Source organism: Girardinichthys multiradiatus, chromosome 10, assembly GCF_021462225.1.
Source record: "Girardinichthys multiradiatus isolate DD_20200921_A chromosome 10, DD_fGirMul_XY1, whole genome shotgun sequence".
NCBI lineage: Eukaryota > Metazoa > Chordata > Actinopteri > Cyprinodontiformes > Goodeidae > Girardinichthys > Girardinichthys multiradiatus.
The window spans coordinates 5634913-5685690 of NC_061803.1; the positions used below are offsets into that span (position 1 = coordinate 5634913).

The 50778-nt window shown below is 38.1% G+C and overlaps 4 protein-coding genes across 14 annotated transcripts; all 4 read left to right on the plus strand.

Moving 5' to 3' along the window:
- Positions 1-2853: 2853 nt before the first annotated feature.
- On the plus strand, positions 2854-17051 carry slc4a1b (solute carrier family 4 member 1b (Diego blood group)). 2 transcript variants are annotated; one of them, XM_047376452.1, is made up of 18 exons: positions 2854-2904; positions 5264-5311; positions 6931-7109; positions 7554-7689; positions 10902-10974; positions 11177-11219; positions 11339-11523; positions 11615-11825; positions 12375-12578; positions 12656-12804; positions 12883-13077; positions 13174-13422; positions 13581-13670; positions 13796-13962; positions 15033-15274; positions 15381-15550; positions 15702-15875; positions 15972-17051. In XM_047376452.1, the coding sequence occupies exons 3-18, from the start codon at positions 6953-6955 to the stop codon at positions 16050-16052; spliced, it is 2526 nt and encodes an 841-aa protein (XP_047232408.1). In that variant the 5' UTR covers positions 2854-2904; positions 5264-5311; positions 6931-6952; the 3' UTR covers positions 16053-17051. The 2 variants fall into 2 exon arrangements, with proteins under 2 accessions (XP_047232408.1, XP_047232407.1); XM_047376451.1 differs by lacking the exons at positions 2854-2904; positions 5264-5311 and having other exon boundaries at positions 6911-7109.
- Positions 17052-23441: 6390 nt separating this feature from the next.
- Positions 23442-32427, plus strand: LOC124875251 (nucleolar transcription factor 1-like). Of its 3 annotated transcripts, XR_007040003.1 has the most exons (14): positions 23442-23781; positions 23864-24054; positions 25619-25696; positions 25801-25944; positions 26039-26094; positions 26179-26239; positions 27022-27071; positions 27973-28114; positions 28200-28241; positions 28534-28599; positions 28920-28963; positions 29818-29885; positions 30124-30166; positions 31533-32427. XR_007040003.1 is itself a non-coding variant. In XM_047377287.1 (13 exons), the coding sequence occupies exons 1-12, from the start codon at positions 23763-23765 to the stop codon at positions 29852-29854; spliced, it is 930 nt and encodes a 309-aa protein (XP_047233243.1). In that variant the 5' UTR covers positions 23442-23762; the 3' UTR covers positions 29855-29878; positions 31533-32427. The 3 variants fall into 3 exon arrangements, 2 of the variants coding, with proteins under 2 accessions (XP_047233243.1, XP_047233242.1); XM_047377287.1 differs by lacking the exon at positions 30124-30166 and having other exon boundaries at positions 29818-29878; XM_047377286.1 differs by lacking the exon at positions 30124-30166 and having other exon boundaries at positions 23443-23781.
- Positions 32428-34504: 2077 nt separating this feature from the next.
- LOC124875250 (nucleolar transcription factor 1-like) lies at positions 34505-42540 on the plus strand. The gene is made up of 15 exons (XM_047377285.1): positions 34505-34719; positions 34805-34986; positions 36967-37044; positions 37263-37327; positions 37418-37478; positions 37605-37636; positions 39086-39221; positions 39304-39345; positions 39415-39483; positions 39986-40023; positions 40101-40290; positions 40372-40419; positions 40501-40569; positions 40740-40802; positions 41995-42540. The coding sequence occupies exons 1-15, from the start codon at positions 34701-34703 to the stop codon at positions 42046-42048; spliced, it is 1146 nt and encodes a 381-aa protein (XP_047233241.1). The 5' UTR covers positions 34505-34700; the 3' UTR covers positions 42049-42540.
- An 803-nt stretch (positions 42541-43343) lies between these two features.
- atxn7l3b (ataxin 7 like 3b) lies at positions 43344-49730 on the plus strand. Of its 8 annotated transcripts, none has more exons than XM_047378034.1 (10): positions 43344-43462; positions 43956-43989; positions 44064-44187; positions 45244-45376; positions 46315-46486; positions 46716-46816; positions 46902-46924; positions 47045-47090; positions 47238-47355; positions 48817-49730. In XM_047378034.1, exons 3-9 carry the CDS (start codon positions 44137-44139, stop codon positions 47333-47335), a joined length of 624 nt encoding a protein of 207 aa, XP_047233990.1. In that variant the 5' UTR covers positions 43344-43462; positions 43956-43989; positions 44064-44136; the 3' UTR covers positions 47336-47355; positions 48817-49730. The 8 variants fall into 8 exon arrangements, with proteins under 8 accessions (XP_047233990.1, XP_047233986.1, XP_047233991.1 ...); XM_047378030.1 differs by having other exon boundaries at positions 47238-47318; XM_047378035.1 differs by having other exon boundaries at positions 47238-47314.
- Positions 49731-50778: the final 1048 nt, after the last annotated feature.

Below are 50778 nucleotides of genomic sequence, written 5' to 3' on the forward strand. Positions count from 1 at the left end.
ACGCTCCCAAACGTGAGATAGGCCAAACCGTAAGTCGTACAGATCTGAAATTTGGCACAATGCTAGAACTCCTCAAACCAAGAAAAAAAATCTCTTGGGGGTATGCCCTAAAATGCACAGGAAGTCGGCCATTTTGGGTCAAAGGCCGATTTTTGCCCATTTTTCACTTTTACTCACCTCGAACTTTAACGAACTCCTCCTAGGGATTTTCAGCTATCCGCTTCATATTTGGTCAATATGCAGTTAAGGCATGGGGGATTAAAAGTTATCAAAATTTTGAGTTTTCGGCCATGTTTAGGGGGCGTGGCCGGGGCACGAACTTGCCGTTCGCGCTCAAAGTGAAAAGATGCAATAACTTTCCCAAAGAAATGACAAATCAAACCAAAGTTGGCATGAAGGAGGACCTTTGGGTTCCCGATGATCCTATGGGGTCATATTCTGACATCATCAAAGCCACGCTCCCTGAAAACCGGAAGTCCCTTTTTTCACTTGGAAAGGTGCCTCTCTGACCCTCTTGACCCAATCAACTTGAAAGTGTGTCAGAAGACAGACAACTAGTGGGTCTAACTTCGTTTGAAGCACAGTAACTTTTTAGAAAAGGGCATGGCCGTGGTGGCGCGGCGAAGTCAGACGTCACGCCATGGCCATACGTTTGGCTCTAATTTCCACATAGATCATCTGATCTGCACCAAATTCAATGTGATTGATCCTTGTCCAGTCCCCAACAGATATCTGATGACATATTTGGTGGGCGTGGCCTAATTCGTCCACAGCGCCCCCTAGACAATTTTAAAAAAAACAGCCCCAAGCCATGCTTTGACCAAGGAATCTGAAATTTGGTACACTTATGTATCTTCTCTGGACCTACAAAAATGTCTCTTGGAGCATTGGTCTAAACCCCACAGGAAGTCGGCCATTTTGGATTGAAGTTGCCATTTTGACCCTCTTTTGGGCGTTTTTAGCCCGCATATCTGAGCGAACTCCTCCTACAGCTTTTGACTTAGAGATTTCAAAATCACTCAGTATACTCTTAAGGGATTGGGGATCAAAAGTTATCAAAACCTTTTTGATACATGAAAGCGTGTGGGCGTGGCCACGCCACAAAATATGACTTCTCGCCATAAAACACTAAATTGATATAGCTCCTACAAGGAAAGTCACAGACAAATGAAACCTTCTGGGATTGATCTACCTCTGGCCCTGAACAATATTCACTGATCAGATGCTGACATCATCGAAGCCCCGCCCCCTCAGAACAGGAAGTGTCATGTTTCACTTAGTGTGGGCCATATTTGATCTCCTTCAACTAATCAACATGAAACTGTCTCCAATGACAGATAACACGATGGTCTAACTTCATCTCCAGTACTGACAGGTTTGGCTGGAGGGTGCGACCGTGGTGGCGTGGCGAAATCTGATGTGACGCCATGGAGATACGTGTGCCTCTAAATTATACATGCAGGGTCCAATTTACTCCAAACTCAATATGATTGATCCTTGTCAGCCCCTAAACAGCTCTATTAGATTACATATGAATTTGGCTCAACAGCGCCCCCAACGACACTTCAAGTGCTCTAGCTCCCTCATGCCCGATCGGATCCACTTCAAACTTCCTGTACATCATCATGTGTCAATGCTGGACATGTTGACACAGTCAATACATTACATCACTCTAGCCCCGCCCACTAATAAACAAATGACTGTAGCTTCCATAAGGAAGGTCTGATTCACTCCAAACTGAATATGGTTGATCTTTGTCAGCCCCTAAACAGCTCTATTGGATTACATTTAAAATTGGATCAATAGCGCCCCCTAGGACACTTCAAGGGCTATATCTCCCTCATACATCATCGGATCCACTTAAAATGTAGTATACATGATCATGAGTTAATGATTGACATTTTGACACAGTCAATTGATTATGTCGTTTTTGCCCCACCCACAAACAAACAAGCGACTGCAGCGTCCTTCTGGAAGGTCCGATTTACTCGAAATTTTGAATGCTTTTTGCCAGACCGAAACTCTGCATGACCGAAGATCATATGACATGTTGCTCAAAGTGCCACCTACTGGCGACGTGTTGAAGTGACGCGGTGTCATCGTATGTGGCGTGTAGGAGGCGATGCCAGGCTCCTGCGGTCGCTCAACAGCCCGAGTTGCGCTGAGGGGTGCGAGGGCCTTCAAAGCTGCTTGCAGGTTTCTAGTTATTATTGTGCCTGGTTCCAACTCCAAAATCACACTCCATGACAATAAGTCATTTTCTATCTTAAGTGGTAATAAAATATTTTAAAGTTTGTGGTTTTTACCTGACAAAATGTGAAACATTCAAAGGATTACACTTTTGCAAGGCTGTTTGTTCAAATTCCTCACTCTCCAATACACTTTTGTCTACAGTTTTTATCATAACACGATTTCCTATTTTCTCTCTATTATTTGTCAAACCACATCCGAAGGTACAACACTTTTACTGAACAGATTTCGACTAGTAAAGTTTAGGCATCACATTAAAGGACAGCTTTGAACATATTAGAGAAAAAGAAGACAGCAAAGGTTAGCAGGCAGACCCAGCAGTGTAATATAAGACTCTGTTGTCAAATAAACACGGACAAAAATTTGATAGGATGCTGACTGTATAATGACACAGTGTGACTGGTTTACTGGCATTCTAAATCAGTGTATGTAGCATCAATATTATGGGTTAGTGCAGAACACATTGCACAACAGAAGGAATTAAAGTGTCCATGTTCATGTCTGTCTCTGTGCATACATGTGTTAGTCCCACCCATCATAATAGAACATGCATTTACATATGCAGAAAGAGCGGGTTTTAAAAAGGGAGTGTTTATAAAGTGACACTTTTTGGCCATCCTGGACACCTACATGTCAGCACTTTTCCTGAGTAAGGTGAGTGTCACCTTTTCATGCTGAAGTTTTGAATGTAAGTAAGGCTGTAACTTTGCAGGCTGAACAAATATGGGAGCAGAGCACTTCTAGGAAGATGTGCACTTTGTGTTATTTTCTGTGAGTCAATGTTGCATTGACTCACAGAAAAGCATTGGTTTTCACAGTTCAGTGCAGTTTCTTTAAAATTTGTCATTTTCCAGCACATACACGTCTATTTTTTACTGGAAAAATAAAGAGACAAATATAAATTAGAAGAAATAGAGGCTACTTTGCAAACACTTCTATTGTATTCTATTCGGTTATAGTTACAACTATGGTTTTGTAAAATACTGAAAATTAATTATCATTTAAAAACCCTAAGGCACACATACAAAATGTCTGTTCTCACACGGTATTTAAATATTTTATATGCTCTTTAAAATTTTATTATGTTAAAAAAATAAAAATTGAAAACAGCAGTTAATTGAATGTTTATACTTCTTTTCTTGTCATTTTACCAACATTTAATTGACTTATCAGTATATTCAAGTGATAATTGAGAGTCCCTAGTCTGTTATTTTGGGACTCCCAAGGTATTCCCAGGCAAGATGGGATTTATAGTTCCTCAGCGAGTTTTGAGTCTTCCAAGGGGTCTTCTCCCACTGAATTGTGTCCAGAAAACCTCCAAAGGGAGGCACCCAGAGGGCATCATGATCAGATGTCTGATCAGATGCCCCCCAGATGATGGAGCTACTCACCACGTCTCTAAGGCTGGCACCAACCACCCTACGGAGGAAGCTTATTTTGGACGCTTGTACCAGTGATCTCGTTCTTTAGTTCATGATCCATGTCTCATGAACATAGGTGAGGGTCATAAGATAGGCAGACCTAAAAATCGAGAATTTAGCTTTTTGGCTCAGCTCTTTCTTTACCGCTAAGACAGGAGCAGTATCTGCATTACTCCAGACAAAACCCCAATCTGTCCATTCATTTCCCGTTTTATCCCACCATCACTTGTGAGCAAGATACCAAGATACTTAAACTCATACGCTTAAGGCAAAGACTGATCCCCAACCCCGAGGGGACAGTCCACCTTTTTCAGGCCGAGAACCATGGCCTCAGATTCAGAGGAGCTGACGCTTATCCCAGCCACTTCACACCTGGCAAAGAATCGCTTCAGTGCGCGCTGGAAGTTGTGGCTGGCGAGGCCAACAGAACCACATCAAACAAACAAAGATGAGGTTCCTAAACCACACAACTTCTTCTCTACAACTACGCCTTGAGATCCTGTTCATGATCACCACAACCAGGATCAGTGACAGGGAGTAGCCTTGAAGGACCATGAGCGTGAGAATGTGCGCTACATGTTACTACTTAATATAGATCTATATGCCCCCACCTGGCATAAATTTAATGTTAAGTTGTTAAAATCCCAAGTGAATCTCCTATCTGACCCATAACTTAAACTTAAATGTAACTTAATTCCCAGTTTACCCCCAATCCTAAAACCAAAGTCTTGACCTAAAAATGTGACTTTGTGATAAAATGAGGAGCAATTTGGTCATCTTACTCTAACCTTAAACTTTACCTAGATATCCCTAACCCTAAAGCTAAAAAAAGACCTAACTGAAAAGATAGCTCTAACAACCCCCGACTCTGAAAGTGACGGTCCGCTACTTTAGGACTGGGCTTCAGTCCACTTGAAGCAAATGTGTGAAACTCCAGTCCTCAGAGGCCAGTGTCCTGCAAATTGTCTGCTTCAACACACCTGGATCATATAATTAGGTCCTTAGCAGGAATCTGTAGAACCTGATTACATGCTGAGGAGGTAATTCAGCCATTTGCTTCAGGTCTGTGGAACCAAGGACATATCTAAAAGTTGCAGGACACCAGCCCTTGAGGCCTTTATAAATACACACAAACACATACATACACCTTCACACACAAGCCTAGACAGCATAATCCCATCTTAATCTTTTGAATTTTCTGCTCTTTGAACAGCCGTATTTCGGAAATAAATCTTTTTGTTGTCACATAAAACTCCAGGTTTGATCTAAGATAAAATAGAAAGTATGTAAACACAACAGAAATTTAATCAAACTGAAACGAAAAAAGGCAGAAAAAATCCCCCCAAATGAACAAAATGTATTAATTTTCCTGTTATAAAAATGCTTTTAAAAGCAAATAGTGAAAACAATTTCAATGTAATTGACAAGTCTCATTCATTCTCTGTACCATTTGGAGGGTTCACTCTAAGATGAGAGGGCAACATGTGAAAGGACGGGTACGCTCTGGACAGGCCGCCAGTCAAATGTTTGTGTTAAAATGTTCAGTTTTATTTTTTAATTATTTCTAATTTGTTCAATAATGTTTGTTTCAGCTGAAAGAAAAACAACCTCCAACAAAAATCCCAGTGGAAGACTGCCAGGTAAGGGGCACACACCAACACACTCATGTATTGACAGTGCAAACATGTCCAGGGTGAAACATCATTCACATTGATAACAGAAACCAGCAATGAAGCAGACCCTGGGGCCAGTTTCCTCTTGAAACAGGATAACCACCATGTTTTCATTAGACACAAAGACTCACCTTCTCAATTTCTGTTGATCCATGGCATGTTTGTCGGAGAGGATTTACATAACTTCATGTGGTACCTCTTGCCACTGCAGGGGAAAACAACACCCATAATATCTTGTGTGTTTTTGTCTTGCAATGTAGCATGAAGGTGATTTTTATCTGATCCTGTGGTCTGTGAAGTCCTTCAGTGTTTCAGGTCGAGGTAATCCGATGTGCTTGAAAAGAAGTCAACTGAACCACAACAGAAAGTTTTCCTCTACCAAAAATATTGGCATTGCAAAATCCCATTGAATCTTTCCATATTTTGACACATCACAACAGCAACCTTAAATGTATTTTGTTGGGATTTTGTGTAAATGTCTTGCCATACATTCTCAATTAGATTTAGCTCTAGACTTTGACTGGGCCATTCTAACACATGAATAAACTTTAATGTAACCCAATCCATTGTAGGGCTGGCTGTATGTTTAAGGATGTTGTCCAACTGGAAGGTGAAGCTCTGCACCCTGTCTGAAGTTTGTTTTTAATTCTGACCTGTTTCCTTGTTCCTGCTGAAGAAAAGGATCCCCACAGCATGATGCTGCCAGTCCCATGATTCATTGTGGGGATGAAATGTTTAGGGTGGTTTGCTGTGTTTGTTTTCCACCACAGAAAGGTGTGTGCATGTTGGAGAAAAAGTTAAAATTTGGTCATCTGAGCACCTTCTGCTACCTTTTTGCTGCCTCCCCATGTGTTACCATGGGCCTCTTGGCTGCTTCTCTGATTAATGATCTATTCGTCCATTCACATATGTTAATTACCAAACCTCAGATGCTTTCACTGAACATGCCTGGACTCTATACCTGCTTAACTGGAATGAAATCAGGGGTATCAGGGTAAAGGGGGCTGCACATAAATGTATGTCACACTTTTCAGATCCTGAATGCAGTAGTTTAGATGCTGCTGATGCTTCTCCCACCATACTACTCCAACCATCCAACCCTGTAAAGATTAACAAATAAAACCTCAAACAACAAAAAATGGGCAAGGGGAAAAAGTTGAAGTCTGTTGAATAATTAGAGAAATACTGCGTTTTTGTTTTTACTGGATATAGAAAAATCTGAGTTAGTTTTCCAAAAACTCATTTGTGTTAACCAAAGTTTTTGTGTAGGTTTGCTTTGGTTAGTTCTTTTTTTTTTTTTTTTTTTTTTGTGAAAAATCTAAAATTAAAACATCAGACTAAGATGAAGAACATCTTTCTAGTTGCCTTTTCCAATTATTGCAAAGAAACCACTGGAATGTCTGTCACTTGCCTGACCAATGCCCCTTCACGTACATGAAGAGGTCAGAGAAACAGCTGTAAACCACATGTTCAGGCTGTGCTTGTAGGAGGTGCATCTCCAATTCATCCACAAGCCCTGACCAGCTCTTTATTCAACCAGCAGCACAATCATGTCCCTACCTCTGCATGCATGTGTTTGTTCACAGGTGTGTAAAGCAGAAGAAGGTGATGAAGGACCAGGAGCAGCAGAGCTACTGGCAGGAGACAGGTCGATGGGCAGGCTATGAGGAGAGCTTCGACCCGCATGCTGGAGTGTGGGCATGCTCGCACATCTCCTACCTCACCTTCAAGAGCCTCATCCAGTTGCGACGCACCATGAACAATGGTCAGTGACAAACATTTGTAAAAGCATGTCTCCCTAGGATTATTTAATGTATTTTAAAGTGAACTAGAAGAAATTTAGAAGGACTTGCAGGGAATTTTAGGGTGTGTGAAGCCCAATGATCCTCAGAGGTATAAATATTAATTCAATTTTTCTCATATTGACATCAACATTTACAACACACTTTTTCTCAAAAATTCAATGCAGATAGTCATTTTACATTGTGACATGTTTGAGTGCTGCTTGGTGCTAAAACATAATGGTTTGTATCTTAAGTTTGGCAAAGTCTTGTTCTTTCATTCTTAAAATGATATAATTTAAATGAAAGCTGCTATTTTACATGTTTCACTACTTCAACTTCTGGCACCCACATTGTTTTTTTAAACTACAACCACAGATTGTTTTCCTCGTGTTATTATATTCTCTTCTAATATTATTTCTCTCAAGTTGTAACAATCTTCGATTGCGAGGAGAAGAATTTAGCCGCCATCGCTGAGAAGATAGTTGGCGAGATGGTTAGCAAGAAAGAGATTAGATCTGGAGACCGGGAAGGTGTGCTGAAATCTCTGCTGCAGAATCGCAGGTATTCTTTGAGACACAACCCAACAGTGACTCAAACACAGTGACCTACATTTAAGCTTTTAGCTGAGGCAGTTAACCGAAGCTCCACCCAAGAGGTTAGGATTTAACTGCTTCCCTTAGAGAAAGTGGCTGCCGTAAGGATCAAACCTGTAATAATGGGAACCCATCATTAACCACAAAACAATCTGCCTGCAAGACAATCGACGTGGACAATAGTTACCTTACATGTCAAAAGAAAAACGTAGGAAAACCAAAATTGAATATAATGTTTGCAACTACACAAACTTTATATAAAATATGTTTTTCCTCAAATCAAATTACTTTTTATTAACTTTATGTTGCCAAATGCCTGCCTTCACACATATGTGAACTTCAGTGAAATTGCATTCTTAACCTGTAGGGTTCAATATGATGTCTCCCTACCTATTGCAGGTATAACAGCTACAACTCCTCTGGGATTGCTTTACATAATGTTTAAGACTGTGTTTAATTGAATTGTTGAACATTCTTCCTGAAGAGCATTTGTGAGGTCAGACACTGATGTTTGACAAAAAGGTCTGTCTTGCAGCCTGTGCTCTAGTTCATTCCAAAAGTGTTCTCTCAGGTTAAGGTCAGGACACTGTGCACGCCAGTACAGTTTTTCCACACCAAACTCTCCAATCCAGTTCCTTATGGACCATGCTTTGAGGATCTGGTGTGCTGTCATGTTGGAACAGAAAGAGGCCATCGCCAGTATTGCAACAGCTGTGAGAAGACATAACAGACAGTTTAATAAACCGTTTTAAATTGGATCTTTGGGCCATTTGTTACAAAGGCACATTTTTAGCTAATGCTTTAAAAAAAATGTATCAGTGAAACTCAGTGTCCTCAAAAGAACTTTTATCTGAAAAAAAGAATAAAACTAAATAACTGGCAAATAAACTATGATGAAAGAGGCCTTAAAAAAAAATTCAACCATTTGAGTCAGGTGTGTTGGAGGAATAGGGTTGCATCTAAAAGTAGCAGGATAGTAACTCTCAAGGACTGGATTAGGGCATCTTTGCTTTATTTGAACCCTTTGCAGCAGCCTCCGCTCCAGGTAAAGATGTGTAAAAAACCTTAAAATAAATTATTCTTATTGCAGAAGCATAATCTTCCTATTTCTTCATGTGGTGTAAGTTTTACCAGAGGCATAAATGACTTGAGTCAGAGGCTCCATTTCTCTTAGCCACTCTTCATGATAGGAAAAACAAGAGAACATACCATCCAAGTATTGCAAAGCAAGTTGTTTTTTTTATATAGAGCACCATTCATACAGGGAACGTGACATCAAGTGAACAACAGAAAGACAAAAACAAAGCACAAGCATAAAAATAAATGTTTCAAACTGTTTATTAGTCAGATTCTTTAGTAAGTCATGCATATGTGGGCTTATCTTCATAGATCAGAACATGGTACAACAGAATAGCTCAACTAAACTTGGTCATACAGTAACAGCAACAATTAAAAAGATTTAGTCTACCTGATGGTCTGGACACAAGGCCTATGTTTAAGGAAATGCCTGAAACCTTGGGGGTACTTAGTTTCTACGTTGTCTTAGTTCAAGTCGAATAAATCATTTTTTTGTGCCATGTGTTGTATTTATCTACCTTTAAAACTCAGTAATCACTAGATGTCTGTAAAACCTGCACGGTTTTACAGTTCTCCCCGTGCATGCATGGATTCTCACCAGGTACTCCGGCTTCCTCCCACAGTCCAAAGACATGCTTGTTAGGTTAATTGGTCTCTCTAAATTGCGCTTAGGTGTATGAATGAGTGTGTGCATGGTTGTTTGTGTGTTGCCCTGCGATGGATTGGGTTCCAGGGTGTACCCCGCCTCCCGTCCATAGACGTCTGGAGACAAGCACCAGCTTCCCCGCGACCCAGACAGATTCCTCTGCTGCATGGCAAGGAATGAGGCATGATTTATCACGCTATTAAGTCCTGTACTGATGCTTTGCATTGAACTTGGTGATTTATCACTTGAATGCTGAAGCTCAGTCTTTGAAACTTATTCCATGTACTTCTACTTACATTGTTCTTGAGCTAATCTAAAGGCTACATGGCATTTAAAGGTCTGAAGCGATTGATGCTGCAGAAAGTTGGTGATCTCTGTGCACAACACTCCTTGGCATCCACTGATTCCCCTCTGTGATTTTACTTGGCCTACCACTTCATGACTGACTTACTGTCATTCCTAATTGCTTTCATCATGGGCCATTCTTGCACACATTTTTGTAGAAGCAGTCTGCATGCATAGGTGCAATTGATTTGACTTAAGTACCTGAATTCAATGTTTTGCATGGGTACATGTTTACTTTGGGTAATGTAGTGTAAATGTATTTGGGGGTTTGATGCTTTGAAGCTTTTCAACTCTTTTTTCCTTGTGTACATTTAATCGATTGTTCTCAAATTCACACCTTAAGTGGTGGTAAGAAGATATTTTGGTATTAATGATCTATAATACAAATTCAAATAAATGAACTGAAATAGAAATAATGAGAACCAGCAGAAATCATTTTGGTCTTGAGAACACAATGTTTTCAAGGGTGTGGGTAGTAAAATGAAGTCAGAATTTTGCTAAAGGAACATACTCTTTACTATATCATTTCAACACTATTTAACAGACATTTTGTTAGATACAATTCTTAATTAAAAGAATAGAAAAACAGGTTTCCAAAGTGTGATGTTATTTATTATTATAATATTATTTTTGGGTGCGATTTTTCTGACTGAAACCTCAGATGAAAAGAAACAAACTGACCAGAACATTAAATACAAAAGATTTTAAAAGCTAGTTTGCTATTTATTTTTGCGAAAAGCTAAAAAGCAACCTTTCGGAAAACACAAACTTGCATTTTGTGTTTGGCTTTTTTGCCTTTGATATTTAGAAATTATTGTTTAGATATTCTGAATCAGATTGTTTCATTAATGAATGAATGAATGAATGTATTTATTTATTTGTTACTTTACTGCAGTCATTTAGTTTTTTCTGTTTTTCCTAACAAGACAACATTTCAAACTGTTTCTTTGATACATCAAGACCCTCAAATGCCTGTGAAAAGTTAAATTAGACGATTTAACTGGCTCACTGTCTGGCTAACTGTCTGTATTATATATTATATTTGAAAAACTAAAAAAATGGGCTGGAAACTAGAAGGAAAAGCTTTAAAGTTGTGATGTTTCTGCCTGCAGTGAATCAGCTGACCCTGAAAGCCAGAAGCTGACTGATGGGATGGACCTGCACAGGTTTTCAGTGAAGGAAAGAGTAAGTTTCCCATTGGAGTTAGCATTTCCTTCAGCCACTGATGCTGTCTTTCAAAATTACCTCTGATACTCAACATGTTAAGTCACATCTTTCTGATCTGTCTTAAAAACAGATGGATGTAAGGGTTTGGCATGTAAATGAAAAGTTCTTCTTTAAGATATCATGTATAGTTTTGGCTCATGGTCTTTCCTGTGTTCTTTAGAAAGATGAATGTGATCATGTTGAGGCCTCCATGGTGCTCGTAGGTGAGCTACAGTTTTTATTCTTATTTTACCTTTTTGCAATGAAGGGTCAAATGTCTTTCAGTGGACATTTTTAATTTATCCCCGTTTAAATATAGCATTAACTGTTTCCTTCTGACCAGGAGCCTTAGACTTTCTGGAGAAAGCCACAGTTGTTTTTGTGAGGTTAAAGGAAGCAGTGACCCTTGACTCAGCTTTGGAGGTCCCGGAGCCCGTTCGCTTTGTCTTTGTTCTGATTGGTCCAAGCAAGATTGACCTGGACTACCAAGAGACTGGTCGTGCTATGGCAGCTCTGATGGCTGATAAAGTGAGGCATTCGACAAAGATAAAAGTATTACTTTACCAAATTATAAATTAATAAATGAATTTCGTGGAATTCCCCCCTTTCTACATCCAAGGTTTTTAATCAGGAAGCCTTTCAAGCAAAGAGCGCCAGGGATTTAACAGACGCCTTGGTGGATTTTATTGATTGCAGCATCGTCATCCCACCTACTGAAATCAAGGACGAAGCGATGCTCAGCTCCATCATTAGCTTTCAGAAGAAAATCCTGAAGGACAGACTACAGTCTCAAGACCTCACGCTCCGAAGGGACTCCAAAACTCGCCGAGGTGAGAGTTACAGCAACCTCTACTTTTAACACCACCCCTGGTAAAAATATGCAAAAAAATATTAAAATAAATTGATCCTTTGTTGTAGGAACACAACCTCACACTCATAATTTCAGAAAAAATAGAATTAAAATTGGGACAAACATTGAGGATCCCTGTTTACCATGGCACCATACAGTAAGTAGGATAGTAAGGGAGGTGAAAAATCTCTTTAGATCATTGTTAGAGAACTGCTGCAAATATTATAATCTTCATATCACAAAGTCCTTATAGAAACTATGTATTTTAAGTCTTTTCAAACTAATGGTGCTAATAAATGCTGACACAACTGGGACAGCATAACACCCATGATCCCAATATACACCCAGACCGCATGTGAATAGAAAGGAGCATATCTACTTCAAAACAGAACTGGACTTGTTCCAAAAAATGCACGTAATTTCCTTATGTAAGACCAACATAGCGTGTTTTCAGAACACCAACATACAAAGTTAGAAGCAGCTATAATTTTGTTTATTGATTTCTGCTAAGTTCTAATCTTCTCTGCAGTTTCTATAGCTAGTGGGGCTCCTGCTGAAGATCCCCTTTCACGCACCGGTCGACCTTTCGGTGGGATGATTCGAGACATAAAGAGACGCTACCAATACTACAAGAGTGACCTCAAAGATGCCCTGAATGCCCAGGCACTCGCTGCCATCATTTTCATCTACTTTGCTGCCTTGTCTCCTGCCATCACTTTTGGAGGCCTGCTAGGTGTGTAATTAAATCTTAATCTGGTCTCATTTTACAGATATGGTTCCTAAATAATCTTTAAACATTTCTTCATTCAGCTGATAAGGTGGACAACATGATGGGTGTATCAGAGCTCCTTATTTCCACCAGCATCCAAGGCATTATCTTCTGCTTAGTAGCTGCTCAGCCCATCTTGGTTATTGGTTTTTCCGGCCCTCTTTTGGTATTTGAAGAGGCCTTTTTTGCAGTGAGTTTTTAACTGTCATATTTTTAAAACATTAGTTCATGGTCACAGTTTGCTTCATCCCGAGTTTCCTTTGTTCAGTTCTGTAAGTCTCAGGATATTGAGTACATCGTTGGGAGGGTGTGGGTCGGCGTGTGGCTTGTCTTCCTTGTGGTGATCATTGTGGCTTTTGAGGGCAGCTTTCTAGTGCGCTACATCTCACGCTTCACACAAGAAATCTTTTCCATCCTCATCTCCATCATCTTCATTTATGAAACCTTTGCCAAGTTGGGAAGGGTAAAGAAAAACTCAAAGATAAATTCTGTCTACTCAAAGAAAAACTCTTAAATATCTTTGTTAACTCTGTCATCTGCTGACCTCCTCTCTTTTCAGATCTTCAGGACACATCCCCTGATTCTGAATTATGATCATGTAAATGCAACATTGGAAAATCCCTGGCACCCAAGGGTGGAGGAGACCACCATCTATGACAACACTACTGGAAACATAACAGTGATTGTGAACACAGTGAAGCCACCTTACCCAAACACAGCCCTTCTCTCTATGTGCCTCATGTTTGGCTGCTTCTTTATTGCCTACTTCCTGCGGCAGTTTAAGAATGGGACCTTTCTTCCTGGAAATGTGAGTATACCAGCCATCACAGGATTGTGAAGTCCTTTGATTTTTATTATTATAGGTTTTATTACTGAATTTCAACTAGATAAACATTTTAATTTCACTAAAATAATGGAATAGCATGTTAATAGTTGACTATTTTGGTCTTTCCCCCTCTTCATCAGGTCAGGCGCTTGATTGGTGATTTTGGAGTGCCCATTGCTATTTTCATCATGGTTGTTGTGGACTATAACATTGAGGATACCTACACTCAGGTTGGCCTTTCCTTTCAGAACTTCTACTACAAAGACCGAAGGCTGTTGCATATTGTTGAACAAACTTGGACAGACAGTAGACCTTTAATGTCCTGATCTGAAAAGTCTTAACTTCTTATTTTCAGAAACTAGTTGTTCCTAAAGGTTTAATGGTATCCAATCCAGACAAAAGAGGCTGGCTTATCAATCCCTTTGGAGAGAACAAATATTTTCCCGTGTGGCTCATGTTTGCATCCTGCATTCCTGCTCTGCTTGTCTTCATTCTCATCTTCCTGGAGTCTCAGATCACTACGTGAGTTACAGTACCTCACAGAAACTGTCACATCTATTAACATTTTCCATATTTTGTTACAGCCACAAACTTCAGTATAATTTCTTCTGATTTTATGTCATAGAGCAGCACAAATGAGTACATTATTGTGTAGTGAAAAGTAATTGATACATTGTTTTTCACAGTTTTAAAAAAATAAAAAAGAAACCTCTGTACTCTGATCTGCTTAAATAACATCCAGTGCAACCAGTTGCCTTCCGATATAGCAGGTCCACCTGTATGTACTTTAACATTGGCATAATTACAGATGTTCTAAGGCCTCAAAGGTATGTTATGGAATATTGGTGAACAAACACCATCATGAAGACCAAAGAACACAGTAGACAGGTCAGGAAAAGATTGTGGAGACGTTTAAACCTGGGTTACATTATAAAAACAATATCCCAAGCTTTAAACATCTCATGGAAAACTGTTCAATGTTCAGTGTAAAAACAGAAAGAGTATGGTACAACTGCAAACCTACCTAGACATGGATTTCCACCTAACCTGACTGACAGGGAAATGAGAGCATTAATCAGAGGACGAGAAACCCGTGAAAAGGTGGGAGAATCTCTCAACAGGAAGTCCCATTTAAAGTTTGCCACTAGCCCTAAAGGGGTTAAAGCAAATGTGGAAAATTATGTTTTGGTCAAACGAGACCAAACTGATGTTTCTGGCCTATTTGCAAAGTTATGTGTTGTAAAAAGCTGACACTGAACATCACCCTGACTGCACCTTCACTACACTAAAACATGGTGTCAGTAGCATCATGCTCTGGGGATGATTTACTGAGCAAAGACTGGAAGCTGGTCAAAGTTTATGACAGGATGGATGGAACTAAATACAGGGTGATCTGATAAAAAAAAAACATGTTAGAGGCTGAATACCAAAAAAACCTATTTTGTGTTGTTCTACCACTTAAAATCTAAACAAAATACCTTGACATTTGTGGTTGTACTGTGACAAATCGTGGAAAAGTTCTTTCATTGATCTCTAGATCCAGAAAGTGTGGTATTTGCTGGCTTTGATTTATCCTTTCTGTCTCTGAGCAGTCTGATCATCAGTAAACCTGAGCGTAAGATGGTCAAAGGTTCTGGGTTCCACTTTGACCTGCTGGTTTTAGTCGGCATGGGAGGACTCAGTGCCATATTTGGTGTGCCTTGGCTGAGCGCCGCCACAGTCCGATCTGTAACCCACGCTAACGCTCTCACAGTCATGAGCAAAGGAACTAAACCCAAGATAGAGAAAGTAGTGGAGCAGCGGGTGAGCGGCATTGTGGTAGCCTTGCTTGTTGGTAGGTCCTGTTTCTTTTTGCTGTGTTCTTCACATTTTATAGATTTGTAGAAATTCAGATTACAAATGACATCTTTTCTTCATAAAACATATCTTTGTGTATCCAGGTTTATCAATTCTGATGGAGCCAATCCTTAAGCTTATTCCCATGTCAGCCTTGTTTGGGATCTTCCTCTACATGGGAGTGACGTCACTAAATGGCATCCAGCTGTGGGATCGTATCCTGCTTTTCCTCATTCCAAAGAAATACCACCCTAATGAACCTTATGCCACTAGAGTAAGAGTCCCCTCATTTTGACAGTAACTGAAATCTTTCTTTTCATAACCACATCCCATTTAGAACCTCTGCATGATTATTCAGCAGTATTCATACTATGGGGATCAGAATTATCACCTGCATGACGGATGTTTGTTCATGTTGGATACAGGTGAGCACAGGGCGAATGCACCTGTTTACAGCCATCCAGGTAGTTTGCCTTGCCCTCCTGTGGCTTGTGAAGTCCAGCCCGATATCGCTTGCTCTTCCCTTTGTTCTAATCCTCACCATCCCTCTCCGCATGCTCATGACAGGCCATCTCTTCACCCAACTGGAAATGAAATGTGTAAGTGTCCTCTTGTTATTTTGTGGTGAAAAATGGTCCCGTTACATCTATCCCTCCTTTAATCTTTGTTTGTCCTAATCTTTTGTTATGTTTCAGCTGGATGCCGACGACGCCAAGGTGATGTTTGAGGAGGAGCCAGGGCAGGATGTGTACTGTGAAACGCAGATGCCTTTGTAGACATCTTCAATAATAGCTGCTGATACATTTTTATCTTAAAATAAAATCAAGTGAAATTTTTATTTCCTGATGAGCAACGATACTTTTAATATTTATTTACTGTAACATGTAAAATGCACAAATAGATCATATTTATTGAGTGTTATTGTGGATAGTTTTAGCATTTTGTAGAAAGCCACTTAGATAGAATATTTTTAGAGAACCTTTTTTGTGCTAGTTCGTTTAAGATTCATTTGATATGCGCTCCATAAAATATAAAATAAAGTTAGTGAATCTGTGATGTGCTGATATTTTCTGGTGCAACCCAGACAAGCCCCCAAAAATGGCTAGGTCACAATTCAAAACAGAGAAAAGAAATGTGAGCTTGGTTCATTTTTAAAATTGTATGTGAAAAGAAGGAATGTAGGAGAAAAGCATTGATTCCTGCAGACTTGATCCGAGGATATGCATCATTAGACAGCATTAGACAGTATAGTCCTTGTTTTCAACCGACATACAGTACAGACATCATGTTCTCTTGTTTCATGTTTGACACTGTTCTATAATTTTAGTTTCTCATAGAGTGTACCAGAACATATTGCACATTGACATTTTACATACACCTATACTTTATTTTATGGAAGGCATGCCAATAGAATGTTATTTGGTCAATGGCAAGTAGAGGAGTGATTTACATATAAAACTAATGCCAACCCTTTAAAAGAAATTGCATTCATAGCCAAACCTGTATGTTTTGCCATGCAATTACACTTAATGTAATAATAGTTTAAAAAAACTGTTTCTATCTGCGTTTGCTTACTTGAATATAAATTCTGATTAAAATGTTTTGAGAGGTATAAGCTACCTGTGCAGAAAACTGAATGCAGGCTTCAGAAACAGTGGTCTGTGGCAATGCAAAGGATGAAGGTTTTTGTGTTTTTAAAAACTTATTTTCATGTTGTTGCTGTCTTCATGTCATCTTTAATGTAAATATTAGTAAAGGAAAATTCATGAATCATGAAGGTGTTTTGTTGGTTAGCCTTTTTTTTTTTGGAATAAGAAAACAAGGGGAATTTTAGTGTTCTTCAAATCCAGTTACAATTAGGTTACTGATTACTTTAATATCAAATCTATTCATAAATGACATCTTGTAAAAACCCCAACACAGGAGCCTTCCCTCACTCCAGGTTACAGGTTGCAGAAGGTTACATTATAAATTCCATTACATGGCTGTAATTAAATTTAAATAAGAAAGCCAATGTTGAAGTCATAAGAAAACCCATTTTAAGTTTACCAAAAGCCATGTATTGTGGTCAAAGGAGACAAAAACTGAAGTTTTAGGCCTTCTTGCAAAGTGCTATAGGGAGGAAAATACTGTGTATCACCCTGAACATACAATCCTCACAGTGATACATGGTGGTGGCAGCATCATGCTGTGGGGATGCTTTCTGTCATCATTGATGGGAAGATGGATTGAGCTAAATACAGGACAATTATGTAGAAAACCCAACAGAAGCTGCATAAGACTTGAGATGGGGTGGATGCTCTCCATCCAGCAGGACAATGAACTGTGAGCTAAAATGTAATGATTTAGGTCAAAATTCATTTGTTAAAATGTCCCAGTCAAACCCCAGACTTAAATTCAATTGTACATTTGTGGCACTATTTGATAACCAATGTTCTCATTGACTGTCCATCCAATCTGACTGAGTTTGAGCTATTTCACAAAAATAGACAGATTTGCAGCTGTAATCCAAAGATTACGCTGCAAAGATTTTCCTCAGGGGGCTGAATAAAATTCTAAATCACACTTTTATTTGTGATAAATCTTAAAATTAGACTAAAATCCAATCAGGTGGAATCTGCTTACTAATTACAATTGCCAGTGGTTTTACTGGATTTAATTAAGGGGAATCAGAGTAAATGGGGCTGAATACAAATGACTGGCACACATTTCAGATTTTTATTTGTAAAAATGTCTAAAAACTATGTATTAATGTTCCTTCGTTACTTTGTGTTGATCTAGCACATATAATCTCAATAAAATAATTTGAACATTGTGGTATATCCTGACAAAATACATATGTTTCGTATTGATTTATGGGATCCCTCTAGATGAAGATCTTGATAAAATTAAGAGAAGTATTATAGGTGCAAAAGTGAATAACTTGAAGAGATTGTCAAAAACAATAAATGGAGGAAAAGTAGGAAGTATGTCAATCCTCATTGAATTTGAAGAAAAAGAGTTGGCACAAAACATCAAAATAGGTTATCTCAGCTTTCAGGTTAGACCTTATATCCCTCCACCACTTCGTTGTTTCAAATGTCAAAGGTATGGACACATAGCAGCAGTTTGTAAAGGGAAGCAGAGATGTCCAAAGTGTGGTGAAGATCACAAGTTAGAAGAATGTAAAGAAGAAGTACAAGAAAAATGTTGTAACTGTGGAGGGCAACATAGAGTTACGTATGGAGGATGTGAAGTAAGGAAGAAGGCAAAAGAAATCATACAGATTAAAATGACTAAAAACATAAGCTATGCAGAAGCAGTTAAAAATGTGAAGGAACAGAAAACAAGAAAGATTGAACAAATAGCGAATCAAATTCCACAGCAAAGCAAAGTACAGTCAGAAGAAAATGTTACAATATCAGTAGAAAAACTAATATTATTCGTAGCACATGTTATCAACTGTACTGACCAAGCCAAGCATAAAACTGAGAAGATTAAAATAATAGTGAGAGGAGCTGAAATGTTTTAGGGGTTTAAGGAGGGATCATGGGAGAACATAAATAAAAAGTTGGCGGTAGATGGGAGACAAGGAACATCAGGTGAAAGTACATGTTAATATTACAATGGAATGCAAGAAGTTTAATTGCTAACAGACAAGAACTTAAAGGTTATATTGATAGTCTTGAAGAACAACCAGAAGTTATTTGTGTTCAGGAAACATGGTTAAAAACAACATTGAATTTTGTGATAAAAGGATATGATGGTGTAAGAAGAGATCGACAGGAGGGAAGTGGAGGAGGATGTGGAATATTTATTAAGTAAGGGATACAATATCAGGTTTTAGGGAAGGGGAAAGAACTTGAATATATAGTAACAGAGATATGGGAACAAGAAGGTAAATTTAAAATCATAAATTTTTATAATCCATGTAAAACATTGTCAATTGCCAGCTCTATACCCTCTACAGGGTACTCGAGGGTTCATGGGAGTTTGCCCAACCGGTTCACATGTGTTTTGTGGACCTGGAGAAAGCATTCAACTGTGTCCCTTGTGATGCCCTGTGGGGGGTGCTCCAGGAGTATGGAATCGGGGGCCCTTTACTAGGGGCCATCCGGTCTCTGTACAAGCGGAGCAGGAGTTTGGTCCGCATTGCCGGCACTAAGTCGGGCCTGTTCCCGGTGCATGTTGGACTCCAGCAGGGCTGCCCTTTGTCACCGGTCCTGTTCATAACTTTTATGGACAGGATTTCTAGACGCAGCCAAGGGCCGGAAGGGGTCTGGTTTGGGGACCAGAGGATTTCGTCTCTTCTTTTTGCAGATGACGTGGTCCTGCTGGCCCCCTCTAGCCAAGACCTACTGCATGCACTGGGGCGGTTTGCAGCCGAGTGTGAAGCGGCTGGGATGAAGATCAACTCCTCCAAGTCCGAGGCCATGGTTCTCGACCGGAAAAGGGTGGCCTGTCCTCTTCAGGTTGGAGGGGAGTTCCTGCCTCGAGTGGAGGAGTTTAAGTATCTCGGGGTCTTGTTCACGAGTGAGGGAAAAATGGAGCGGGAGATCGACAGACGGATCGGTGCGGCTGCCACAGTAATGGGGGCACTGTGCCGGTCCGTTGTGGTGAAGAGAGAGCTGAGCCGAAAAGCGAAGCTCTCGATTTACCGGTCGGTCTACGTTTCTACCCTCACCTATGGCCATGAACTTTGGGTCATGACCGAAAGAATGAGATCCCGGATACAAGTGGCTGAAATGAGCTTCCTCCGTAGGGTGGCCGGGCACTCCCTTAGAGATAGGGTGAGGGGCTCGGAGTAGAGCCGCTGCTCCTCCACATCGAGAGGAGCCAGTTGAGGTGGCTCGGGCATCTATACCAGATGCCTCCGGACGCCTTCCTCAGGAGGTGTTCCAGGCACGTCCCACCAGGAGGAGGCCCAGGGGACGGCCCAGGACACGCTGGAGGAACTATGTCTCTCAGCTGGCCTTGTAAGGCCTTGGGCTCCCCCCAGAGGAGCTGGAGGAGGTGTCTGGAGAGAGGGACGTCTGGGCGTCTCTGCTGAGTCTGCTGCCCCCGCGGCCCGGTCCTGGATAAGCGGAAGACGACAAGTATGAGTACGAGTACATTGTCAATTGAAATAATGGAGGAGTTAAATGAATATTTGGAAGGGAAAGTAATTTGGTGTGGAGATTTTAATGCAAATAGTACATTGTGGGGTAACTGTAATGATAAAAATGGACAAGTTATAGAAGAATTAATGTAAATAAAAAATCTAGTATGTATCAATGATGGGAGGCGAACAAGAATCAATGTAAGAACAGGGATGGAATCAGTTATTGATTTAACAATGGCTTCAAATGGTTTAGCTGTTAGTTGTGAGTGGTGCATTGATAAAAATTCAACAATAGGTAGTGATCATTTTCCCATTACAATAAGAGTAGGATTAACTTTAAATAATAAGAATATAAATGTCAATAAAAAACTAAATTTTAATAAGGCAGACTGGACTAAATTTAGATACTTGAGTCAAATAAACTTAGAGAAAGTAGATATGAGAATGAATATAAATGATGTAAATTTAAAAATTTGTAAGATAATCATGGAAGCAGCAGACAATTCTATAAAGAAAGCTGGGTGTAAAAGTAATAAGAAAATGGTACCATGGTGGACAAATGAATGTAAAGAAGCAATAAAGTTAAGAAATAAAGTATTTAAGGTACTAAAAGGCAATCAAATTTATAAGAATTTAATTGATTATAAAAGAAAGCAAGCAATAGTAAGGAGAACTATTAAGAAGGCAAAAAGAGAATATTGGATAAATTTCTGTAGCACCATAGGGAAAGAAACAAAAATAGAAAAAATTTGGAATTGAATTAAAAGAATGAATGGCATAAATAGAGAGTTTGATTATCCTATATTAAAAATAAATAATATAAATATAATAAAAGATGAAGATAAAGTTGAAATATTGGCAAGAATATTTAGTAAAATTAACAGTTCAAATAATATTAGTGAAGAGGGAAGAAAAGGAAGAGAAAATACAAAACTTATATATAAAGATGTATTACAGAAAGACACAAATAATTTGTTAAATGTTGAATTTACAAAAGCTGAATTAAATTATGCACTTAGGAAGACAAAAAATACAGCACCAGGTAAAGATCAAATTTGGTACAGAATGATAAGGCAACTTGGTGGAAAATCAAAAGATATAATATTACAATTATATAATAAAATATGGGAGGAGGGAAAATTACCACTGAGCTGGAAGGAATCAATTATAGTACCAATAGATAAACCAGGAAAAGATAAATCAAATCCAGGAAATTATAGACCAATAGCCTTAACATCAAATCTATGTAAAATAATGAAAAAAAGTATTAATAGTATATTAGTATATTAGTATATACTAGTATATTATTTAAATAATAAAGGATATATGTCAAAGTATCAAAGTGGTTTTAGAAAAGGGAGGAGTACTAATGATCCAATGCTATGCTTAGAGCATGAAATTAGAAGAGCACAGGTAAATAAAGAAAGTGTAGTGACAGTATTTTATTGATATAGAAAAAGCATATGATATGATGTGGGTGGATTATTAATTAAATTACAAATGCTGGGCATTAAAGGGAAAATATTTAAATGGATTAAAGACTTTTTAACAAATAGGAAAATACAAGTTAGAATTGGGGAAGTGATCTCAGGAAAATATATAGTAGAAAATTGAACTCCACAGGGGAGTATTATAAGTCCGTTATTGTTTTCAATTATGATAAATGATGTATTTAAAGATATTGGAAAAGTAATGGGATGTTTACTTTTTGCAGACGATGGAGCAGTTTGGAAAAGAGGAAAAAATGTAGATTTCATTGTAAAGAAATTACAAGAGGTTATTATTGAAATAGAGAAATGGGCGTTACAATGGGGATTTAAGTTTTCAATTGAAAAAAACCAAAGTAATGATATTTAATCAGAAAAAAATAAACAAGGAAATAAAATTAAAATTATATAACCAAGAATTAGAGCAACTAAAGTGTATACAATTTTTAGGATTATGGTTTGATAAAAAACTAAAATGGAATATACATATTCAAAAAGTTGTTGATAAATGTAAGAAAATTTTAAATATTATGAGATGCTTGGCTGGCAGTGACTGGGGAGCAGATAGGAAATCACTAAAACAGATTTACACAGGAATGATAAGATCTAACATAGACTTTGGTTGTATAGTTTACGGTTCAGCAGCTAAAACACATCTGGTTAAATTAGATATTATCCAACATCAGGCATTAAGATTATGTACTGGAGCATTTAAAACTACACCAACAGCAGCAATAGAAATAGAAATGGGAGAAATGCCAGAAGCAACAGTAGATATGTCAATAATGGAAAAGAAGCAAGATAAATCTTACATCGTAGATAGTTATTCAGTACAAAATCCTATTGGTTTTACAGTTCAAACAAGTAAATCTGAGGGAAAGAGTATTGTTAAAGGAAAGCTGATGGAAAAATGGCAAAAAAGGTGGGATGAAGGAAAAACAGGAAGATGGTTTTATAAAATTCAGAAGATAGTAGGAGAAAGAAGAAATGGAAGACGAAATAGAAAGGAGGTAAGAGCGATAACAAGGTTAAGATTTGGGCATACAGGACTTAATTATACACTTTTTAAAATTCAAAAGCATAATACTGGTAAATGTGATTACTGTGGAAAATATGAAACAATAGAACATGTTATATTAGAATGTCATAAACATGAAAGAGAAAGAAGATATATGAGGAGAGAGGTTGAAGGTCTTAAGGAATAGGTTCATTTATTAGATATTTTGAGGAAGAATTTAGGGAGTAAACATATACAAAAATAGTGATTCGATTTTTAAAGAAAACTAAATTATTTTATAGAATTTGATTATAATAGATAAATTTGTGAAAGTATGGAGAATATAGATGGGTAGAATACAAAGTAATGTGTAAGTATGTATATTTGTATATATATATATATATATATATATATATATATATATATATATATAGGTAGGATTTATTTATTTAATTTGTAGAATTTAAATGTATATATAAATAGATAGACCGACACGAACCCCACTCCCTACCAGTAAGTGGCGGTAATGTTACTAAAAGTTTGTTGCCAACCGCCAATAAAACCAAGAAGAAGAAAACGTTTTGCATTTCTGGTGCCTGATTGGATGTGCTCCCTGTAGGGTTCCGCCCGTACGGAAGCTCATTTGCAGGTTGTTTTAAAACAGAAACAAACACCATGTGGTATTTACGGTTTTTAGTTGCAAAATAGCTTTTTAATTAATTAGAATGCTTAGAAAATCGAGAGTTGTTGATTTTACTGTTGGTTGCTGGCACCTATATTAGATGGTGTCGATAAGTTAACCTGCTGCTAGGGTGTCTTCAGTTTTGAGTTGTTTTTAATTTCTCTGCTTAAGGCTATATTCGAAACACTTAACATTGTTTTAAAAAAGGGAAATTTTGTTTCTGAATTGAGTGAAATAAAAATGGACGGCGTCGAATCGGGTGAGTACAGTTAATTTAGCTCCCTCCGAATATAAAAACAGTATGTTAGCACGTCTAATAATCAACCGTCTTCTCTGTAAAGATGCTGAAACTACTCAATGGACACGGGAAAACCTCGAGAAGCTCATTGCTTCGATGAAAGACACCATCCCAGAAAAGGAGCAAACGCAGTCTTATATTCGAGGACTGAAAGCTCTAGAGTGGGATAAAGTTGCTTTCCCCCCATTTTCTCCAGAGGAATGCCGGGTTAAGTGGAACAGTATGATGGGGAAGGTGAACAGTGTTTGGATTTTTATGTGCTCTTCTCCTGCTGAAATGTACCTCAAATGGTGGTGTTCAACTCTGGATTCCTTCACAGTGTGAAGTAGTATGAAATTTGATTGAAGTATTTGCTGGGTATGAATATGTCTTGAAAAGTATGGGTAATTATTTGTGTTTTTAGACTTTATTCCCTATCCCAGTATGTAAAAGTTAGATCCATTAATCCAACCATTCATTCATAAATGTCGTCAATCCATACATCCATACATTTATCTATTTATTCAAAATATTCTATGCATGTTTCATATTTAAACCCTGACCACTGGAGAAATATATCCAACAAATTCATTATAAACATTTGTATTAATTCCTAAACAAATACATGTATGACTGATTACTCTGGACAGTTTACGTTGGCATCCAATTCAGCATTTCACTAAAGTTCAACTCTTTAAAAAGACTCTGATCCTACATATTATCAGCTTTGGTTCAAGATCTAAAAGGTTCTGGGCTCGTTAGACCTTAACTAGATTATTCTGACGTGATCATGAATCATTAGAACACAGTCTGTGAAGTATTTAGGTTTTTTGTGACAACACACACAAAAAATGACCACCTCAACCGAGTTATTGTACTTGAAACCCACAAAATTTAGACTGGATTGTTTTACATTGATTGCAGTTGCTTCAACACACAAACTACTTTACCATAGAATAATTCAGTAATAATTAGGTAGTGAGGGTTTCATTATAAGCTTGGCCTTAAATGGTTTAAATGCCTGAAAAACAATGGAAGCTTTTGTGTTTTAAAATTATACAGGAATATGATCATTATGGAATACAATATATAATAATTGTTGTTTTATTAATATTATAGGTTGTAAAAGTATTACAATTGTATTATTACATAAATAAGTCTATGATTATTGTTACTGCTGTTATAGTTATTATATATTTCAGTTAGGTACTGTATATAGGAGCACATTTATTTAAATGTTAAGACCTCTGCAAGATTTCTAAGAATGAAAAACGTCTAAATATTTATTGTATGTATAATGTGGTATGCTAATATTTAATCAATGTGCAATATAAATTAGAACATTAAGGCGTGATAATAGAAAATGAATGGGATTAAATAAGTTTATACTTCCACCCACTCCTTTGAATATGTGAAACAAACCTATAATGTATACAATTATGTGTTATACTGTTGATAACCTGCACACATTCAAATAAAACAAAATAAAAAAGGTATATTTAGCACAACCAATACTGTACATCACTAGAGAAACCATAGCAACACCGAAGCATGATGGTGGCATCATCATGCTGTGGGTTAATTCTAGTCAGTTTAGACCCACAACCTTCAGGCTTCTGCCAGACAGCTGAAGATATTGAGGGATTTTATGCGTCAGCGTCACAGTGAGTCCAAGCAAACATCTAAACCTGCAAAACAACTGAGCATAATCGTATGTGTTCCATCTCAAACATCTGGCATTTTACCAGGGGTGTGTAAACTTATGTGATCAACCATATATCTGGTTGCACAGTGTGATAAATCTGTTGCTGTCGCTTAGATGCGCAGGTTTCGCAGCCTTCCCGAGCTCCTTGATGAAGCTGAACATGTGGTTTCAGACCCTGTCCACCACAGAAATGTGAGTAGAAGACCTTCAAGCTTTCTTATTTCTAAGTGTTTAACTTTAACCAGTATTTACAATGCAATTTTCTTTGTAAATATGTGTTTTATTTTTTCTTGCAGATCCCAAAACAACTTACTCCTCCAAAATTAGCTTATATGGCAAAACACATGTCCAGGTATAAGAAAAAACACCCTGGACTGACCATAGGACAGGTTGCGAAGAAGTTAGCCAAGAAGTATGATGGGCTCCCAGAGGAAAAGAAGGTAGGGTGTCTGTGGGCGACCTGTGTTTAAAACGGTACTTATTAAGCTCAAAGAACTGAAATCTAAGTAATAACCTGACTTTGTTCCTCTCTAGATGAACTGTATGAGGAAGTACACCAATGAATTTAGCAGAAGAAAGCAGGAGTTTTGGTAGACAAACATCTTGGGTATTCACATTTGATTTGGCAAAGTTGCCAGTTTGAATTTATTGAAAGCAAATTGTTTGTCTTTCAGTATAGACAACAATCTGCCGATTCCTAGGAAAAGTGGTTCCAAAAGGATCGCCCCTAAAGATGTAAGTGATTTTCCATTCCTGCTTGCCCTGGTCCGGAAATTAATTAATATACCTTTGGGACGAATAAAGTATTTTTGAATTTGAATTGAATTGAATTGCTACGTGTTGCTTACACGGTTAGCTGGTTAAAAGTCATCCTACTAATGCACATTTAAATCACTTCTTACATTGTGTAAGTTGCATTTTAGTTGCTACAGCAATTAGATTTTTTGACAAATTTATTGATTAAATTGGTTTTTCTTATTAACCTTTTTAAGAAATGTTTTAATGATTAGTTTTGTTAACTTAAATGTACCTTTTTAATTTTGTTGGCAATTCTGTGCTTTAGGGTTTAAGCATATTTGTTTAAAAAAAAAAGAGCGAAAAAGGAAGTCGGGTAGCAAAAACGAGCTGAAAAAGAATAATATGGATTTCTTAAGGAATCTGCAGTTAAAATGTCATTTAGAAAAATAGAAAACAGGTCATTTCAGAGCTTTTTTTTAGGTCAGTTGTAGGTTGGACCTGTGTCTGGTTTTAAAACTGGTTTAGCGGGGGAGGAATTAAATCTGGATTTGACAAGTCTGCGTGCTGTTGATTTAACTTTCCACAGAAATAAATAGATAAAAATCAACAACTATTGATTTGGAAGCAAACCCCAAAATGATTTATAGAACGTAAGTTAGAAAAATCGCATTGAAGCGTCTGGAAAATCTTTGAAAATTAAGGGTAGAAATGTTAAAGGTGTTAAAAAAAAACCCAGCCTGTTTAGTTGTTAATTTTCTGTTTCTATTTTTTCCCTGAAGGGAGGTGAAGGCTGTAGTAAAGACGAAGGTCTGCCGGAGAAGCCTCCTCCGTAAGTAAGACTCTCTGTCCACCGCTTCGTTTTCAACTTTTCCTAGAAGTGATCTGTCTTTATTGGCTGACTGCAGCTCAGTGGGAAGCGTAGTGGTCTTGCAGTTGTTGGTTTGATTCCAGCTTCCTCCAGTCACATGTCAATATGCCACTGGGCAAGGCACTTAACTCCAAATTGCCTACCGATCTGCGTGTTGATGTCTGAATGTAATCGCGTGAATGTTGCTCTAGTGGAAAGCACTTTCAGTGGGATTGTACTACACCTTCTCGTTAGTTCACACATTTATCATTTAATAGGTCTGAGGAGCAAAGAGTTAAACAGATACACACCCTTACAGTTTGACTGTATGTAAAGTGCTCTATAAATAAAGTTTGAAGCTTTATGTTGTGAAAAACTAGATTTAGAAATGTTTGTTTCTTCCTCCTCCATTTATTATTTTGTAATGATGTCCTTTATTTCTATTAATTTTAATTTTATGCTTGAAGCTACTAGAAGTTCCACATAACTTTATATATTTGTTTGTCTAAATACATCATTTTCACCAATTTACCCAGGTGTTTGGATCGTGCAGTTACTCAGTATTTAAGTATCCATTTTACCAATACTTTTTACTTCTGTTTGAGTAAAAATATATTAAGGCAAAGCTACTTTTACTTGAGTATAACATTTAGCTACTCATTAGCTTAGCTTCAACAGTCAGAGCTATTTTAGCCTGAAGAATCTGGAGGAAAGAAAGTCGTACTAACAGCTCCTCAGGGGAGGTTTCATTCCTGAGAGAATTTCCAATATTAGTCATTTTGAGTCTTTATCACCTTTGTGTTTCAGATTTTATGGTCTGGTCAGCTTTTATTTTAATATTTTATCATTTATATTTTTTATGATTTTGTCCCTGTATTTTTAGACATGGTCGGGCTCTGTTCCTCAAAGAACAGTCTGAAGCTGGCAGGTCTTCATTTGGAAGTAGTTTTTTAAAGGATATGAGTCAACGCTGGAAGGAAATGAGTGAAAACGAGAAGCAGATGTATAATACACGCTGTGAAAAGGTATGAACAGATTGCCCAACAGGAGGAAAAATAGATCAGATTTTCTTCCCTCAAGTCTATTAAGCACTTTGTTTTTTTCTTTCAGATGAAAAGAGAGTATGAAACCAAGCTGATTGAATGTCTAGATGTAAGTAAAGCTGAGATCTTTTTTCTCCAGATTCTATCCACAATTTTCCCATTTCGGGACAGGTCTGCACTATTTGGGCACAGTCGGGATGTCTAGCTGGCACAAGAATCTGTTAGCGTATTTGGGGTACCGACCCGAGCCGACTTCGGTCACAGTCAGTCGAACATTTTTTAATCAAATCTGGACGCATCTCTTTAACTCTCTAATTAAGCGTTTCCACAGCCTAACTTGTAAAATTTGCTTTGTCCTCATGGAAAGAGTCACTGGTTAACATTTTTTTAATGTTCTTCAGGGGTTAGATGAGGAGAAGCAGCGGATCATCAAGGAAAAAGGAATCAAATTTTCTAAGAAGACTTTGGTAAGATGTCATTTTCTACTTTCTTTGTAGGTACACAGAGTTACTAATATCAGACGTTTACAGCACGCAGATGTGGTTGGTGCGTTTCGGGCGTTTTAGAGAGACCAGTTAATATGTTTTTAGACTATGGGAGGAAGCCGGAGTACCCAGAGAGAACCCAAACATATAGATGGAGAACATGCAGACCTCATGCAGAAAGATTGCAGGGTGGGATTTAAACCTAGGACCTTCTTGCTAGAAGGCATCAGTGCTAAGAACTACACTAGAAGTCATTTAGAAATTGAATTTCTTCTAAAGTTTTTGTGTTCATTTCTCTGCAGGACCGATATGCGAGACTGCCGGGCGAACCAAAGTTGCCTCGTCGGTGAGTAAATACTGTGCTGTGAAAACGTATTTACCCTCTTACAGATATCTTCTGGTTTTGTATTGTATTTGTCTCTTGATAATGTTTCAGAACATCAAACAAATATTCAAATTAGACAAAAAGAACCTGAGTTAATAGAAAAAACTGTTTTCAAACAATGATTTTATTTATTAGGAAGAACATCTATTTAACCACACCTGGCCTATGTGAAAAAGTAATCACTCCTCTTGTTAAATTATGAATTAATTGTGATTAAGTATATTATGTTGAAAGCTTAGTTCAGGTTGACCAGTCACACCTAGGCCTGATTACTGCCTGAGCTGTAGAAGCAAGAAATTACTTAAATAGCACCTGTCTAACAGTATGAAGCACGCCAAAAGATCTTAAGCTAAATAAATTCAAACCACATGGCAAATACTAAGTGATTTATATGTAGCAGTTGAAAAACAGGGTAACCAAGCTATTTCCAAGGCTTTGGGTCTCCAGCGTCCCACAGTGAGAACCATTCTCCACAAATGGAGAAAACATGGAACAGTGAAAAACCCACTGCTGACCAATAAGAACTCAAAGACCTGTCTCAGATTTGCCATGATGATCGCCAGTGCTTCTGAGAAATTATTCTGTGGACTAATGAGACAAAACAGAACCTTTTTCAACATTATGTGTCCCATAACATCAGGTATGAAAGGCGTCTTTAGAAGATAAAAAAAACTTATGTCTATAAGCTCCACCTTTTAACATACAACCTAAAATGTAGTTGGCAACAATTAATAAATCTAAATAAAGAAAGATAACTGGAATTTATAGAATGAGATTGAAAGTAATTTCAGTTCATGTTTGTTTTTGGCCCACAGGACTCAGAGGATGAGTCCTCGTTGCCCTCAGGAGTGAAAAAGGACGCAACATTGTGAACAAGTCTGAGGTTGTTATATTTTATATGCTGTATAAAAGGTCACATTGCCATTTTTTTCTGACATTAAATCAGACTTAAGTTTTCAAAGTCTTGGGTCAGGTAGTTTTTCCAGAATTAGTTCTATTTGCTAAATACCAAAATAATGTCAAATTCAGACGTTGGCATCCATTTCCTTTTGTTTTTGGTAGAATTGCCTTTTAATCTGTATGTCCTAAAACTTCAAGCATTTTTGGTTTCCTTCCACAAGCGTTGGCCCATTCCTCCACACAGAACTGATGTCACTGAGTCAGGTTTGTAGGCTATCTTACTCATACACACCTTTTCAACTCTGGCTGCTACTTTTCTATAAGACTGAAAACAGTGCTTTCTGATAGCTGCTGCAAAACATTGACTTTATTGTCTTTAAGCCACTTAAAAATTAATAAGCGCCATGCTTTGGGTCATAGTTAATTTGGAAGACCGATTTGTGTCCAAGCTATAACTTCTTGGCCGATGCCTTAGATGTGATCTTGGGCAAGACATCTCACCCTCCTCGCCTGCTGATGGTGGTCAGAGGGCCCAGTGGTGCCGATTGTATGGCAGCCTCACTTCTGCCAGTTTGCCCCAGGGCAGCTGTGGCTACAATGTGCCTCACCACTGTCAGTGTATGAATGGGTGGATGACAGATTGTAGTGTAAAGCGCTTTGGCATCCTCTGACTTGATAAAGTGCTATATCAGTAATATCCCATAATGCATTTTTCTCATAACGCCATCTGTTTTGTGAAGTGCACCAGTCCTTCCTGCTGAAAAACTCCCCCACAGTATGATACTGTCACCCCTGTACTTCACAGTTGGAATGGTGTAATCAGGCTTGCAAACTTCCTGCTTTCTTCCAAATGTGATGATGATCATTATGACCAAATAGCTCAATTTTAGTTTCATCAGACCACATGATGTGTCTCCAAAAATAAGCTCCTTGTCCATGAGTGCATTTCCAGTTGTTGCTTTAGGAGTAATGGCTTCTTCACCTCTTGGCCTTTCAGCCCAGGTCAGTACAGGACTTGTTCTCGCTGTGGATAATGACAGTTTTTTACCGGCTTCAGCCAGCATCACCTGAAGGTCATCTCTGTTTGTTCTGGGGTTGATACACACATTTCTGGTCACAGAACCCACCTCCTTCCTGAACTGAATGATAGCTGGACATTCCCATGCTGTTTATACTTGCATTTATTGTTTTAACCGGAGGTTGAACCAGTTACTCCTACTGATAACTAGACTGGTTTTATGTTGGTTTCTCATGATGTCACACAAGGAAGCAGTGTGTTTGATGTGTTCCCTTCAAATACATCCGATGTGCCTCCAGTGTCCAAAAACCTATGACATCATCATCTGGACTTTCCTGAATTCTCAGTCTATGTTGACTTCTGAATTTAAAGAAATTAACAAAAATATCTCTAAAACTCTCTCCTTCTGGCACCTAGCAAATAGAAATAATTCCAGTAATCTCAATTGACCTAAAACAGGAAAAGTTGAGTCTGATTTAACATCGCATAATAAGAAAAAAAAAAAGGTCTTTTATAGTAAATGTCAACATCTGCTTTCATTTGTGTATAAAATACATTAAGATAAATTGTATCAAAAATTGCACCCATTAATTATCATGTTTTTATCATTAGGATGAATAGGGAGAAGATGAAGAGGATGACGAGATGTTTGAGAGGTATCATTAATAACGGACAGAACTGTTGCACACATGGAAAACCCAGACTAAGGATTCTGTGATGGATACCACGAAGAAAAATAAATACCACATGTAACCTGGGATTATTGGACCTGCTGAGGCTGTGCTGTTAGCTGCTTGCAGGGCCGCACGTCATGCAGTGAAGAACAAATAATCTGTGTGCTTTAAGAGTCTGGGTCCTTTATAATAATCACAACTCCTCTGTTGGGAACATATTAGCCTATTAGCCCAGGTGTTTTATTTTTTATGAAAGCCAGGAAGATGCATCTTTCACCTCGCTTTGGTAAAAACTTTGTTACACTGCAGTACTGAAGTACAAATTGATTCAGTGGATCATTTTTATATATTTTGCTTTTCAACTCCTAAAACCATAACATTACTCCAGAGTTAATATGGAGGGTTCCTACTCTGGTTTAAAAAGTAATCTGTGTTGGTCTGAATAAATATGGAGAAAGTGTTGATAATTTGTTGTTTGCAGGTTATTTTGCTATTTGATGAAAATCAGATTTTGTTGTTGAAGAACTGTTTAAAAAGGAAGAGTGGTTTTTAAATATTGAAACCACAAATTACTTTCAAATCCTACACCTTGCTCTGTTCATATATGTTTATAAGAAAACCATTGTAAACCTTGATTCATCTAAAACGTTCAGTGTCACCAGTGTATTCAGTATGCAACTTTTTTCAGTCAGACCTCAGAACTCGTTCATAGTTTTTCAATTTTCTACAAATGGCAACATCTGTTTAATAAAATGAACTCAGTGGATCATGAAAAAGGATTTTAATTTTTTTGTCACTGCAAGGATGAAAATAAAATAAAAATAATATGCAGATTCTTTTTTTCTCATGTTTTAGAGTGCTGTTTCTTTAAGCATAAAAGCATGTGGCTCTATTAGTAAAGAAGTACAATCAAATCTATGTGAACGTCAGTAACATAAAACAAGTTAAGTTGAATTACTGATTACTTAATGTTTTTAAAATCATAAGGATTTCAGTATTTAATTATCTACTCTTCTTTTTTGCTACAAGCCATACATTCATTTAAACCAACAATGTTAAAACTGCACATCCATTTAATACATTTGAAAAAAGTTCATTTATTTCAGTAACTTAACACATAGATTAATTACACACACATATAAATACATTACACTTGATGTCATCAAGCATTTATATCTGTTGATTATGATCATATTCAGCTTTAAGCTAATGAAAACATTTAAGAGTTGAATATGTATGGATATCAGATCAATAAAACAAACATTTGGAACAGAAATATGGGCTGGAAAAGTATGTTCACCACCTCAAAAAGCACTTTTAATCTACGAAACGAGTCTCATCAGAAAACATATTCTAATTTACTGAATATGACTGCAGAGCTGCACAGGTATGCATATGCAGACCAACCACCTGTAGCAGCGTTAGGCCCTGTTACTGACTCACTAACCCCAACCCTTAGATGGGGAGGGCTGACTAATAAATTAACTTATGATGTGCAGCAATGTGGGATTGTGAAATAAACAGAATAATCCTTTATTTTTTCCTCAAGGAGAAAGCTAGGTGTATCAGCAGCAAAGTAACAGGTAAATGGAAGGACACAGATTCAGGTAAAATAAGAATAATGAAAGACTTTACAGCAATGACAAATATACAAGGCACAAAACTATAAAGTTATGAAGAAATAGATGCAGATTTAAAATTAATGTAACTAATGAAATGATCATTAATATATATTTATAGGGCAGTGAGATCAACAATAGATTATGGGTGCTTTGTATAAGAGCAGCAGCTAAAACGCATTTACTGAAAATATAGAGTTATCAATAAAGCATTGAGGATTTGTACCGGTGCAATAAGATCTACACCGTCTTAGGCAATACAGGTTGAGTTGGCTTACATACTGGTGTCGTTTCCGTGGTTGTGGTAATGAAAACCCTGCAAGGGGTGTCATTCAGGAGTGCTGGGAATATAATTCGTTTAAAAGTAAAGGTTTTGGATGGGTAATAAAGGCTAAATCAGAGGAATATAGAATAGAGAATAAATAACTCCCCCATACCTATAAGTAACATCACCATATGGTTGTTTTCAAAAACTGAGATAGATTTCATAATGTTGAAACTGAAGAACAAGTGGCCTCATCTGGCAAATCAATATATAAGAAAAAATGTATGTTGTGTTGATTCTGTAGCAGCCCTTTACAGTATTCAAAATATGAAATCTAACCAGGAAGATTTAATGCTAGAAATACATCAACGTTTATATAGATTACAAATGGTTCACATAGATATAAGATTTTGTTGGGTACCTGCCCATGTAAAAAAGGGAATGAAGGAGCAGACAAAATAGTTAAAATATCAACCAGGATGAATTATATTATAAATATACTTTTTAGTGAAGGAGAAGCCAAGACAATGATTAAAAAAGAAATGATGAAGAAATGGCAGGACAGGTAAATATTTTAGCATACAAAGATCTATTAATGCCAAGGGTGTGACGAAGAGAGGAGAGTGTTTTAACCAGATTAAGATCCGATCATAAAGGAATTAAATAAAGCATTGTTTGTATTAGGTAAAAGTCAAACAGATAAATGCCCGGATTGTAACCTCACAGAAAGTGCAGAACTTATATAATTACATTGTAGGAAGTATAAGGATGAGGGAACTAGACTGAAGCAAAAGGTAACTGGAACCTTGGAGGTTTATTAGGAACAGCAGGAGAGGGGGTAAAGAAAACACAGAAAGCTGTTATTCAATATCTGAAAAATCTAAAGATCTATTATAGAATGTAGTTTTTCTTTTTTTGGTGTTGCTTTTATGATATAAAGTAATCCTGTTGAACATAGTTCATGCTACATACTCCGATATACTAGGTGGCGGTATGCACCTCAAAGTCATGGTTGCAATCTGCCATAAATCCAAAACAAGAGGACGAAGAAGAAGACCCTGCATGTGGTTGGCTACAGTTTTTGTAGGCTATTTTAGGTGGAGATGCTAGTCTGCTACTGAAGTTTGCTTTAAAAGTTAGTTTAAACGCCGCCTTTTACTTGAAAACGCTTAAAAGTCTTGAAGAGGAAAGACGTTTTCGTTTGGAAACGAGTGAAGCTGAAATGGACGATGTAGCATCTGGTGGGAACAATCACTGAGTGTTATGAAATTGGGATAATGAGAATGCTCTGCTAGTAAATGTTTGTCGTCTTTTCTACATGTGTAGCTACAGGATGGACCACTGCAAACATGCTGAAGCTCATTGCTGCTATAAGAAGCAGCATCCCAGCCAGTCAGAAGACGGTGTTTTATCGCACTGGGTTGTCAGTTGTAGACTGGGATCAAGTAGCATTCCCTCCCTTTTCTCCCGAGGAATGCCGACAGAAGTGGAAAAGTATGATGGAAAAGGTGAGCAGGCTGACGTCCCGGTGTTACGTCGATTCGTGTTTCCCCATCAGATTCGGTTTCCCCATCAGATTCGGTTTCCCCAGCGTCTCCTTGCCGCTCACGCGGGAAAAAAGGCGCGTGCTTGTTGCAGGCTCGGAACCGTCGCGCTGTGCTCGCGCCACAGGGGAACTACGGTAACCCTGAAAGCTCAAATGTCGTGTTTCGGAGAAGTCGATCTACATTTGTTTAGCTAGTGTGTTATTAGATATACTAATATATCATCATTAGATAGATAGATAGATAGATAGATAGATAGATAGATAGATAGATAGATAGATAGATAGATAGATAGATAGATGTAAATATAACGACACATATTTATATACACACACACAGACGTGTATATATAAATAGAGATAGAGAGATATAAATATATATATATAGAGAGAGAGCGAGACTACATATATCTATACTGTTGTGATCCTATATGGTCCTATAAATGTACTATAAACCCTGTCAGATTCCCCCTGCATAAAACAGGGGGAACGGTATCTGATGGATCTCTAATCTCCATCAGATACCGTTCCCCCTGTAATAAACAGGGGGAACGGTATCTGATGGATCTCTAATCTCCATCAGATACCGTTCCCCCTGTAATAAACAGGGGGAACGGTATCTGATGGAGATTAGAGATCCATCAGATAGCGTTCCCCCTTTTTAACACTGGGGAAACCGTATCTGATGGGGAAACACGAATCTACGTAACACCGTTAACCCGTGTGTTTACATCAGAAACTGGCTTTTTATTTGTATCTAAGGCGATATTGCTGGAATGAACTGACTAGAACCTGTTTACGTTTAGTAAAATCAAGATTTTTAACACAAACTGGTTTTTGCAAACGCCCCTTGATGACACAGCTTTTGTTTACAGTGCCTTATGAATTTTATTTTCATTGACTTTTTTACATTTTGTCTCGTTACAACCACAAACCCAAATCAACGCACATCTGTGAAGTGGAAGGAAAATGATGCATGCATTTTTCTATTTGCGTTTTTAACAAATAACATTGATGCTTTGCAGAACAGACTTGTGTTGCAGTTACAGCTGCAGATCTCATGGGAGGGTTCTCCATCAGCTTTGCACATCTAAACACTGACATTTCTGCTAAGTTTTCTTTGTAGAGTAGCTGAAGCTCAGATTGGATAGAAACCAGCTTGCATTTTGGTAGAGAAGTTCCTGATATTTGCTCTCTCTCATAGCTCACGTTGAGCTGCAAACTGGACTTTCTATTACTTTCTTTAAACAATGTCTTCTGCTGTCTTCTTGCCACCCTTCTGTAAAGGACAGATTTGAGGCATGAACTTGCAATGGTTGGCACGTCAGTTGTGGATCTCTGCAGCTCCTCCAAAGTTACCATGGGCCTCTTGGCTGCTTCTTTGATTAATGCTCTACTTGCCCAGCCGGTCAGTTCCGGTGGACGGCCATGTCTGCAGTTGTGCCGTACTCTTTCCTGTTTTAAATGATTAAATGAAAAGTGCTTTGTGAGGAGTTTAAAGCTTGAGATCTAGTAAAGCCCAACTACCACTAACTAGTCCTCTAAGCTTCTCCACACATTTCTCTCTAACCTGTCTGCTGTTTTCCTTTGTCTTCATGATGCTGTTTGGTCACTAATGTTCTCCAACAAAACTCTGAGGCCAGAAACAAAACAGCTGTTTTAATACTGAGATTAAATTCCATGCAGGTGGATTCTATTCACTGGCTTTGTGACTTCAGAAGGCTGTTGGTTGCACTGAGTTTCATTTAGGGTACCAGAGTAAGGGGAGTTGAAGAAAAATGTAAACTGTATTAGATGTAAAAAAAAAAAAAACACTCTTTCTTTTTCACTGCTTTGTGTAAAATTCGAACAAAACACTTTGCAGTTTGAGGTTTTAACGTGACAAAACGTGGCAACTTTTGCCAGGCACTGCAGAGAGTGTGATAAATTTGTTGTTGTTGCTTAGATACGCAAACTTCGGAGTCTCCCGGAGCTCATTGTCGAAGCTGAAGAGGCCATTTCCGATCCTCCCCGTCACAGAAAGGTAAAAACCCAATGTGGAATGTGTCCATTTTCCCAAAGTAGTTTCGTAGTTTAGTGTTCTGTGCAGATGGATTGTAAGGTCCAGTTCAGACCTGACACTAACATTGGGCCTGTTTGGTGAAGCTGCAGGTGGACATCCTTCAGTAGGATTGTTGACATGTAAAAAACTACTTAATGATCCCGATAAAAGTTAATGAGTTTATTGACTTTTTATTCTAGGCCATATATCAGAAGGAGCACGCCCTTAGACTCAAGGAATGCAAGAGAAAGATGCAGGACTCTTGGTACAAATTCACTGTGCATGTGATTTAACAGAACTGATGATCTAAATTTATATTGCAAAACATTTTTTTTTTGTTTTGTTGGTTTTTCAGTGACAAAAACGATCTACCTCGGATTCAGACAAGGGGACAGAAAAAGAAAGTCCCTGCAATTGTAAGACTCTTATTCTGGCCTATTGTTGTTTATTTCAAACTAAATCAGATCCAACAACAGTAGAGCTTTGGTACTGTAGATATCTGACTGCATTTATATATATCTATAATTACTTTTTTTCTGTAGGAAGATGAAGACCTGCCTGTGAAACCACCTCCGTAAGCCACTCTCACTGCACACAACTGTGTTTTTCCACATTTTGACTTCATTTAGGAAACAACTGACATTGCTACGTTGTCCACTACCAGCTCCTTCATCATCGGAACGTGTTTTTAAAGAGGTTTTGCTTTTAAACAAACATTTTAATAGTTAGCTAAAACCTGGTTTCATTTAAAATAGTGAAGCACCTAATATTGTGTAGAAAGGTATAAAAATTAGCTAACTTTGATCTAAAAGCACTTGAGTCACATACCAGAGCTGGAATACACAAGCTGACAAAGTTGTCATAAGTTATTAAGTAAGATATTACTTCTCATAATTCAGGTCGGTCCTAATATTGAGTAAAAATTGTCTTAAAGGTCTTTAAAAGTCTCAAATTCAATTCACTGTGCCTTGCAAAAACTTTGCCATTGAAAATGTACGCCTAAATATCCCATCCTGTGAGCACAACTCACCACTAAAATTTCTGCCTGATTCACCAAACTAACGCCTGGTTCACACGGCAGGATTTTTATGCCAATTTTTAACCCGATCTTTCCCTTCCGACTCGCCCCGACATCATGAACACTCTTAAGATAATCTTATCAGATATTCCTGCTGCGTGCGGTGTGTTAAGAGAGATCTAGTCCGCTCGGAAGGACGTCGAGACCGCTCCTACCTCAAATCAGGAAAATTAACATGTTGGACTGTCTTGGCCCGATATCCTAGCGTTTAGGGGTGTTTCCCGAGGACAAATGAGTACGCAGCCCGTTGAATGTGACATCTAGCCAATCAGAAAGCAAGGTGACGGAAACCCGGAGGGGAATTACTCTGAACTCACATTTGATATAGAGATATTGTGAGATTTCCTGTCCGATATCTGAATGTTCGTGAGTGAAATCTGTTGATGTGTGTGGTGTGTTGTGCTTGTCATGTGGCTGTACACAACACACTGTTGGACCAAACCAGGTATATCTAAGAGTTGTTTTTTGTTATTGCCATGTGTGGGGTTTCTCAGGTTTTAAAATTTACTGACAATTTTAAAACCTTGCCGTGGGAACCAGGCATAAGTTCACTCCTTCTGCTGCAGATGTCATGATGTGGATCAGCTCCTGTAACCCACACTTCACAACAACTAAACTATTTCTTTAAGGTTATTGCTGATGGGTTTTATCAGATTATTTTCTCACTCAATCAAAGGTTACTTAACACTAAACCTCACAAAACATGCATGGACCGCTGTGGAAGCTGAGTTTTTCATGCATTGGTTTTCTGTAGCATCTTGTTGTTTTTTTTTTTTACCCCGTTCTTTCATGTTGTACTTGATTCGATCGGATGATATAATAATTAAATTATATGTTTTGTTAAATAAAATGCAACATTTGGTCCCATTTAAAACTGGCCCAAGCTTGGCCTAGTTAGTGAGTTAGTGTTTGTCTAACTATCTGTGTGTTTTTGCATATTTTTAGAAATGGTCTCGTTCTGTTCATGAAGGAGCTTTCTAATGGAGACAGGCTTCCAATGAGTTTGTTTAAGGATATGAGCCAACGCTGGAGAAATCTGAGTAAAGCAGAGAAGCAGAATTACAGTACACGCTGTAAAGAGGTACCAACGTGCAAGAAAAAGAAGAACCTATATTTTGGTTGGTTTAAAATTAAGTGTTGGTTTTTTTTTTTTGCCATTTCAGATGAAGAGAGAGTATAATGCCAAGCTTCTGGAATACCTGCATGTAAGCTATGAGACTTTTCTGAAGTTAATAGGAAGAGAGATTGTGTGACAGTTTGTCTATGTTCCTCAGAGGTTTGATGAGATGGAAAAGCCGCAGATCATCAAAGAAAAAGGCATCAGATTACCGAAAAAGCCTTTGGTAAGATCACATTTAACGGCTTTCTTGTTAACAAACTGAAATGAACTAAAACTCTTTTGAGTTGAGATGGGAAAATGTTTTTAATTTTGATAAGTGACCAATTTCACAGTTGTTCATTTAGGATACAAGTAATGGTCAAAAAATAAAATGTAAATACAATTGTGGGTTTGCATTATCTGAAAGCTGTGATTGTCAAAGTTACAAGAAATAAGGGCTTGAAATGTTTCACTTTCTGAAAGGAGGGACAACAAATGAACGTTTTCACGATATTCCAATTCTTTCATATGTATCTCTTTTATTTAATTTAATTTTTTTCATTTGTTGATCCTGTAAAATCCCAATAAAATACACAGAAGTTTGTGGTTAAAAAGTGGAAAAGTTCAAGGGGTGTGAATACTATTGCAAGTGACTCTGCTTGCTGCTGTTGTGTGAGACTTAGCATTTTAGATCTTCTCATCACCAATTACTCAGTCCTCATGACTCGTTTGTCACTTCTGTGTAGAAGAGGACATTCTGCGATGAGCCTAAGATGCCGAGCCAGTAAGTATATAACTAAAACATCCCGAATATTCCTTGCAAGATTCAGCTTGACTAATTTAGCATTTCATGTTTTTCAGAATTGGATATGTATATTTTGCCAAAGATCAGATGAAGATTTTGAAGGAGAGCATTTCCAGCCGCAAAAAACGTATAGCCAAAGTTAAGGAACTTTGGTACAAGCTCCCTACAAAGGAGAATGAACGTTACAAAAAACAGATCCATGCAAACATGAAACAATACTCAGAAAACCTGCAAAAGTGGTTCAAGGTATTTAAAAATGTCCATCTTCACCTTGAGTTTTTAAAATGTTCTGGGAGGTAGATTTAACATTTTTCATTCTCTGTGCAGACGCTGACCTCAGAAGAGCAAACAGAATATTTAAAACACAACCCCAGGGTAAGGACTTCAAATTTCCCTTTTGCTTCTAATGTTTCTGAAGGTAGTTTACTGGAAGTCATGTTACATCTTGCATTGCAGAAATTGCAGTTCCTTGATGCCAGAGAAAGAATGGTGGTAGTAGAAGATCAATTTTTGTGTCAGCCTTCAGTAAGTTGTGATGTGAAAATGCCCAATCTTGATGTATATCACTCTCCAGTGGTCTTTTCTCATGATGCCAACAGTTTGTAGAGATGCTATGAGATAAGTAGAGAACAATAAGAAGAATATGTTTTTCAAGGTGAACTATAATGTTGCTTCCTGGTTGTTTTGGTACTCAGGACTCAGAGGACGAAGACACGGTCATCAACAATGACAAAGAAATCATTTGGAGCAGTTATGAGGTGATGTTGATGGTTCCTTAATGTAAAATACATTTAGATGAAGCTTTTAGACGGAACTTAACACTGTCTGGCACCTGCTGGTTTTGATTATTTTTCAAAATAAATTCATCTTATTGCAGCTGTATAATTTCACAAAGAAGGTTGTAGTAAAATCCAACCTTTTATTTGAGCAATGTGTCTTCTCCATCATTTTAGACGTTTGGGGGAAACACAGTGAGAGATCACTGCTGCTCTTTGCGCCTGATTGGTCAGTATGTGTGGCCGGAGAGGCAGCACTTATACACACTGGCCGACTATTTGGCAACAGGGGCTGCTGTTGAAATTAATGGGGTCTGTTCAATGTTGCTGGTGTTCAATGTTAATATAATTGTGGTTGCACAGTTTTTGAAGCACTGGATTCACACTGCCTGAGTTGGCCATGGAGGAACGTGTCCAGGGCCTTTGGAATATAAACAGGCCCAGAAGCATGACAGAGCCTCCACTATGTCTAACAGTAGGCAGAGTTGCTTTTCCAAATCTGTCTTTTGTTTTAGGTTAGACCCAACTGGATTATTTGAAGTCCCAGTAGCAGTTTTGTGGTATTGGGGAGTGGTGGCCTAGTGGTTAGAGCAGGAGGTTTGTGTTCCGGAGGGGACCCAAGGGGCCGGGTTCGTATCCCACAGATTGCCACTCTGGGTCCCTGCGCAAGACCCTTAGCCCCAGAATGCTCCCCGGGTGCTGCACAACGGCAGCCCACTGCTCCCTATAAGGGATGGGTTAAATGCAGAGGGTCTAATTTCCCCTCGGGGATCAATAAAGTATAAATTATTATTATTATTATTATGAGGGAGAAAATGCCCGTTGCTGCCATTACTCCCATCACAACCAAGCATCCGGCTGGCATGTAAATGTTATTGAATGGTTGTGATATGAACTTGGTGACCACAAGATGGCACTCTGCTTTACATCTGAAGTATAAATTCCAAACATGCATCTATTTTCTAGGAATTGGTGCCAAAAAATCTGGATGTTTTTTTTTTTTGTTTTTTTTTTTGAATGGGTTACTTTGAAATCATCCTGCATCAAAAAAATATGTATTTATCCAAAGCTGTTTTACACATCATTACCTGTGCTGCCAGTAAATGTGGAGGAGGGCTGTTTATGATGAGTAATGTTAGCATCAGTATGCTAACTATTAACTTTCATTCCACAGGATGAGAATGAAGAAGTTGAAGAGGGCGGCAACATGTTTGAGATGTATTCCTGACGGACAGAATCAGCAACAAATAGTTGCATACTCCGATAAAAGGCAAATGTGGATTTACAGACACATCATCAACTGAATGTAGGATGAAGAAATGCAACTAGAAGTTGACTGTAAAGTCACATCAATTTCTTGGCTTCAGTAAAGTTGTCATGTTCACTTGTGTTGAGTTCAGGTCTGGACCATCTGCCCTTGTACAAGCATAATTATCTTGACTATTTTGAGTTCCTGGGTCTAACTACGTTTCAATTTCATAATTTAAATTATTTAGGTGTTTATCCTTTTGTTTAAAGTGATTGGAACAAAAATGGTTCAAAAATGAATGTGTAATACAAAACAACACTTAACTGTGTAATGAAAATATTCATATAGAATTGGGAATTTAATTGAGATGACAGATTAGAAATGTACTTATTGTTTCTTCACTTTGTTTGCATATGATGTTTTTATACTAAAACGTGTTACATGATTCAATAAAATATATTGTGAAAGATATTTGGGTGGCATAGATTTTTATTTATTTATAATATAATACAAATATATGTAATTTGAGAAAGTAAAAGAAAAGTAAATGACCACTGTCAAACAGGCTTTTAAGCTCATTTTAGAAAAGTATCAAAAAATGTAAAAACTAACCTTAATTGTTTTGCTCTGATTAGATGTCTCCCAGTAAAGGATGTCAAATTATATCTGCTCAGGTTTTTGTCCCAACATTCCTATTTTGTGACTAGTGGAGTTATGCTTGCCAATCAGTTTTATCAGTCTTTTTTCTCCAGTTGATGATGATTCTAAGTTTAAACAGTTGAGCATGTAGGTAGTTAAGCCAGCATGATGGTCAGTGCAACTCAAGAGTAGATCCCAGGGATCAGGGATGTATTGTTTCTGTCTGATGTCTCTGTATGTATGCCTTTCAAACCAAGTAAGTAAAGTCTTCATCAGGCCATGGGTGATATATGTTCGATATATTTTTGTCATAGGTCAAATATGATAACACCGTTTGAAAATGTATTGACTTTGTTAAAAGATTTGTTAATAGCTTGGTTGATTTCAACTAACTAGTAACAAACAGTTAAGGTGCTGGGATAGTCAGGTTAACACAAGAGCCGCAATGGTGAGACTCGTGGGAGATCGATTGCTTCTGCCTGACCTCCCAAAATGTAGGTACATGTTGAAATATCTAACTTTAATTAGGTTTTTCATTAAACTAAGTGATAGTTTATCTTGCAAGAAAAAGAAACTATGAATTTTATAAATTATATATATATATATATATTAAGTTACATTATTGAATTTCTACTGAGGAGAACAGAGTGAATGCAGACGAGTAATCACTGCGCACAGGCCATCGGGGGAACTCGTGCAGAGATTGATTGCTTCTGACTGGTCGCTTAGTAAAGATGGATGCCTGTCGAAATAGGTAAATAAACTCAATTAAGGTTTTCCTGGGAACGTGGTTGCGATATCCGCTGCTGGGAAGGGTTTATTTAGGGGTACAGAAAGAGTCTTTTTAGCTGCCGGGAGTTCTTACAGGGAGTGAAGAGGCGCACAGCCGCAGTGCAGCAGCAGTGTTGGCTTCAAAGACGAGCAGCCTAGCTACTGTTGGACGTCCTTTCAACTGCGAAACAATAAAAAATATATATATCCTTCCATCGATGCTATTGTTAAGAACACTCTTGTACATCTTCGCCCGTCCATCTTGTAGCCAAATTAGCTGCTGACGCAGAACTCCACCTCTCCTGTTACCCCCTGGTATTTTAAGTACCTCCAGCCTATTCATAGCCGCGCTCTTTGTTTTCTTCCAGCTAAGCTCCTTTCATTGAATGGTAATACCCGGGGCAGCTGGGAAGTGCCGAGCCTCGCACAGTGTTTGCTGCTGACTTTCTGGGTTGTGTTTGTGTGCTTGTTCTCAGGTTGTGAGTGTGGGGAGTAACTCGCTGCTCAGTGGTGAGTACCTGCATCACATTTACAGTGACTGACTGGCATCTGTGCTGCTAAACTGTGCTTCCTACCTGCTGCAGCCCAGTTCTGGCCAATGCTTGCTGCCCTACAGCATGACCACAGCAACGTCTGCTCATCTGGTGGATCTGGCAAATGAAAATGGAGGAGCTTTCGGTGTCCAGCCTGGACAACAGCAAGCTGGAGGTACTTTGGAAGAAAGCTGCAGCAAGCAGACATGCGGTCCTGCAAAGAAACGTTTGCCTCCTTACAGATTCCTTCTGTTTTTACTTGTTTTGTTACTCTTAAACGTATCAGATCATTAAAAACTGCTTTCAATCATTTAGCTAAAAAGATAACCAACCTATGATAACAATTACACATCTTTTAAATCATGAATTAACAGTAAAACAACACATTTTTTGGTTAAGTATCACTTACTGAGGCCAGGCCTACTTACCGACAGACATGTGTAATCAAGAAATCTTTAAAACAGAACCTGTATCACAACATGAAGTAGGCTAAATAATGTCAAAAGGCAACACATCATGCCCCAATCTAAAGAAATTTAATACGAGAGGAAGCACAAAGCCATTAACATCGATCAGTCTGGAAAGCCATTTCTAAGGCTACCAGTGGGGGTAGTGTAATGGTCTGGGGCTGCTTTGCTTTTTGGAGACCTGGACAACATGCCGTAATTGATGGAACCATAAGTTCTGCTGTCAAGGAGAATGTCCGGCCATTACTTTATAACCTTAAGCACAAGTGAATTTGGGTTATGCAGCAAGACATCGGGCCGTACTCCACCAATAAATGGCTACAAAGAAACCAAAATTTATGTTTTGGAGTGGCCTAGTCAAATCCTCCAGTAAGTCCGAATTAAAACAATGCTGCAAAGAAGATTGGGATAAAACTATTACACAGTGATGTAAAAGACTCATTCCCGGCAATCCCAGACACTTAATTGCTATTATTGCTGCCAAGGGCAGCGTAACCAGTTATTAGGTTTAAGGAGCAATTACTTTTTCCACATAAGGTTGGTTTGAATAGATTTTTTTTTTCCTTTATGAAATCAAAAACGTTTTTTCGCTGTTCAGGTTATTTTTGTCTGATATTAAAACTGGTTAGATTTCAAACATGTAAGAGTGACAAAGCAAAAAACAGAAGACAATTGAAAGGGGTGAACACTTTCACAGCCCCGTAGAAACCCACAAAGAAGCCGCAGATCTGTTCATGAATATAAACGTATGTCCTCCCTGGCAGGCCCTAGCTCAGGACATCCTGTCTGACCTGGTGGAGGATGCATGCCTGGGTCTTTGCTTTGAGGTCCACCGGGCTGTGAAGCAGGGCTACTTCTTCCTGGATGACACGGACCAAGAAAGCATGAGGGACTTTGGTTAGCATGGTTTGTTTTTCCTTGGAAAAAGAAAAGCAGAGAAAATGAGTTTGTGGAATCGAATTACATTCAGACAGTAATAACCCGTACTTTTACTGCAGCAATATTATTTTATTCTGAAAAATAAAGAAAATCCAACCTTTAATCTCAGCACATTTATTCAGTGGGGACGAAATACCACATTAATGAACCGGTTCACCAGTGCCACACATTTTGACATCTAAAATATTTGGACTTTACTATCTGAAGTTGATCCGTGTTTCTAGTCATCCGTGACTTTCTGCTTACCTGGGGTATAAATATAATGCGACAGGCCAATTTCTCTTAGCTTTTCTTCAAAATGGGAAAGATGAGAGAACCATTCAAGTAAGCAGAGTGTGTTGATCTTTATAAGTCAGAAAATGGCAAAATGAAAATAGTTACTTTTCTTAAATTCCCCATTTTCTAAATTAATTTAACAGTTTAAAACAACTGGGACAATTGCAATCATGGCTGAACGAGGAACGAAGTTAAAAAATAATTGTATACAACTCTGTTTTGCCAACAGGACAACACTTTATGGTCTTCTTTAACAAAAAGCCTAAGACTGTTATATTTATCGGTACTGGAACCAGAAATTGTGGCAGCTGTGATTGTTTTTAAAAACAATATGGGATTTTTCTTTTCCTCACTAAATAAACCTACTGAGATTAAAGGCAGTGTTGTGTAGCGGTAGCGTGCACAAACCCTCAGTCCACGATGCAGCTGTCCCAGGTTCGAGTACCAATCCTGGAGACCTATGCTGCATGTCTTCCCCCTCTCTCCACCCCACTTCCTGTCTGCCTACTTTGAATACAATAACAAAAATAAAAGCCACTTGTGCTGCGAAAAAAAAAATGTGATTAATTGCAGAATTTTACTGACGTTTATTCCAAGTGTTCGGTGCGAATCTCTTTCAGAAATTGTGGACCAGCCTGGACTGGACGTGTTCGGCCAGGTGTACAACCAGTGGAAAAACAAAGAGTGCGTCTGTCCCAACTGCAGCCGCAGCATCGCGGCCTCTCGCTTCGCCCCACACCTGGAGAAATGTCTCGGGATGGGACGCAACAGCAGTCGCATAGCAAATCGCAGGTTTGATGAGAAAATGCAGACTAGCGTCATCTCAGATGTTGACATTACATTTATCTCTAACTGCATCTGAAAAGAAAATGTGTGATTTAAGCTATGCATTCACTGACTGCATCATGCCACATCAGAATTAGGACAAGGTTTTGATACTGGAATCTGTTCCTTGGTCGAGCTGCTATTTACAATCAGTAATACTGAGTCATTGCTTGTGTCATGCCTTGCTCTTTTACAGAATAGTCACTGGTAACAACACCAACAACAAGTCAGAGAGTGACCAAGAAGATAATGACGACGTCAACGATAACGACTGGTCCTACGGGGCAGAAAAGAAAGGTGATGCCCTGGAGCGTCTTGATGTTACTCAGAAATTGACGCATTGCACATTTTTTTTTTCCTTATCTATTTTTTTCTTTTACAGCAAAGAAAAGAAAGTCAGATAAGGTGCTTTTTATTTTACCCCTGCAAACATGTTTTCATCATCTGTTTTATTTATAAAAGTATGAAGAAGTTTAGTGCGGACTTCTTAACCTAAACTAGATATAATTTGTTTTTGCTCCTCAGAATCCAAATTCACCAAGAAGATCCAAATCATTCAAGCATAAAAGCAGTAAGTAGACATCTATAAACTCTTGTCTATTTTTCAGGAATATAACTTTAGAAAATGAAACTAAATCACATTTATGCCCCATTTTAACACCTGAACACTTTAGCTTTCTGGCTTCACCAGGCCTGGCTTTTTTCCTGCCTTTCTCAGGTACAGCCAGCAAGACAAATCAAGACAATGAAGCTCACGCACCACCCAAAGACTCGTACATTGCCTCTTCAAGGCCTGTGGGTAGGGACTGGGGGTAACCTTTATTACGGGATTGTAGGTGATTTATAGTGTAGGACCTGCTTCTGTTTGTTAGTTTATTCCTACTGTTAACTATATCTGTATTTACAGAAAAAAAAGTGTTTAAAAGGTTTAGCGTACACAAGAATGTCTGCATTTCTGTTTATTTAAACCCATTATTTTTTAGGTTTTACTTTGCTTTAGTCTGTCACAGACACCCTCTACTCTTATTAGTAACCCCGTAAAGATGGGTCAAACACTCTTTTGTTGCAGAAGCATAATGGTATAAAGAAAGTTAATCCCGGTATTAGACAACTTTTAATTTGTAATCCATCAATATCTGTTTTAGTGGGGTATAAATATTTATCTCAGTCACTCTTTAAAATGGGAAAGACCATAGAACGCACTTATCAATTTAAGCACATGTGTGTTGATCTTCGTGAATCAGGAAATGGCTACAAGGTAATGGCTACTTGCTCATACCTATAGTCAGAGTAATGACGGAAAAGTTTAAAACTGTTTGAAACGGTGACAAATAGGACTCAGGTGCCACAGTGGGTTTGGTGTGAATCAAAGGATGAATATGTGGCAAAAGACCTCATGCTTACTGTGAAGCACGGTGGAGGATCTGTGATGCTGTGTGTCCTTTTCTCTTGCATTGTTTAGCATCAGAACCTCTTTAAAATACCTGGGGAATTCAAATATAAATCTGGTGACCTCTGCTAACAAACTAAAATGGTTGCCATTGGGTCTTTCTGCAAGATATTGATCCAGCATGAACATAAACTGCTTGAAAATGTAAGAACATAAGAGTAAGCTCTGTCCTATTGGATCAAGGGAGTTCTGAACACAGGGAAAGTGACAATAAACATGTCATAGGTGTGGAAATTAAAAAGTATATTTCTTAACAAGAGTTATTCTTTTCCAAATGAATAAATCTACTCAAATTAAAAGTTGGCTGTTTCTAACTCTTATAGTGTTAGATTCTGCTATCATGGTAAAAGATGAATTTATTGGAAGGGGTTACATACTTCTTTACCAGGGGTGCCAATAAATGTGGAGGGTGTTGTATGTGAACATATTCTAATCACTGAAAATTAATATTAGAAGCTTTAGTGACTCCTTTTAAATGACTTCTAAACAAAAATAACCCCTCCAAAAACAGTGTTAAATGTAATGTCATTAAATATATTTTTATTTGGCGGTAACAAAGTAAATTTTACTTAAGTGGAACATTTGATGGGGTTTTCCTTTTACATAAAGATTGTTTTGAAGTCATTTCATCTTGTTTGGGTTTAACTACTAACAGTTCCATTTATCTGCACATTTTTAGTATTGCATGCAGATATTTATTTTTCCTCTCCAAACTCCACACTTACATTTAAGTGGGATTTAATAGGAATGAGATTGTGCATTTTTAATCATATCTTAAGTGCTCTCAGTGTTTGTGATGTTCTAGGGTGGATGGATTAATGACTCCCTGCTTTTTGTTTCTGCACAGGCATGATGGGTCCTAGACGTCGTGTGGAAAACCAGGAGAGTCCCCGCATGCTGATGAAAGACGAGGCTTTCTCTCAGTAACGCACATGGCTGCAAACACACCTCCGTGAACTGTGTAGACGAACACACACGCAGACAGAGAAGAGACAGAAATACAGGAGCACTTCAGCTTCTTTATGTTCTCGAACCAGCGGACGTTTGTGGTGTTTACTGCTCTGTAGAAGCAATCCTGAACTCCCACTTTGTTCTTGATTCATGTCTTTTAGTTTTAATCACAGATTCATTGAACCAAACAATGTTTTCTCAGTTTTTTTATTGTATTTTGTTTAAATATTTTTTGTCCTAAATAGTGAATATCATCATTTATAATCCCTCTGCACAGAATAAGAATCTGGAAATGATTCAGTGGCTGAGCAACGGCCCTCATGCTTGGTGCAACAGTCTGCACTCACTGTATTTTAGTTCTTAAGACCGAAAGACTAAGCAGAAAGTGGCCTGACATCTCCTCTTTTTTTTAAAAAGAAAATCTAATTATTTGAGAACTATTGTCAAAGACAATCTTTTGTTTTTCACATTGTCTGTCGGAGTTGTAGTTTTCCAGTTCACAATGTGAGCACCTCTGTTTGTTGCTCTTCTGAGGAAACTGGGTTTGAAATGTTCACTAAATGAACTTCTACTTTGGCAAACAGGCAGGGAGCCTGCAGAAACTGGTTTCTTTTGGGTTCTCTTTTGGTGGATAGACTCAGCTTGTTTTCTAGCATTCAAATATGTCTTTGTATCATGTTTACATTGTAAAAGGTCACATATGTCCTTGGTGTGATGTGATAGTGTAAATATTCTAATAGCCGAATTGCTGCTGTCATGGCTCGGTTTGTTCTCATCTGTCTAGCATAATAAATGATTTGTTACCTGTCAGAAGGCTTTGTGCTTCTTTGACTTAAACGTCTTGACCAACAGGGGGCAGTCTTGTTCAAAAGGGCTACACCAATCACCAACAAAACCTGGTCTTATTTTAAAATGTTTAACTCTATGGCAGAGGCTTAATAAATGCAACAAGATTTCCCCACATAGAAAAATGATTCTGCTTGTGTTTCTGTCTCAAAACCTTAACATCTTCATCTTTTTACATTTGTATGCTCCAGTTAAAGGTTTATGTTCTGAACAGGTTTCAAAATGAAACCCGTACTGGGTATTTTATCTGATTAAGACCATGTGGCTTCATTTATTTCTATAACAATTTTGGAATTCGAGTTTATTTTTTATGTTTTTTTCAAAAGAATAATCTTTTCCAGTTCACCCAGTCTAACTTGGCTCAATTTGACTCCAAAAATCTGGCATGCATATGTATACAGCCCTTTTTGCTCCTTTACTCATAAAAAAAATTCAACCAACTACTTTCAGACATCAGAAAATTAGTAAATGGAGTCCACCTTTGGGTAATTTTATTTTAGTAAAAATCCAGCTGTTCTGTGAAAGCCTCAGCGGTGTGTTGGGGAACATTGGTGAACAAACAGGATGGAGTAGCAAGGAGTTCACTACAGCTTGAGAAGTTGCCACTGGAATCATCTTCCAATCCTCCATAATGACAACATGGAGATGGTGGAGGTTAGAGCGTTCCTTCACCTTCTGTTTGAGGAAACCCCACAGATGCTCAACAGGGTTTAGGTCTGGAGGCATACTTGGCCGTTCCAGCACCTTTACCCTCGGTTTCTTAATCAAGGCGTGGTGCTTTTGGAGGTGTGTTTGGGGTTGTTATATTGGAATACTGCCCTGCAGCCCTGGTTCTGAAGGGAGGGGATCGTGCTCTGCTTCAGTATGTCACAGTAAATGTTGTTATTCATGGTTCCCTCAATGAATTGTATCTCCCCACAGCCAGCAGCATTCATTCAGCCCAAAACCAAGAAATTCCCACCACCGTGCTTGACACACTTGTCTTTGTACTCCTTCCCTGGTGGCCTCCACA

Coding starts and splice junctions, on each gene's coding strand:
- slc4a1b (XM_047376451.1), top strand. CDS start 6,911: ATGCATGTGTTTGTTCACAGGTGTGTAAAGCAGAAGAAGGTGATGAAG. Junction 12,579..12,655: donor CACTTTTGGAGGCCTGCTAG/GTGTGTAATTAA, acceptor TTCTTCATTCAG/CTGATAAGGTGGACAACATG. Junction 15,551..15,701: donor ATGAACCTTATGCCACTAGA/GTAAGAGTCCCC, acceptor TGTTGGATACAG/GTGAGCACAGGGCGAATGCA.
- LOC124875251 (XM_047377287.1), top strand. Junction 24,055..25,618: donor GGAACAGTATGATGGGGAAG/GTGAACAGTGTT, acceptor GCTGTCGCTTAG/ATGCGCAGGTTTCGCAGCCT. Junction 26,095..26,178: donor AGAAGAAAGCAGGAGTTTTG/GTAGACAAACAT, acceptor TTTGTCTTTCAG/TATAGACAACAATCTGCCGA.
- atxn7l3b (XM_047378033.1), top strand. CDS start 44,137: ATGAAAATGGAGGAGCTTTCGGTGTCCAGCCTGGACAACAGCAAGCTG. Junction 46,487..46,715: donor AGTCGCATAGCAAATCGCAG/GTTTGATGAGAA, acceptor GCTCTTTTACAG/AATAGTCACTGGTAACAACA. Junction 47,091..47,237: donor ATCATTCAAGCATAAAAGCA/GTAAGTAGACAT, acceptor TGCCTTTCTCAG/GTACAGCCAGCAAGACAAAT.
- LOC124875250 (XM_047377285.1), top strand. Junction 37,045..37,262: donor ATCCTCCCCGTCACAGAAAG/GTAAAAACCCAA, acceptor TTTTTATTCTAG/GCCATATATCAGAAGGAGCA. Junction 39,346..39,414: donor AGCTTCTGGAATACCTGCAT/GTAAGCTATGAG, acceptor TATGTTCCTCAG/AGGTTTGATGAGATGGAAAA.